Source organism: Chlorocebus sabaeus, chromosome 1, assembly GCF_047675955.1.
Source record: "Chlorocebus sabaeus isolate Y175 chromosome 1, mChlSab1.0.hap1, whole genome shotgun sequence".
Lineage (NCBI taxonomy): Eukaryota > Metazoa > Chordata > Mammalia > Primates > Cercopithecidae > Chlorocebus > Chlorocebus sabaeus.
The window spans coordinates 58,886,357-58,958,445 of NC_132904.1; the positions used below are offsets into that span (position 1 = coordinate 58,886,357).

The 72,089-nt window shown below is 38.9% G+C and overlaps 2 protein-coding genes and 1 pseudogene across 3 annotated transcripts; 2 read left to right on the plus strand and 1 right to left on the minus strand.

Annotated features, from left to right (window-relative positions):
• The first annotated feature begins 32,041 nt into the window (after positions 1-32,041).
• On the plus strand, positions 32,042-47,111 carry OR56A1 (olfactory receptor family 56 subfamily A member 1). 2 transcript variants are annotated; one of them, XM_073023343.1, is made up of 2 exons: positions 32,042-32,096; positions 38,722-47,111. In XM_073023343.1, the coding sequence occupies exon 2, from the start codon at positions 38,756-38,758 to the stop codon at positions 39,698-39,700; it is 945 nt and encodes a 314-aa protein (XP_072879444.1). In that variant the 5' UTR covers positions 32,042-32,096; positions 38,722-38,755; the 3' UTR covers positions 39,701-47,111. The 2 variants fall into 2 exon arrangements, with proteins under 2 accessions (XP_072879444.1, XP_072879443.1); XM_073023342.1 differs by lacking the exon at positions 32,042-32,096 and adding an exon at positions 35,643-35,699.
• A 2,348-nt stretch (positions 47,112-49,459) lies between these two features.
• Positions 49,460-49,578, minus strand: LOC119624674 (5S ribosomal RNA; annotated as a pseudogene).
• Positions 49,579-63,662: 14,084 nt separating this feature from the next.
• On the plus strand, positions 63,663-64,745 carry LOC119623108 (olfactory receptor 56A4). Its single transcript, XM_037995747.2, has one exon. It carries the CDS (start codon positions 63,710-63,712, stop codon positions 64,649-64,651), a length of 942 nt encoding a protein of 313 aa, XP_037851675.1. The 5' UTR covers positions 63,663-63,709; the 3' UTR covers positions 64,652-64,745.
• The last annotated feature ends 7,344 nt before the right edge of the window (positions 64,746-72,089 follow it).

Here is a 72,089-nt window from a genome sequence, read left to right on the forward strand (position 1 = left end):
TCTTTCATGGATTTCCATGGCCCTTAAACATGGCCCAAAAAACCCAGTATGTTCGGGTTCCTACTTACACTCCAGGCTCAGTCCTGAGTACTACAGTCTCCAATTTTAAAAATTCTTTCAGATCTTTGAAAATGCCGGAGTCCCTTTTCTTCTGCTCATGTTTTGTGCACGGAGCCTATCTCCATATCGCCCTTCACTTTAATCCAGGTCTTTAAGACCCAAGTCTTCTGGTCACTAACTTAAATTAAGCCACTTTAAAACCCAAGTCTTCTGGTCACTAACTTAAATTGGAGAGGGATTTCCTGAACTCCCCATACTGGAGAGGTCCTTTCATTATATGCTTTTAAAACATTATAGTTTTAACATATAACACTTGTAATTAATTCTATGATCATGTACTTAACATATATCATCCCAAGATCCATGAGAACCATTTTATCATATCGTTTTTTTCCCCAACATCTAGTAGAGTACATAGAATTACTATATATTTAATGTTTATTGAATGAATGGATAAATAGGGTGCCCCACAAGCTGTGAATGAGATACTTGTTGACTGGATGAATGGAAGGACTCAATGGTGCACTTGAGGCATTGTTCCCAAGGATAATGTGGACACTAGGTGAAGTGGGAAGCTGCTTCAATCGGAGATGGAAATAAGAGAAGGGTCTATTTATGATGGGAAAATATGATAAAGGAGGCCTCAGCCTATCTCATTGGGAACTTCCTTAGATGGACTGTTGGAGGAGCCACATTTGTCCCAAATGTACTATGGCAATGGGGTTGAGGCCCTTGGGTTTGTCACCGTCCTATAGAGGAGAAGTAAAATGCTCAACTCGCCTGAGGCAGGCAGCATTTGTCTAAGGTTGGCTTCTCCAGAAACAGACTCTGAAGCAGAGATTTGCATGCAAGAAGTTTATTGTGACATATACATGGTAACAATGACTGTCATGGAGTGAGAGGAGTGAAATGGGGCTGAAGAAGAAATGAAACTATGATCAAGTTGTCTCAGGTGCCTTAGCTAACCAAATGGGACCTCATGAGCTAGAATGACTTCTCAGTGTTGTTTATGATGAAGAAAGGGGGCCAGGACTTTATATTCTTATATCATCAGTCATTGGCTATGAGCTGCTTGGGGAAGGAAAGGTAACCTTGGGTGAGGCTGCTTTCTTTAGCTAAAGGAGAGTGAGTTAGTTATCAACTTCCAGAAGCCAACACTCCCTTCACCTGGAGGAATAGCACATTGAACCACAGCATTCACTAAAGAATTTCCTGGGGTCTAAGATTGTCCTGTGAGAATGAGAAGTCTGAGCTCACAGAACAATGTGAAATTTCCCAGCTCACTGCACAAGGTTTCCTATCACCATCAGCATGTATAGGCTTAGGAGTAATGAACAATGCTGAACAGATATGGGCCACCTGGTTAGGTGTAGGAGCACTCTTCCTGCTTGGCCTCTCTGTCCAAGCACTCATCCCTGTGGGGTGTAACTTTAGCTCTGTGTTCCTCTAGTCAATCTAGGGGCTACTTTTGGCTTTGCCCAGGTGGGTCTGTGAGACCTCTGGGACCTGCCAGTTGGTAATAACAGCCTGCCTGCCCAGTGCCTTGCTCACAGTCACCATCACTGCCTTGGGAAGGTATCAAGAATGACCTTTCCTTTCGGGGTGATGATGATGGAACCAGTGACCCCTGGTGCACAGGAATTCAGGTGTGAAAAATGAGGTCAGTTTTGGGGCTCATGGTGGGGGAAGACTATAGCCAGCTGACTCCTACCCTTCTCATTGTCCTTGTGACAGGGGTTATTTTTTGGCTTGGCTAATGTGGCTCTGAGTTTCCTAATACCTCTGGTCTGACACTTCTTTGTAGTCTTTATTTCCCCCTGAGTTAGAGTAGTTGTTCTCTCCAGGCTTGATTTCTCAAAATGAAGCCTCTCCTAGTTTCTACCATTTAGATGCTAGTGGGCAGGGAGGCTCTTCTATGAAATGTGACCTATTTCTCTATCCTTAATCTCCTTCTTAACAGTGGCCTGGACTCTATGACATTGGGGAAAAAAGAAAGAAAAGAAAGATAAGAAAGAATACAGACAGAGAGAGATTAGGGGAGGACTCATTGCTGCAAGTTAACTTGTGTGCCTACAGGTGCCTACCAATCTCTTTAAGCCTTCATGATTAGCCTGAGGCATTCACAGGACCATTTAGCGTGGTCCTAGGTGGCATCCTCACCATCAAATATCATGCATGTAGATACAGTTTACCCATGTCTTGCCAAAACTAGTATTCATGTTTCACATCTTTGGGAAACTTTAGCTGTACAGACCTCGAGGGATGCATTTGATGTCCTCTCCTTCTCCCTCTCTGGCATTCAGACTGCTGTGCAGCCCTTCTGAATAGAAAATCCTCTTCATCATTGTTATGCATAAGCTAAGGCAGAAGACCATTGTGGAGGCTGAACAGAGGACTCAGCGTGTTCCTGGAGATGAGCAGGAAGGGTTATAACAGAACCTTCCTGAGTCTGGGAATTTTCTCCCTTTCCTAGTTCTCTCTGTGTTGTTGAGTCTCCCTCCAGGCTGACCCAAGACTTTAAAGGGCACATCCTCAAAGACAACCCAGAGACCAGAAGGACAGTGACCTTTGCCAGGCTTACTATATTGATTATCTACGTGTCTCCAATTTGTGCAGTGAAGCTCTGCCTCTTAGTGCTTGATTTCTGTATCTTCCTCTCTTATGAGGTCATTATCACGGACCCACTATTTCTGCGCCCTCCACTGCTCTTTTTCTGCCTAAGTCCTTGCCTTCTTTCCTCCCAACTATCCTAGAGTCCAGGTCACTGCTGATAAGGAGATTAAAGAGAGAGAGAGAGACAAGTCACATCCCATAGAGGCCTCCCTGCCTGCTAGGAGCAGAAGTGACTACCAGTGACCACAGGAATCCCCTGATTTCTGACACACCTAGGATTTCTTTATCACTTCTTTGAATGTAGGATAGTGATGAATCAGTGGGGATCTTTCCGCCATGAAGCACCCAGAGCATCACTTAAGGTGAGGACTATTGACACTCAATCAGTAATCTCCTCAAATGGCAACCCAGTGTCTGCTACATTATTCCTTTACTTAAAGTCAGTCTCTGCCTTATCAAACTTTCATGATCTTCAGCCTTTTAAGACACTCATACACTTATTTATTTATTATTTAATCTAATCATATAAATATTTATTCAGTCAACATTACTGATTACCGACTGGATTCTAGGTGCTTCTGGAGCTTCCCCTGGGGTTGCCGCAATAAGCAAGGCATAGTCTCTGTTTTTTAAAGTGCAAAGTCATAAATGCAATGACAAAGTGGTAAAGACATCACAAAAGGAAAGAAAAGGGGACACATTATGCTGTCTTACAGAATTCAAGCACAACTTCACAGAAGATAGGTTGCTTAGATTGAATGTGGGTGAATAAGTATTCGTTCAACAGCATCAGCTCTTTGCTAATTGTCCCCTGCTTTCTGGTTAGAGAACTAAATAGAGCTTCACTTTTAGGTTCTTGGGAATAAAGTGTCTTCAGCTTTTCTTCTAAGAATCACAGAGTGATCTCTTACTTACTTTAATAATTAGTGCTTAATAAGCAGATGTAGGCTTTTGCTCTAGTCTCACAAGCCATGCAGCATAAAAAAGAAGCAGATTATATTCAGGCTTGTGTCTCTGCTCCTCTGCTTCACCTTCTGTAGTACAGTTTCAGTCTCACTGCTTTATTCACACGGCTTCTATTAAAGCCATGGGTGCCTTCCACAAACACATACCTGTTCTCCAACTTCTCAGCTATAAAATGAGAAATGAGCTGATGCTTGTAACAGAAGGGGAGTATCTAAGAAAGAGAATTAACTTTCTCAGTATGTGGAATATTAAGCACTGAAAGGTGATTTTTTTTTTGTAAGAGTGTGAGATTCCCCTGGAAGTCTCAATAAAAATGTCATTATTATTTTAAGTTGACTTTTGAAGAATGACAAAGGCTGGGAGATATATGCCCACCTGGAATTTCAGAATTTATAACTGTTATACTGAGAGTTTGGGGTGATAATTCCCAAACATTATTTATTCATTAAAAAAAGACACACTGAGTGATCTGCAGGTGCATAATCCACAAGAACTGAGTCATTCTAGACTTTAAGAAATCTTCACATGTACATGTACATGAACCACCACCCCAACAAAGAAAAATATAGTTGTTTCAGACTACATCTGTCTTTTAAGATAAACATACAGACACAAATATAATCAATTGCAAGTTTTTTATTTTAATACTTGAGGGGCGGATCCCATGGAGAAAGTTAAACAGACAGCTGTTCATTCAATAGTTCATGTTAACATGGGGTGTCAGAGACACTGAATTGTTATAACATCATGATGAGAGGTAAACATATCAAAAGTTTGAAACAGAGAAGCAGAGTCAAGAAGAAAAGAAGAAGGGAAAGAACTATAGTTTTCTTTTTTAAACATTAATAATATTGCTATTAATATTTGCCATTACTTTCAGTGGCAAAAATCACAATTACTTTTGCATCAACTTAATAAAAGATGACTAAGATCTCATAGTCATCTTTTATTAGTAACGTTAAAAAAGATAACTATAATTTATAGACTATACTTTATAAAGTAACCTATATATCAAGACTTTACATACATTAGTTAAAATTTGTAGTAAGTATGTAAGATTAATATTATTTATTTTACTATGAAATAAGGAAATTAAGACTTAGAGAGTTTCAAAAGCCTAGCAAGATTTTATCCCCAGAATATGAAATGGACAGAATTTCCACAGACTTTGCCCGCAAAGCTTGTATTTATCACACTGCGTTGTGAAGCATCCATGCTAGCTTATAATCTTGAAATGTAATGAGATACAGTTCTTTAAAACAAGCCATTAAGATGCTGACAGGATTTCTATGATGGAGATAAGTCAGAAAGTTATGGGTGAACAAAGAAGGATCATGACATACAGTGCTCCTGACATAAACAGTCTTGACCTAACACAGCCAATGAGTCCTTTTGAGCAGCAGAAGAGAGTAGACTCTAAATTTTCAAGAGTGAGGAAGACCAATTCAGATAAAGGACATGGAAGAAACACTACACAAAAGACATATGTAAAATAGGATAGTTTAGTCATATAACTCCAAGAATGTTGGAATGGTTTAGTAAAACATACATGTAGAAATATGTTAACTGTAAGACCAAAGTAATACACAATAGATAACCCTTGAAAACCTTTAATGCAGTCTGAAGAGTATGATTTTATTCCATGTAATAGATTCACTGAAGGATTTTAGCCGTAGACATGAGATGATGATACCTCATTTTAGGAAAAACCTGACTTAAAGGTTGAGAGTGAATTGGGAAGATGTTTACAGAAAAGGCAGAGAGATGTAATGAAACAGTACAGGTGAGAGAAGTTGGATGTTTGACATCAGGGGTTGAGAACAGGAGTGGATGTAATAGTTTTGTGTTAAAAATACAGTTAACAGGAATTGGTGAATAGGGAAAAGGGATGAGAGATAAGAATAAGTAAAGACAGTTTCCAAGTTTCTAGATTGGATTTGGTAGATGGATAGTGATGTAATCCATACAAATATTGCCAAAAGTAGGTAGAACAGATTTAAGAAGGATAGATCAATTAATTTGTCTTGAATATGTTGAGGCTATAGTGTAGCTATTCAGGAAGCAAATGGGAAGAATGATTTGTGTTTCAGAAAGATATTTGACTTAGAAACATAGATTCGAAAGAAATAAAAGTAGATAGTTAAAACCATGAAAGTGGATGAAGCCAATACAGAGATAACGTACTGAATAGGGAAAAGAGGAAAGGATGGATCCCTGGAATCAACAACATAATGAGATGGAGAAAATGGTGGGACGGAGGCTATAGGAGAAACAACTCTAGAGTGCCATGCCATGAAAACTGAGGGAAGCTAATTTAAAAAACAGCAGTTTAATTTACAGTGTTCAGTAATGCCAAGAGGTTAATAAAGAGAACCTTTGAAGTTGACAGTTTCAAAACATAAGCACTGAATGGTTAAAGCTTATGCATCTCTCCAAAAACAGTGTATGTTTACTCTTATCTCTAAACAAAACTAGACTTATTCTAATTCAGACATGTGGATCTCACCTGTAAAAAAATTATCTCCACCAAAGGTTTTCTTTCTTGTATCTAACTATAAAGTTAGATACCCTTTGGTTGCAGTTTTAATCACTTTATTCCTCTCATGAAGATGATAGACAATGTGACCTGGACAATGTGATAATGTACCAGAAATGCAGAAATCATGACTTTGGTTTCTTTTTTCTCTTTCCTCCTCAAGTCATTGATAATGGCCCTTAGCAATTCCAGCTGGAGGCTACCCCAGCCTTCTTTTTTCCCGATAGGAATTCTAGGTTTAGAGGAAAGCCAGCAGTGGATTGCACGGACCCTGGGCATCCTTTACCTCCTTGCTCTAGTGGGCAATGTTACCATTCTCTTCATCATCTGGACAGACCCATCCTTGCACCAACCTAGGCCCAAAACCCTTGCAGTGCTCCTGGTTCATGCCCATGAGATTGAGTACACTGTCTGCCTGATCCAGATGTTCTTTTTTTTTTTTTTTTTTTTTGAGACAGAGTCTCAGATTATATGGTTGGGGTAATTTTCACAGTGAGTACTCCTTCTAGTGTCAGTTATATGACAGCAAAGAATATCCAGAGGCACTTGGCTTCACAGCTTATTGGGATGTGTCTGGATACCTGAATTTGTGAATAGCTTTTACATTCTTTCTTTTGTTCCTGATTAAAACATCTTCCTACTCCTTTTTTTTAAATTTATTTATTTTTTATTATTATACTTTGAGTTCTAGGGTACATGTGCATAACGTGCAGGTTTGTTACATATGTATACTTGTGCCATGTTGGTGTGCTGCAGCCATCAACTCGTCAGCACCCATCAACTCGTCATTTACATCAGGTATAACTCCCAATGCAATCCCTCCCCTCTCCCCCCTCCACATGATAGGCCCCGGTGTGTGATGTTCCCCTTCCCGAGTCCAAGTGATCTCATTGTTCAGTTCTCACCTATGAGTGAGAACATGCGGTGTTTGGTTTTCTGTTCTTGTGATAGTTTGCTAAGAATGATGGTTTCCAGCTGCAACCATGTCCCTACAAAGGACACAAACTCATCCTTTTTTATGGCTGCATAGTATTCCATCATGTATATGTGCCACATTTTCTTCATTCAGTCTGTCACTGATGGACATTTGGGTTGATTCCAAGTCTTTGCTATTGTGAATAGTGCCGCAATAAACATATGTGTGCATGTGTCTTTATAGCAGCATGATTTATAATCCTTTGGGTATATACCCAGTAATGGGATGGCTGGGTCATATGGTACATCTAGTTCTAGATCCTTGAGGAATCGCCATACTGTTTTCCATAATGGTTGAACTAGTTTGCAATTCCACCAACAGTGTAAAAGCGTTCCTATTTCTCCACATCCTCTCCAGCACCTGTTGTTTCCTGACTTTTGAATGATCGCCATTCTAACTGGTGTGAGATGGTATCTCATTGTGGTTTTGATTTGCATTTCTCTGATGGCTAGTGATGATGAGCATTTTTTCATGTGTCTGTTGGCTGTATGAATGTCTTCTTTTGAGAAATGTCTGTTCATATCCTTTGCCCACTTTTTGATGGGGTTGTTTGTTTTTTTCTTGTAAATTTGTTTGAGTTCTTTGTAGGTTCTGGATATTAGCCCTTTGTCAGATGAGTAGATTGCAAAAATTTTCTCCCATTCTGTAGGTTGCCTGTTCACTCTGATGGTAGTTTCTTTTGCTGTGCAGAAGCTCTTTAGTTTAATGAGATCCCATTTGTCAATTTTGGCTTTTGCTGCCATTGCTTTTGGTGTTTTAGACATGAAGTCTTTGCCCATGTCTATGTCCTGAATGGTACTACCTAGGTTTTCCTCTAGGATTTTTATGGTATTAGGTCTAACATTTAAGTCTCTAAGCCATCTTGAATTAATTTTCGTATAAGGAGTAAGGAAAGGATCCAGTTTCAGCTTTCTACTTATGGCTAGCCAATTTTCCCAGCACCATTTATTAAATAGGGAATCCTTTCCCCATTTCTTTTTTCTCTCAGGTTTGTCAAAGATCAGATGGCTGTAGATGTGTGGTATTATTTCTGAGGACTCTGTTCTGTTCCATTGGTCTGTATCTCTGTTTTGGTACCAGTACCATGCTGTTTTGGTTACTGTAGCCTTGTAGTATAGTTTGAAGTCAGGTAGCGTGATGCCTCCAGCTTTGTTCTTTTGACTTAGGATTGTCTTGTAGATGCGGGCTCTTTTTTGGTTCCATATAAACTTTAAAGCAGTTTTTTCCAATTCTGTGAAGAAAGTCATTGGTAGCTTGATGGGGATGGCATTGAATCTATAAATAACCTTGGGCAGTATGGCCATTTTCACGATATTGATTCTTCCTATCCATAAGCATGGTATGTTCTTCCATTTGTTTGTGTCCTCTTTTATTTCACTGAGCAGTGGTTTGTAGTTCTCCTTGAAGAGGTCCTTTACATCCCTTGTAAGTTGGATTCCTAGGTATTTTATTCTCTTTGAAGCAATTGTGAATGGAAGTTCATTCCTGATTTGGCTCTCTGTTTGACTGTTACTGGTGTATAAGAATGCTTGTGATTTTTGCACATTAATTTTGTATCCTGAGACTTTGCCGATGTTGCTTATCAGCTTAAGGAGATTTTGGGCTGAGACAATGGGGTTTTCTAAATATACAATCATGTCATCTGCAAACAGGGACAATTTGACTTCTTCTTCTCCTAACTGAATCCCCTTGATTTCTTTCTCTTGCCTGATTGCCCTAGCCAGAACTTCCAACACTATGTTGAATAGGAGTGGTGAGAGAGGGCATCCCTGTCTTGTGCCAGTTTTCAAAGGGAATTTTTCCAGTTTTTGCCCATTCAGTATGATATTGGCTGTGGTTCTGTCATAAATAGCTCTTATTATTTTGAGGTACGTTCCATCAATACCGAATTTATTGAGCGTTTGTAGCATGAAGGCTGTTGAATTTTTTCAAAAGCCTTTTCTGCATCTATTGAGATAATGATGTGGTTCTTGTCTTTGGTTCTGTTTATATGCTGGATTATGTTTATTGATTTGCGAATGTTGAACCAGCCTTGCATCCCAGGGATGAAGCCCACTTGATCATGGTGGATAAGCTTTTTGATGTGTTGCTGAATCCGGTTTGCCAGTATTTTATTGAGGATTTTTGCATTGATGTTCATCAGGGATATTGGTCTAAAATTCTCTTTTTTTGTTGTGTCTCTGCCAGGCTTTGGTATCAGGATGATGTTGGCCTCATAAAATGAGTTAGGGAGGATTCCCTCTTTTTCTATTGTTTGGAATAGTTTCAGAAGGAATGGTACCAGCTCCTCCTTGTACCTCTGGTAGAATTCAGCTGTGAATCCATCTGGTCCTGGACTTTTTTTGGTTGGTAGGCTATTAATTATTGCCTCAATTTCAGAGCCTGCTATTGGTCTATTCAGGGATTCAACTTCTTCCTGGTTTAGTCTTGGAAGAGTGTAAGTGTCCAGGAAATTATCCATTTCTTCTAGATTTCCCAGTTTATTTGCATAGAGGTGTTTATAGTATTCTCTGATGGTAGTTTGTATTTCTGTGGGGTCGGTGGTGATATCCCCTTTATCATTTTTTATTGCGTCTATTTGATTCTTCTCTCTTTTCTTCTTTATTAGTCTTGCTAGTGGTCTGTCAATTTTGTTGATCTTTTCAAAAAACCAACTCCTGGATCCATTGATTTTTTGGAGGGTTTTTTGTGTTTCTATCTCCTTCAGTTCTGCTCTGATCTTAGTTATTTCTTGCCTTCTGCTAGCTTTCGAATGTGTTTGCTCTTGCTTCTCTAGGTCTTCTAACTGTGATGTTAGAGTGTCAATTTCAGATCTTTCCTGCTTTCTCTTGTGGGCATTTAGTGCTATAAATTTCCCTGTACACACTGTTTTAAATGTGTCCCAGAGATTCTGGTATGTTGTATCTTTGTTCTCATTGGTTTCAAAGAACATCTTTATTTCTGCCTTCATTTCGTTATGGACCCAGTAGTCATTCAGGAGCAGGTTGTTCAGTTTCCATGTAGTTGAGCGGTTGTGATTGAGTTTCTTAGTCCTGAGTTTGTTCTAGTTTGATTGCACTGTGGTCTGAGAGACAGTTTGTTATAATTTCTGTTCTTGTATATTTGCTGAGGAGTGCTTTACTTCCAATTATGTGGTCAATTTTGGAGTAAGTGCGATGTGGTGCTGAGAAGAATGTATAGTCTGTTGATTTGGGGTGGAGAGTTCTATAGATGTCTATTAGGTCTGCTTGCTGCAGAGATGAGTTCAATTCCCGGATATCCTTGTTAACTTTCTGTCTCGTTGATCTGTCTAATGTTGACAGTGGAGTGTTGAAGTCTCCCATTATTATTGTATGGGAGTCTAAGTCTCTTTGTAAGTCTCTAAGGACTTGCTTTATGAATCTGTGTGCTCCTGCATTGGGTGCATATATATTTAGGATAGTTACTCTTCCTGTTGAATTGATCCCTTTACCATTATATAATGGCCTTCTTTGTCTCTTTTGATCTTTGATGGTTTAAAGTCTTTTTTATCAGAGACTAGTATTGCAACCCCTGCTTTTTTTTGTTCTCCATTTGCTTGGTAGATCTTCCTCCATCCCTTTATTTTGAGCCTATGTATGTCTCTGTGTGTGAGATGGGTCTCCTGAATACAGCAGACTGATGGGTCTTGACTCTTCATCCAGTTTGCCAGTCTGTGCCTTTTAATTGTAGCATTTAGTCCATTTACATTTAAGGTTAATATTGTTATGTGTGAACTTGATCCTGCCATTATGATATTAACTGGTTATTTTGCTCATTAGTTGATGCAGTTTCTTCCTAGCCTTGATGGTCTTTACATTTTGGCATGTTTTTGCAATGGCTGGCACCTGTTGTTCCTTTCCATGTTTAGTACTTCCTTCAGGGTCTCTTGTAAGGCAGGCCTGGTGGTGACAAAATCTCTAAGCATTTGCTTATCTGTAAAGGATTTTATTTCTCCTTCACTTATGAAACTTAGTTTGGCTGGATATGAAATTCTGGGTTTAAAATTCTTTTCTTTAAGAGTGTTGAATATTGGCTCCCACTCTCTTCTGGCTTGTAGAGTTTCTGCTGAGAGATCTGCTGTTAGTCTGATGGGCTTCCCTTTGTGGGTAACCCGACCTTTCTCTCTGGCTGCCCTTAAGATTTTTTCCTTCATTTCAACTTTGGTGAATCTGGCAATTATGTGTCTTGGAGTTGCTCTTCTCGAGGAGTATCTTTGTGGCGTTCTCTGTATTTCCTGAATTTGAATGTTGGCCTGCCCTACTAGGTTGGGGAAGTTCTCCTGGATGATATCCTGAAGAGTGTTTTCCAACTTGGTTCCATTTTCCCCCTCACTTTCAGGCACCCCAATCAGACGTAGATTTGGTCTTTTTACATAATCCCATACTTCTTGCAGGCTTTGTTCATCTCTTTTTCTTCTTTTTTCTTTTGGTTTCTCTTCTCACTTCATTTCATTCATTTGATCCTCAATCGCTGATACTCTTTCTTCCAGTTGATCCAGTCGGTTACTGAAGCTTGTGCATTTGTCACGTATTTCTCGTGTCATGGTTTTGATCTCTTTCATTTCGTTTATGACCTACTCTGTATTAATTACTCTAGCCATCAATTCTTCCACTTTTTTTTCAAGATTTTTAGTTTCTTTGCGCTGGGTATGTAATTCCTCCTTTAGCTCTGAGAAGTTTGATGGACTGAAACCTTCTTCTCTCATCTTGTCAAAGTCATTCTCCGTCAAGCTTTGATCTGTTGCTGGCGATGAGCTGCGCTCCTTTGCTGGGGGAGATGTGCTCTTATTTTTTGAATTTCCAGGTTTTCTGCCCTGCTTTTTCCCCATCTTTGTGGTTTTATCTGCCTCTGCTCTTTGATGATGGTGACGTACTGATGGGGTTTTGGTGTAGGTGTCCTTCCTGTTTGATAATTTTCCTTCTAACAGTCAGGACCCTCAGTTGTAGGTCTGTTGGAGATTGCTTGAGGTCCACTCCAGACCCTGTTTGCCTGGGTATCAGCAGCAGAGGCTGCAGAAGATAGAATATTGCTGAACAGCGAGTGTACCTGTCTGATTCTTGCTTTGGAAGCTTCCTCTCAGGGGTGTACTCCACCCTGTGAGGTGTGGGGTGTCAGACTGCCAGTAGTGGGAGATGTCTCCCAGTTAGGCTACTCAGGGGTCAGGGACCCACTTGAGCAGACAATCTGTCCCTTCTCAGATCTCAACCTCCGTGTTGGGAGATCCACTGCACTCTTCAAAGCTGTCAGACAGAGTCGTTTGCGTCTGCAGAGGTTCTGCTGCGTTTGTTATTGTTTACTGTGCCCTGTCCCCAGAGGTAGAGTCTACAGAGACAGGCAGGTTTCCTTGAGCTGCTGTGAGCTCCACCCAGTTCGAGCTTCCCAGCAGCTTTGTTTACCTACTTAAGCCTCAGCAATGATGGGCGCCCCTCCCCCAGCCTCCCTGCTGCCTTGCAGGTAGATCACAGACTGCTGTGCTAGCAATGAGGGACGCTCCGTGGGCATGGGACCCTCCAGGCCAGGTGTGGGATATAATCTCCTGATGTGCCCGTTTCCTTAAAGCACAGTATTGGGGTGGGAGTTACCCGATTTTCCAGGTGTTGTGTGTCTCAGTTCCCGTGGCTAGGATAAGGGATTCCCTTTCCCCTTGCGCTTCCCAGGTGAGGCGATGCCTCGCCCTGCTTCAGCTCTAGCTGGTGGGGCTGCAGCAGCTGACCAGCACCGATTGTCCGGCACTCCCTAGTGAGATGAACCCAGTACCTCAGTTGAAAATGCAGAAATCACCAGTCTTCTGTGTCGCTCGCGCTGGGAGTTGGAGACTGGAGCTGTTCCTATTCGGCCATCTTGCTCCGCCCCTAACATTTTCCTACTCCTGTGTCAGAGAGACTTGAGGACAGTAGAAATGGATGACAGCTCTGTATGTCATCTTTCCTGCTATTACCCAGTGATAGACCATGCAACAATCACTGGAATGGCAATGGAAAGTCTCACCCTGTGCTTGGTTTTAGGTTTAGAGTGTCTTCCAAACCTCTAAGTTTGTGCTGGCAGCCCCAGATCATTGGAATCCTCCTGTGTATTAATGGGGTCTCTGCAAAACAGCTGAGAAGGCCACAATGTGAGAAAACACCTTTCACTGTAATATAGGTGTTATTTATTTAAAACAAAAACACATGGGGAAGGTAGTATAATACATCCTAGGAATAACAAAATAGGATTCCTATTATCAAGGAACACACACATACACACACACATATATATACACATACATACGTATGTATGTATATACACACATGTATATGTGTATATATATGTGTGTGTATGATTTCTTTTTAAAAAGGTATACTTGTAATTTTAAATTTATTTATATTTTTACTTTGGGTAAAGAGGAAATAAGACCAAGTACTGAGTGTGTGTGTGTGTGTGTGTGTGTGTGTGTGTGTGTGTATTTTTTTATAAGTGTTAATTTAACAAAATGAATGCAGCCATGTAATTATTAGCATCCAATAACCACAAAATGTGCTAGATTTTGGTGTTGGTAAATACATCTTTAAGAGATAAATAAATAAAAAAGGAGTTATGCCACTTAAAATGAGTTTCAGTTTCTCTTTCTGAAACTGTGGATATAGAGTGATGTCAATTAGATCTTTCATTTCTGTTAATAGGAACTGGGTAAGAACTTACAAAAGGACTGTCACAGCTGGTGTATTGCATACTGTGTTAGATGTGGCCCTAAGTTCTGGTTTAACTTTTTTTTCTTCCTAAATGGTAACACATTTTGTTTAGTCCTGGAAGAAGTAAAGTCATTGCTATTTTGAGGGAAGATGCTCAGGTGATGAGAATATCCTATCTTGGGATTTATTTCATATGGGTAGCAGGGGTGGAATTAGGTCTTTCTACTTTCTTCTTTCTTTATAAATTCTACTCTCAGTAAAATAGTTTTCTGTCTGTGAAACTGAGTATTATGCTTTTAATTTGGTTGGTGCACATGAATGAATTAGGGAGTGAACTGTTCTCGTTGCAAGAGGAATTACACATTCTCATCAGCTTGATTCCAGGTGTGGGACTTCGACTTACCAGGTCTGGTGAGGTATTCTAGAGAAACTCAGGCTGTAGTCTATCATATGTATTGGAATAAACTTTCTTGACCCAAGACAGTTCTAAGTTTCATTTCGGTAGGCTATAACAAGTAGTTTTTTGCTGTCTCTTTCCGTTTGTATTACTTGCTGATGCTTGCAAAGTGGATATGATGGTGGGATTTAAGGCAGCGTTCCTGGATCACAAGACAGAAATGAGAGTTGAAGATGGCAGAACAATAATATGGACAAGGTGTGTTGCTGACACTGTCTGGGCCACCAACCCTGACTTCAACCTGAGACAGAAATAAGCTTGTGTTTTGATTGAACCACTATATTTTTGGGAATCTTCGTTGCAACAGACCAACCTGTAGCCTAAAATGTGAACGTTTTTCATCTCAGATCTTCCAGGTGGGATATGTATTCCTCTGCCTGAAGTATATCTTTTAGAATTTCCTTTTGTAAGGGTTTGCTGTTTATGTTTGTTTAAAAATCTTTATTTTTTCTCATTTAAATTTACTATCAGAAATTTGTTTATCTCATTTTCTTATTATGTTTTATTTTCTACTGTGTCTGTAGTCTACTTATTTCATTCCTAATGTTATTTATATGTGCCTTCTGTTTGCCTTTATCACCTATGCTAGATATTTATCAATATTGTGAAAATATTTCAACATTTACATGGTGCAGCCATTCAGCTAAATGCTAGTGTTAACCCTTTAGATTAACCTTTTCTTGTCTTTTATGATGACTTAGATTGCTTTACTTTTCTGTTACCTCAAAATGCATAAATTAGGACTTTTCTAAAATATTATTATGCATATTATAAATTACATTTTTCTTGCATTTACTCTTTTCTGTAAGGGATGAGTTTTTCAGCTTGTTCAGGCGGGTCCTTTCTTCACATGATACTAGTTTTTCTCAATTATTTGTTGATTCTTACTCTTACTTGTTCATAGATGAGAATTAAATGGTTCGGTCATTGCTGTGAATTTTCTCAGAGCCTGTTAAGGTTATTGCTCTTGTGTCCCAGTTGTAGGACTTTGTAGGTCTTTGTGCAGGGATTTACTAACAGACAGAATCCCCCTCAGGCTGTCAAAAGGAAAATGAAAGATGAGCTGCATTCCCTCATCTTTTGCTGAAGCAGTGAAGCTTTTATATCTGCAATCAGAGATAATCTGGTATAGTTTGCTGACCTATGGAGCTGCCTCTCCATACCTTTTCTCTATTTGTAACTTGGAGAACAAAAGTTACCTTGTAATTGCCTCTGATTACATCTGCCCCACTGCAGTTACAGGGTTTGAAGATACAAAGTCGCCTCTTTCATTTTATAGGGAGCCAGGTTTCATACTAAACTGACCCAATTGCTCTGGAAGTAGAATAATAATAAACTAATCAATGCACTAATTAATTGCTTTCAATTACTGTTATAATTTTATTGATTTTAAATTTGGAGTATCCCTTGGATCTCTTAAAATTTTAAATTTTTAAAAATAGATTCAGGGGTTACATATGCAGATTTGATACAGGGATGTATTGTGTAATGATGAGGTTTGCACCCTGAATCTCTTAATGAGAACAGTTCCCAGTCCTGCATCAAGCTTTAACTTTTCCAATTCCTCTTCCCTTAATAGTTCCTACCCTCCACATATACATACCTACACATTGGTTTGCAGGTTTCTGCATTCCAGTTTTTCTATAAATCCAATCTAATCTGATTTATGAATTCCAAAAGTTTCTCAAAGTATATGATGCAATCCAAGTATATTTTGCTAATATTCTAGTATTGTTATTGCATTATTTTTATTTTTATATTTCTTTAGCAATTTAGTGGGTAACGATGTTTGCAGTCCAACATCCTGAATTGGAATGATTGCAATTCTAGTTAAATTTGTGATATTACTTGTGCTGTGTATTTCTTTCATGCTAGATTGTAGGCTTCAGGGAGGAAAGATTCTTATGTCTTTCATGTACTTCTCATTACCAAGTACCTGTCATTTTTCAACACAATATACACCCTCAATGATTATTTGTGATAAGAAATATTGTAATCAATTAATACACAAAATTGATACCTCTGCAGTGAGTGCTCATTTTTTCCTTTTAATAATTTTTAGTGTCATTTTCTGTGTAGGATTAGGGGAACAGATCTCCCATTCTAGAATTAGATCCTTCTCTACCTGGGGGAGACAGGGTATGTTTTTGAGAGGAAGAAGCTCAGGAGTGCTGCTGGAGATTAAAAATGCAGATTTCTCACTAGCCCATTTATACTCTTAGCAGTAGCAAATGCCCCCAAGGAATTAAATAGGTGTCAAAATCATAACAATTAGAACCCAGTAACTTCTATGTCCAGAATTGTCTGGTTATTTGTGGCTGGAAAATACAAATGGGACCAGGGGACAAACAAGAGACCCTCAATTCCCTTCCCTTAATTCTAGATCTTGAGATTTCTTCCTACTCCCTTCCCTTACCCATGAGGAGATTTGACCTGGAAAATTAGGTTCCAAGTATAATTTGCCAGTCATCTGCACGGAGGACTATAGGACCCCATAAACAAAGCCCGTAGCAGAACATAAAATGCAAGAGAGAGAATGGCTATCTTCTAGTTTTCTCTCCCTGGAAGGCAAATTATGGGCTTTTTTGCAGGTGGGGTTATGGTATTCAAGTATAAAGCAAAAGAGTTCACTGCCATCCTTACATACAGTAAGGCAGGCAGTGAAACAGACAGGTAGAGCATAGCATGTTTCATACCATTACAGTCATTGCTCCCAACAATCTCTTCAATTGTATTAATGATCCTTCTTGCCATATGGAAAAGCAAGCAAAGGAGGGGAGAAGAGGAGAGGAAAGAGAAGTATTCACTCCCATGTTTCCCCTTGTGGTGAGAAGAAAAGCCTTCCTCTGTGGAAGCGTAAAGTGGAGGAAATGAGATTCTTCCCTAACTGGCAAAAATGCGGGCTCTTTCCCATCCTTTGGGTGAGGGAACTTAGAGCCTGTTGATAATGTCACATGGGGACTTAGATAGCCACGAGGAGGGGACAGGGCATTTTTGTGTGTGTTCGCTCAGAAATTATATCTCAATAAATTCCAAAGGAGTGAAATGTTACAGAATATATTGTCTTACCAACGCCAAATTAAATTGAACAACAATAACAACAAGATGGCATGAAAAGTCCTAAACATTTGGAAACTAAACAAAATATATATAAATAATCCATGGATCAAATAATAAATCACAGGAAAAGTTAGAAAATATTTGACACTAATTGATAATGACATATAGCAAAAGTTGTAGGATGCAGCTAAAGAGAAAACAGAAGGACATTTATACATTTAAATGCTTATGTTAGAAAAGAATAAAGATTTAAAATTAATTACTTCAGTTGATAACTTAATCATTTAGAAAAGGAACAATAAATTAAACCCAAGGTAAACAAGAGTAGGGAATTAATAAAGACAAGAACATAGTAAATAAAATAGAAAACAGAAACAATAGATAAAATCAACAAACCTTTAATTTGGTTTTTGGGAAAGATTAATAAAATTAATAAAGCCCTAGTAAGACCTATCAAGAAAAAATAAAGAAACACAAAGAATCAAAATGATTTAAAAAGGAGTTACTACTACAGATCATACTAGACGTTAAAATGATAGTAAAAGAAATGTTACAAATAACTTTAAGCCAATTAAAAACAGTAATTTACTTATGAAATATTAGGACACACATGTTATGTGAATTCCAGGTATCAAACACCATAAGTGCAGACTTGTGATTAGGAATTCTCAAGGGGTAGTCTCTCCTCCCCTCCTCTCCTCTTTCCTTTTCTCCTCTTCTTTCCTCTCCTCTTCCCTCTTCTCCCCTTCCTTTATCATTTCCTTCCCTTTTCCTTGTTTCCCCTCCCTCCCTCCTCCCCTGCCTCTCATTCTCTTATTCTCTAATCTAGCGCTAAATCCAAGACAACAGGTATTCCTATCATATTCATTTTCTGGAATTCCTCTATTTTTACCCACTAAGAATTTCTTCTTTCTCAGGTCTTGGCCTTAAAGGGCTCTCTGATATGGACTCCTAGCAGCCTCAGGCTCCAGACTTTGAATCATATTTCCAGCAAATATTATCTGAAAAACCCAGTCTGCACTCTCTCTATGCTGATAACAGTATAATGAGAAAAAAACCCTACATATTAGTGGAAGAAATAAGCATTAGAGGTAGAACTTTATATTTTTTAGTTAGTTCCAAACTGGAGAAAAGTCTGAAGCATGTGTGAGGAGTCTCTACCCAAAAGAAAAGATGAGGACACAAAGGAATTAACATGAGTTACACATAAAATAGTGCAATTGATAATAGCTAGCTCATATAGTGCTTCCTATGAGATCAGCACTGTTGTAACTGCTATTTATATATTGACTCTTTTAATCTTCACAAGTAGTCTACAAGATAGGTCACTATTACTATCTTCATGTTAAATAATGGAAACTGAGACCCAGAGAGGGAAAGCGATCTGTCCAAAGTAACGCAGCTAGGAAGTGATGGTACTGGGATTTTAATACAGACAGCCTCCAGCCTTTCTCACCATAGGTCCTTGCCCTCCACTAGCCTGCCTCCTATAACACTGTTGGTAATTTGCATTATCAAGATGCCACTCCATGCTGCATTTTAATGTTTCATTTTGCTCTGGCAAGTAGGTTTCCCACATGATCACCAAATATGTGACTAACCCAGTCCTAGCACCCCATTTTGAGAGTTTGGTATTGATTTCCCTTCTGTTGCCAATTACATTATCATTTATGATCTAAGCAGGAAAGAGGGAATACAAGAAAAGGATTTCACGAAAAGGAGCTTAATAAAGGTATAATTTGTAGAGGTGATGGCAGGGTGAAGGAAACCAACAAGAAACATCTAGGAGCTAGCAAGAGCAGGAAGCACCTCCAGACGTGAAGGGCAAGGAGAGGCAGCAACATTCCTTAAACCTAGAGAGCCCTGGACCTGTGTAAGAGATGCTTCCCAGTAGAATTTCTGGCTACAGAGAAACACATCCACTGACAGAACTGCATGAAAGCAAAGGGTGCCCTCTTTCTCTTTCCATATTTTGATCCTTTTCAGATGGCCCCTATTGTTTGAACTGGAAGCCAGGGAGTCATGTTAGAAAGCCCAACTGAAGCAGGCTACAGAGATCAGCCTCCTCAAACACAGAGCAGATAAGAGAAGAAAATGGATTTGTGGTCTAGTAATAAACAACACACTGGGTAAAATCCAACTGTTTGCCTTTTCTAAGGTTGGACCTAGAAAGTAAAGTTAAGAAAAAAATCACATAATAAAGTGATTGGCTTCAGTTTAACTTCATAATCACAAACCCTGAAAAGGCATTAAGCAATGACTATGGTAGAAATAATCATTCACTGAAAAAGTGGTTCTGAATACACTGGAGAGGTAAGAGGGAGATAGATGTATGATCTTGAATAATTAATTAGGTAGAAGTGTATTGATTCTACTGCACTGTAAACATTGTGCTTGAGACCATGTTAATGGGGAACAAAATTGACATGGATCTAATCCTCATGAAGCTTACAGTCCAGTTCATGTGTAGTTTTGAGTAGTCCCTAGTAGGAAAGCTAGTTTTGTTTTATGAACAATGAGAAACTGTTGATACCAAATGTAATGCAATTACTGTAATAAAATTTTGATGAGGGCGGGGACTATAACTACTTTAGTCACCTTTTATTCCTGTGACTAATCTTGTTCTGGACATATAGTTGATAATAATGAATAAATATTTATTGAATGACTGAGATTTATGTACACTACGTTAGCTACCAAAATTCACGCAGAGATCAAATAGCAGAGTTGAGTTCAGGATTCTGTAAAAAGAAGGGAGTTGTATAGTTATAGTAAAAATTCTGGCTGGGTGCGGTGGCTCATACCTGTAATCCCAGCACTTTGGGAGGCTGAGGCAGATGGATCACCTGAGGTCAGGAGTTTGAAACCAGGCTGACCAAAATGGCAAAACCCCATCTCTACTAAAAATACAAAAATTAGCCAGGTGCACCTGTAATCCCAGCTACTCAGGAGGCTGAGGGAGGAAAATTGCTCGAACCCAGGAGGCAGAGGTTGCAGTGAGCAGAGGTCATGCCATTGCACTCCAGCCTAGGTGACAGAGGGAGACTCCGTCTCAAAAAACAAACAAACAACAACAACAACAAAAAACAAAATCTAAAAAGATTTAATATAAGGAAATCTATCAAGATAACATCTCAAGATGTTGTAAGTAGAATAAGGAAATGTTTAAGAGGACTGTCTGTGTAGTCAAGCAGATAGATACAGATTGGAATTTCAACCGGCTAAAGTCCTGTTCCCCACATCTCAACCACAGGCACTCAGTAGCCCCCTAATATAAGCTAAGAGGAGGGTCCCCGCGAGAGAGCCAGCTCATCAGCTGCTGGGTCCCAGTCTCCCAAACTACTGCTTTCAGCTAGCTTGTTGAAGAGGGTGGGACAGTGTGACGAACTGACTGTCCATCATAAAATCCTTTAGATTCTGAAGCAGTCTCAGCTCTGGTTACTGGATGTAGTCAGCTGACTCCTCAAGCAGGACCCAATCTGTTGCATCCTCTGTGAGTTCCAGGGTTAAGGGAGGAGAGCATCGCTGCATTGGGCCAGTAGATACTGGGTTACCAGAGGATTCAGAAGAGAAAATGTTCTCCTCATGCTTATACTGGCTCCCATGAAAAAAAGAAAAAATAGTCCAAGAACTGTGGTACTGGATGCACGAATATTTAAAATCCTGTATTCCTCCTGGAAGGCCCTTTTATGGTCTCAGCAATCCATTAGTATTGCATACAAGGGATCCCATGTGTTCTATGGCTGAGAACTTTATGCAAGTGTGCCCAGAAAAGAATTCTAGGGATTTGAGAGGGAAAGAATCTTTCTGGGATAGCATTTTGAGTTTAATATGACACAGGACATCCAGGTCCTTGAGGGTCAGTGCAACAGCTGGTGAGGAAATGCGCTCATTACCTTCTCCCAACATGTTCCAGTGTTAATGGGAGAGAAAACTTCCTCTGATTATTAGACATGATTTACAGCCAGCAGGAACAGACTTCCCTGTGATTTTCTCCTAATGGCCCTAGATTTTTCCTCTTCCCCTTAAAGGTCAGTCATATATTTGGAAGGTTTCACTTAGTTAAAACATCTACACTTTACTGAAATATTTCTCATAATGAGTTTTTAATGTCTTCTTTATCCTGGGCACTTTTCCTAGGTGGTACCGTTTTAAAATTGATCCTTAAATCAAAGTGCATTAAATTGGACACAATATTCTAAGCATGGTTGGACAAGAGCAACATGAAATAGGAGATATTTTCCTCTGAGCACTGTTACTTCTGTTAGTACAGTATTCCTTTCTAATATTTCTCATTAACATATTACATCAAAATTTGACACTTATTCTTGTCTATACTGCCACCTGACAATACATCCAGGTATCTGATCACTTTTTCTCTACTTCTATTCCTTTTTGTATCCCTTTTCTTATCCTTTATATTATGTGTGATCTTCTTAATAAAATCTATGTAGCAGAGGATGAGCTTAACTAGAATAATTCTCCACTATGTGAGGAAGGAATGAGGACTTGAAAAGAATGGATCAGAGTCCTTTAATTATCTTTCTTTTTATCATTTATATTTTTCTTTCTATAGTATTTATCCCCTTAAATAAATTCAAATTTCTTTTATTTAAAAAAAAATCAACATAATCCTCTTTTTAATATAGGCACTTCTACCTGTGCATTCAGTTTTCCCTTCGTGTGAAGCTATTTGCTGAAGTGAAGAATCTCTGACAAGGCAATCAGTCCTCCCTGTGTTTGTTCACTCCTGGCCTGCTGTCTCCTTGTCCTCCCACATTCTATTTCTTTCTTCACATGAAATTGTTTGCTAGGATCACCAATGATTACCTAATTGCCAGATGCAATGAATAATCTCTTTCTCACATTGCTGAAATTCTTTATGTGAGCATGTCTGTCTACTCCATTTGATTTTCAATTATGTCTCTGTTCATTCCTTTTCAGTTTTCCTTGCAATCTCTTTACCTCTTCTGGTCCTAAGATTAAGGGTAGGTGTTTCTTAGAATTTCATTATCATGCTTTATTTTAAATTTACATTTAATTAGGGTATGAAAGACTCAGAGATTGTCAGCTTCACTCTTTGGTTATTCAAGAAAATTGGCATAAGCTTCCCTTTTTTACAGGCTAAGACAGAGATTGGGCTCTCCGGAACCAAACAAAGTCAGAGATAATTCTTATTTGCAAAATTCCATCGGGTGAAAGTAAGGGCCACTATAATTTAATCTCTTGTTTTCATCAAATATGATCTTCTTTGTCCTCCGAAATATCTTTTGAATGTCAAATTGCAAATATTAGATGAACTAAAGCTTCAGTTGGGAAACAGATCTCTGCTAACTGTGGAGAGGGATGATGCTTATGCAGCCACAAATCCAACCATAAGCCCAGCTAGAGACAGTCACCCTTGCTAGCCCTTGCTTTCACTCTATGGAATTTTGACCTGGAGGTTGTGCTTGCTTAGCTTCATGAGAAAAGGTTTATAGTTACATGGTCTTCCCTAAGACAGTCTCATTAATTCTGGTCACACATCTGTTTGCACACACAAGAAAGAAAGTTTGGGTAGACTTTCAGCTTAAAAACATTCAAATGCAATTCTTAATCCTGAAGGTCCTGCATTAGTTGAATTTCACTTGATTTTCCATTTCTGGATGCTGCTGCCCTTTTCTTATCCTAAAATTTATTTTCATGACATATTTTAGATACATTTTGGAGTCCCCAAATCATTCTGACCTCAGGTTCCTAGAGACGTATATTTTCTTTCATTGTGATGCATAGTCCTTCTAAGGTATGAAAGCTTCAGCTGTGAAATAGAACTCTATTTTATTTTATTTTTTTTAGACAGAGTTTCGCTCTTGTTGCCCAGGCTGGAATGCAATGACCAGATCTCAGCCCACAACAACCTCTGCCTCCTGGGTTCAAGAGATTCTCCTGACTCAACCTCCCGAGTAGCTAAGATTACAGGCATGTGCCACCATGCCTGGCTAATTTTTGTAGTTTTAGTAGAGATGGGGTTTTACCATGTTGGCAGGCCGATCTAGAACTCCCAACCTCAGGTGGTCCACCCACCTCAGCCTCCTGAAGTGTTGGGATTACAGGCGTGAGCCACCGTGCCTGGCCTGATCTCTCTTGACTGTGGAGAAGGATGAGGCTTATGCAGCCACAAATCCAACCATGAACCCAGTGAGGAGAAAAGAGTTAGATTGTGCTTTGATCTGCTGGTATAGCATGATTTTATATACTCAAGAGGGACTTTAGCTGGTCAATATGAAGTAACAGGAACTAGATTACCCTGTCACTTGAAATAACTAGAAAACTGAACAAGATATGTGAAATAATGGTTCTGAAGGCATGGGACATCAGGCAATGGAGGACAGTGATCCCCAAGAGACAGGAAACAAAAAAGATGAGTCTTATTTACTGGAAAGTGATTGTTCCAATTATTAGGGAGAGATTCCAGGCTATATCAAAGGGAGGGCAAACTCAGCTGCAGCCTGGCAATCTTTCTGTGTCGAGGAGAAGGGGAAGCGAGTCCAAGGAAGCTAGAGTTCACAAGGCACAGTATTGAGGAAGAGAAAACTGCATCGAAAGAGAATCCCAAAGATTTATAAAAATTCCCCCTTGAGTGTTCAGCAATGTACTGATTAGCATATGCATGTGAGAGAACTTCATGAAGGGCTAGATATCTGAAACAAATTGGATATCTTCTATCAAGGAAGAAATGGAAAGGGGATGATAGTGAGATGGAAATGGGTGTTGGAAAGACAACTAACAGAGTCAAACATATAAGAAAACTGTAAAATTCTGTATAATGTTCTGAATAACTTTTATGCCAATGAATTTGAAAAACTAAAATTGAAAAATCATCAGTAACTTCAGATAATAAAACTCAAATATATAAATAACCATTAAAAATTTGAAATATTAATCAGACTTTTTGCCAACAAAAGCTTCAGTACACTATGGGTTTATAGGTGAGTTATAAAATTTTAAGAAATAGATCATCTCTATCATGTATACATTCTTCAAGATAATAGAAAAAGATGGAAAATTTTTACCAATTTATTTTATGAAGCTAGAGTGACCTTGTCTCTAAAACTGGATAATGACAATTCAAGCTGTACAGTGTTTCCACCATGCATTTCATTGCAAGGCAACCCACAGCCAATCAGTCCATTGTGTAATCAGCCCAATCCCCTGAGAGTCTCACCTCTCAGTAGGAGGTGTTTCCATATCTTCCAGGTGGCCAAGAGCAAGCTTCTCTGATCCAGACATGTAAAGAGGCAAGTATCCCTCCATAACTGCCATTAGTCATCCCTTAAAGTATATTGCCTACCTACTTATTACATACCAAGGCTAAAAGCTTTCCCATGACTCAAAGTAATTTTTGATACCCCCAAAAGTCTAAACTGTTAGATAACACAATGCAAAACAGTACAGTGTCTTAGATTTTTGAGAGGGATCTATTCTCTTTCCATTCTTGAGCTTCTGTGAGGAAAACAGAGGTTTTTCCTAGAATGGGGTCTGTGGTGCCTCCTCTGCTTTTCCCTAGGAGTCCCAGGCTGTTAGAATTTATCTTAGGTTCTCTCATGTGGGCATCAAGAGTGGGACGAAGACAAAATGGAGAAAAGCAATTCAGGCTACTGAGAAGAAAAAAACTTTCAGAAGAACAGATTCAAGAAGAGGAAACAGATAAAGCCCTCTGAAATACATTTAACTTGGATATCTGTTTTTAACTAGGCTGATTTTAGCCATAGAGCTATTTTTTTCTTAAAAAAAAAATTCATTTTAAATCTTCTATTACCAGACTCTAGTTAGGGCAGCCAATATTTCTTGCTTTTGAATTCTACCATAGGTAACTTCACACATGAAATCAATTAATAAGTTTTAACTAAGGTTAACTTAGCTATGTATGCATAAGATATCTTAAAGAGATGGTAAGTAGTTTCTATTTTTACAAGATTTAGAATTTCCCCAAGGATAGTTCAGGGAAAGGAAAATTCAAGACAGGAAATCAGAGACTATCCATGGGGAAAAAACCCTCAATAAATGGCAAAGTTACACAAATGACAAACCAGGAAGGAATACTTCTGGAAGCCAAGAATTGAATCCTTGCCACAAGTGTCAAAAGATAAAGCCTTAGCTACTGAGCTACACAGCATTGAGCAGTTTCTATTGCTCTTTCCAGAAGTCTAGAGCAGCCAATTTCAAGCATGAAAACGCTTTTAACTGCTCAAGACAATTTTTAGGGCTAACTATAGTGTGAAGCCCCAAATTTCTGTCCTCTAGATAGTGGAGACCAAGAGAAAGTATCCCCACATAGTCCCAAGGTTAAGCTCTTAAGGACACAAAACAAGACAGAAATTTTATTTGGTATTGGTTTCAGGGACATGCAACAAAGTTTGTAGCTGATTAACCTGCCGGCTTGGTTTGAAAGCAGGCTTATAGGGATCTCAAACCTACATTCTATCCTGTGATACCCCTGTCTCCATTACAGAAAGAAAAATTCTTAGCAAAAAGTGCACCAGATTTGCTATAGCCTAAGACTAGTCTCACAAATCCTTTTTTCTATCAATCAAACTCTTGCAGAGAAGACAAATAGTGACATTTACCATTTACACACATACAAACACACACACACACACAGAGAGAGTCAGAAAGAGAGTCAGAGAGAGAGATAGACAGAGACAGAAACAGAGACAGAGACAGAGAGAATGAGTGAGTCGAGAAACTTGGCTGGTAAGAATTTCTTACCCTTTTTGCCAGCATACCAGGTTTCCGGTTTCCCTTTCTCTGTAGCTTCCAGAAGAATGGAGCAGCTTTTGATGATCCTGCTCTCTGTGCCATAGCTGTGGGGGTCAAGCCACTTTATAAAATAAAATTCTGTTAGATGAAGCCATGGGGAAAAGATTCTCACTTTTGCAAGATGTTGCCCAATGGGCTACATGGGGAAATGAATTAACGTCTTCCATTCCAGCAAAATACACATAACCAAACAGATGTTAATCACCTCATTCAGTATCCAATATCAACCTGGCAAAGCTCAAACTTTCTCCTGATGGTCCCTGTGGTCTTTGATCCACTCCAAGTGAGAAGGGATAACCTCTGAGTGATAACTCACAATGGGTGGTCTCTGGGAAAGGCACAGAACAAATAGTCACCCTAAGACAGGCCTGTTGAGCTTCCTTTAGGGCTCAATGAATGTGACCAGAGGGTTCTCTGAGTTAGGCCTGCTGAACTTCCATCAGCAATTCCTTCTGAGGTCCCCTCCACATATGTACACATATACAAAGACAAGACTGACAGAAGGCCTTCCAAATCAGATCCCTAACCAAGAACTCCAAGTGTATCCCTTCCAAACTATCCTGCTATTCTCTGTTTAAGAAATCTCTGCAAAATCTTCCTGAATAAGGAGAAGTCTCCCAAACCAAGACTCTTTTTACTAGTTAGGGAGATCCATCCAAACCCCCCCAGGTTCTGAATTGAGACAGACATCCAGCAATGGGACTACAGACAAACTGAGACCCCTGAAAGAGCCAAACCAAGACAGACACCCAGTGGTGGAGCTGGTGGAGCTACAAACAGACACCCCACCAGGGCGCTACAGAACCAGGAGAAGGAAGGAGGCATTGGCAGCACCTAGGATACTCACCAACCCAGACACACTGCAACGGGGCTACATACACCCCACCATGGCGCTGCAGTCAGACACCCTGTGATAGGGCTACAGTTATGGGAAATCTCCCCAGGACTATTTTTCCATTGCAATTAAATCCATACACATTGGGTCAGCAGTACCCTGCTGGCAGAGATGGTACCAGAATCAGCCTCTAGTCCAGGAGAACTAGGCAGCTGCTTGGGCTGGCCTCTAGATCTGTTGCCAGAGGGGAGACTATGGAACCATGGGCAGGTAGCCACAAGGAGTATCCCAGACAAGCCCTCAAATTTGTCACCACCCAGTGGGTTCACCTTGACCACTGCTTAGAGCAGATTTATCAAGACAGGAGAATGGCAATGATAACAGGAAATGGGTAATTCACACAGCCGGCTGTGGAGGAGACTGGAGTTTTGTTATCAGTCTCCATTATTTTAAAATTATGTTTAAAGTATTTAAGTGAAGATTGGTGGGATTTTGTTGGATATTAAATGATATACAATATTATATAATTTGCATTTTAGAATGTTGACATATTATTTTGTAATCAGAGAAAAAATTAAAAATTATTGATTGTGCTGTATTGTTCAGAGTGGTAGTTCGAAGGATGAGTATTGGACTGATGAGAGAAATGCATCAGTGTTTATAAGTAAACAAGTGTAAGAACTGAATGAATTCATGGACACATTTAAAACTCTCTAACTTGGAACTTGTGGAAAACAGAAAAAAATAAGAATGGGAGGACTGGTAACTATAAAGTAGCCCTTTCACTTTTTATTGGCTCGATTGTAGCCTCCTTTTTGAAATTTCAGTTTTGGTTATCAGTCTGTTCCAGCTCTATCTCTGCACAGCCCCATTATGTCCCAGAAACATACATCCCAGCAAAAAAGAATAGGGCTGTGCTACTAAGCTCTCTGCAGAAACAGCTCTTGCCCTGCTTGCCCACTGAGTTGTTATCACTGTTTTCCCCCCCATGTCTATTGTGCTCCTGCAAAATAGAAAGGGACAGAGAGTTCCACCGAAGCAGCAGGTGGCTACAATTACATCAATTACAAATGAATTTACAAAAGCCAGCAGGAGAATAATTTTCTTCCCATTTTCTAGTTCGAGTATCTTCCAGGTTATGATGTCTATAGGTGGATCAGATGAGACAACAAAGACATTAAATAAATTATTACCTAACAAAATAATTTGTCTGAAGTCAGTGGGATATACTATAGACTAAGCATTAAAACACATCTAAAATTGTTTCTGAACATATTATTTGCTGAAGTTTAAACCACTTCCAAACTCCCCTTAGATTTACCTTAAATTAAGTAATTTTACTGTATGTGGTTCCTCCTATAATTATAAATTAATTTATATGCATTTCTTTTTCTTTTTTTTCAACTTTTAGTTTCAGGAGTACATGTGCAGGTTTGTTATACAGGTAAATTACATGTCACAGGGGTTTCGTGTACAGATCATTTTGTTAACCAGATAATAAGCATTATACCCAATAGGTAGCTCAGTGATCTTCACCCTCGTCCCAACCTCCGCCATCAAGTAGGCCCTGAAGTCTGTTGTTCCCTTATTTGTATACACGTGTGCTCAATGTTTAGCTCTCACTTATAAGTGAGAACATGTGGTGTTTGGTTTTCTGTTCCTGCGTTAGTTTGCTCAGGATAATGACCTCCAGCTCCTTCCATCTTGCTACAAAAGACAGGACCTTGTTCTTTTTTATGGCTGTGTAGTATTCCATGGTGTATATGTACCATATTTTCTTTATCCAGTCTACCACTTATGCTCATCTAGGTTGATTCCATATCTTAGCTCTTGTGAATAGTGCTGCAATGAACATACAAATGCATGTGTCTTTATGGTAAAACTATATATATATATTCCTTTGGCTCTATACCCAGTAATGGGATTGCTGAGTCAAGTGGTAGTTCTGTTTTAAGTTCCTCGAGGATTTGCCAGACTGCTTTCCACAGTGGCTGAACTAATTTACATTCCCACTGATAGTGTATAAGCGTTCCATTTTTCTCCACAACCTTATCAGCATTTGTTATTTTTTGACTTTTTAATAATAGCCATTCTGACAGGTGTGAGATGGTATCTCATTGTGGTTTTTTTCTGCATTTCTTTAATTACTAGTGATATTGAGCATTTTGTCATTTGCTTTTTAGTCACATCTTCTTTTGAAAAGTGTCTGTTCATGTCCTTTGCCTACTTGTTAATGGAGTTTTTGTTTTTTGCTTGTTAATTTGTTTAAGTTCCTTACAGATGCTGGATATTAGACCTGTGTCAGATGCATAGTTTGCAAATATTTTCTCTCGTTCTGTAGGTTGTCTGTTTACCCTGTTGATAGTTTCTTTTGCTGTCCAGAAGCTCTTAAGTTTAATTAGGTCCCATTTGTCAATTTTCATTTCTCTAGTATGCATTTATTTTTCACCAGAATGTCATTTGATGAAATGAGAATGCAATTGGAGTACCATTGCTGGTAAAACTGGAAAATGTTTGTGTGCTTAGTTCAGTTCAGCCTGTACCCAAAACTTAACTTTTCTTGTTTATACTCCCAATTTTGCTAATCTCATCTTTGTGTTTAGTTCTCTCCAAAATTTAGATTTGAAACACTGTACACTTTCTAACTTCAGGCTCAATTTTTCAGAAATCCCTAGCAAAATTGCATTTGCTGAATGTCAAGACTACTAACTCATCCTTCTCTTGTCTTGAAGTTATTTCTTGCTTAGCTTAGATTGTATGGCCCACCATTTCATGACTCTCCTGGAAATAGCCTAACTTTTTTTTTGCTCCCTCCACTGTATTATTTGAAAACATCCAAATTCTGTTTGAATACAAATACCTGTCTCCTCTGTGAGAGGAGTTTGAAACTTGTCAGAAAAAAATCCCTTAATAAAGTTACTGGTTTCACATTAAATATATCATCACAAACTTCAGATGTAAATTCAACACTATTCAGAAATCTTACTGTGTGATGTCATTAAGGTAAATGGGCCCATATCCACCAAGTTTCCCAAGACGGAATCTGAAGTATCATATTTGATTTCTACATTAATTTCTTTGTTTCTTCTTTACCAGTATATCTACTTGACTGTTCTCTCCAAATTTGTCTACTCCCTTTCATTTCCTTTGTCACCAACCTGCTCCAGGCCATCTCTTGCCTGGATTAAATGACAGCCTTGCCCTGGCTGCCCTGCTTCTGCTCTTGTTTCCATGTCTCTCTGTGTTAAGGCTTTTTTGACTCACTTGACCTGAAATGATCTTCCCATCAGGATTTTGTATATTTCCTTTTGTATGATTACCAAAGGTTTCTGAATTTAGGTGTTTTATATTTTATTTCTATTATCAAAATAGTAAAATCTAAAAAATAATTAAAAAATACATAATATATGCACATGGTTCTAATTTTAAAAGCTGAAAATGTTATTTATTAAAAGTAATTCATTCTCTGTATTAGTTAGTATTATTTTTGACTGCACATAATAGAAAGCCCAAATAGTCATAGCTTAAACAAATTAAACTTTTCTTCTCCTTAATGTAAAGGACATTCAGGGGTGGACATCTAGAGCCAAAATTAGATCATCACAAAGACATCAATGGCCCCAGTTTATCTGTTTCTTCTTCGCTTTGTTTAGAAGATGGTGAGGCATATAATCTTCATTTCTCAGCTGAGTTAGTTCACATCAAAGAGTCTTCTTGGAGGCTCCACCACATGACATCAATTAACATCTGGAGTCTGGGAAGTGTCATACTTTTGCAGTATACCTGGGTACCCCAATAAAATCATGATTTTTGTTACTAAGGAATAATAGGGAATATTGAGTAAACAGCAATCTCTAATATACTGATCTGTTTCTGTCTTTCAAGCACACATTTGTCCTTCCCAGGGGCAACTACTATAAATTACTTGTGTCTCCTTCCAGAAGCAACTTGATTATACATAAGAATATATACACACATACTTATGTATTGATATATTGAGTATATAAATATTTATATGTATTGGATGTATTTGTATCTATGGATAAATACACATATGAGTTCATTTGTACAGCATTACAATATAATTTTGTTAAGTTTTCTATGCTCTGTTTGTTCTTCTCGCATCTCCGCTGAACAATATAGCTTAGAAATTATGCAAATACATTTAGAGGTACCTATTTTCTTTTACAAATCACATAATTAGAATGAAATCTTATTGAAGGTAGGAGCCATGCTTGTCTTATCACCATTTTATACAATGTCTAAGTTTGAAGAGCTTAGTACATCATTTCAGAACTGGGATTCAAATTTGCATTCAAATTGAATGACTTTATTCCTATGCTTATCCACAACCTCAATATAATAAAAAAGTTTGGCAGATTTGTCTGTATTCAACTCTTTTCACATTCCTTAGGAGATAAAAATATTTGTTAGTTTAGAAAAGTTAATAGTTTACTGAACTTGATTTTCTAAAATCTTGTTTAGAATTGCAATACCTATAGTCATATTCATCAGTGTAAGTGGAGACTAGAGAGGAGTCATTTAGAACACAGATATTAGACCAGGTAGAGGAGGTTTGAATGTGGCTGGCTATGTGATTTGGGGCAAGGCTTTCTCTCTTTCTCCCCTATACAGTGGGGATAATAGTTTCTAACCTGAAGAGTTGCTTTTTCATATCTAAGGGAGATGATTGAATGAGAAAAAAATACATAAAACTTCAGTAATTTAGGGCACTCAGAAAGCACTCAAAACATTGGAGTTATTATAAAGGAGTTGCTCTATAATCTCCTTTTCTGTATTTTCATCTATGTCTGTGTGTCAGACTTACATACCAGATTCCTGGATTCTGGGTTTTAGAAAATTTATTATCTTAGTTTCAAACCACTTCATCCCTAACACCCCTACTTCCTACCTGTTGGGACACAATAAGACAGGCTTCCCCAGGGACTCAGTTCCTCCTCCTCCAAGTCTCTGCTTCCCAAGCCATGTTTTCCCATCTGTGTCTAAGAAGGCAGGTAAGAGAGGGTAAAGAGTTCATAAAACCCTCATGATTTATTCACCAAAATCCTAGCATGGCCACCCCTACAGCAGTAACAACACAAAGAGCTCATTCTTCCGCATCCTCTGTAAGTCCCAGGGCCAAGGGAGGGGAGCCTAGGTTATATTGGACCTAGACAGGAAGAGTGACGGGGAGGATACAGGCAGGCAGGGATCCTTTCCTTAAAGGCAGAGAGGTGGGAAGTGTGGCAACTTGATCCATTATGATCCTGAAAGCTTCAGTAAACAGCCTCCTAGATTGCATTTCTTCCTTCTGCCTACAGATAAGAGAGTTTGATTTTCTTACTTGGGTAGGGTATGTAGTGCAGGTGAAAGACTGGGCTTCATCTTGCCTGGCCAGGAACAAAAGGTCTATAGATATCACAATGGGATAAAGGGCATAGAGATAGAGCAGAGCCAGGAATGCTGGGTTAAGTTTGTCACCACTGGTTACCTGGAACATGAGTTCAAAGAAAGTACTGATGAAGAAGCTGGTCAATATTTCCCTGAACTCTGTCTCAGAAGAACAGTTTAAAATAGAAAAATATAACTTTCTTTAGACTCTTAGAACATTCTTCATATTTAATCAATATCTTTTTTCTGTGATTTCTCTCTGGTGGTCCTTATTTTGTCCTTTTCCCCTAAATAGCCATTTGTAAATTTTAATGTAATCATTGATATTCTTGTTTTCTGGAGGCCACACACATACAATTTGTAAAAATGACCCCCTCCTTCAGTAGAGAGCAATGCCTCTTATCATCCTGTAACTCTATGACTGTGTCTCAGTTTGACAAAAAACTTTTTAATGCGTAGTGCCCTGTCTTGGATAGTACAGTCTAGATGTACTAATAGGAACAGGATTGAGAAAGATTCTCAACTACTTTGCTCTTGGCATTGTACTTCTGAAATTAAATTAATACACATAAAATACTCAGAAGAGTGTCTGGTACATACTAGATACTTGGTTCATGTTGGTTAATATTGTCAATCAAGTTTTAGAAACAATAAATTAATTTTTACTCTATGGACCACATTATTGGCTTATGTTTATATATGTACTTCCACTTGCTGGAACATCTAGAAATCTGTTCCCTTTTCTTTTCCTCCTGTTCCAGACTTTCTCACTCCTCCATGCCCATTTTCCAATTTTCGGTAGTGAAGAAACGGACTTTAACAGAGTTAGAGCCTAGGTGATAACACTGGATGGGTGGAGGCAAGTGTCCTGGGCTCATTCAGGCAGTAGAGCTTTGACTCTTCATGAACAAACAGCTAAAGTATGATGAATGGAAGCAGATAGGAGGATTGATCCACAGGTGTCATCTGAGGAGCAAGAAGAGATATGAAGATTATGTCAAACAATGCTAGAAAAGGACAGAGCATTAATGGGGATGTACATCAGGGATGGTAAAATAGAATGTTGAGGGATGAGGTTCAAACAGAAGGAAGACTCATGTAGGAAGATGAGATTCCTGCTTGGATAAATTGGTAATGATCTTGACAGGATGAAATTAAAACAATTCTTACCAACATTAGGAGCAAGTGGATCATTTTATGTATGTATTAGGGAAAAGAGAAGACCCATTAAGTCAGAAACCTAGCAAGGGCTTTTTCATCAAGCAAGTGGGTGAATCTCGGGGGGCACCAGTGAGCAGTGGCATAAATAGATCCCTGAGTTCCATCATGTATTCTGTGCCATGCCCCGCTTCCCTCTAGTCCACCACACAACCCTCCTGTGGCCACCCTTTACAATATTGATCAGAACTTCCCTTTCCCCTCCTCGTGCACCTCTGCCCACTGAAATTGTGGTTAATTCTCCTTTCTCACTCTTCCTCCTTAAAATTTTCCATCTGTGTAAAACACCAAGGCCGATAATGCCAAAATGTTTTTCAGTGGACTTTTATTAAGAATCTATGGGGTGTCAGAGCATGTAGTATGTGCAAATGGAAAAGTACCCTTTATCTATCCTCAGATATTTCACAGTAGAGTGGAGGGAGATAGGTACAAAAACAATGTGCTAAGGTTTACAGAGAAAATTTAATAATAGTAGAAGTGACTTGCTCAGTGAAGTAGCTACCTCAATTATCTTACTTTCCTTCTGAACATTTAGTCTTTCCCTGAACATATAAATAAACATACTGCAGTATCTTTTATTTCTGCCTTGCTTTTTCCTCTATTATAAGCTTGAAATGAATTTCTTTAGTTACATAGTCAACTTTTCCTATCTACACTTCCTTACTTACTAGCTCTCCAGCTCCCTTCATTCTGGTTTCCGTTGCTACCAGTCAAATGAATCTCTCTTGGCCAGGTTACCAATGACACACCCTTATTATAATATTTAATGAATATTCACTGTCCTTATGTTATTAAACTTCTACTTGACTAACAAGTTGGTAAAACCCTTCTTGAAATTTTCCTCTTGGTTTTTTTGTAGGGTATCTTATTCTTAAGATTTTCTTTATACCTTTCTAGCCCTTCCATTTATGTCTCCTTTTTCCAACCCTTCAATGTTGCTATTTTCTAGGGTTCCAATCTTAGCCTTGTGCTGTTCCAACTCTACAGGCTATGTTCTAACACTTTCTGAATTTATGTCCTAAACTATAATCCTTCCAATTTTCTCAAACTCTTCAGTTTGAAACAAACAAAAACAAATCTATATGTGGCGATTATAAACACCTCAGTCTTGACATATCCCAGAACACGCTGATCTTACTCATTTACCTGTATTTTACATCTTGGTGATGCAACTTATATACTCAAGCCAGTAAACTGGGGGTCACTCTGGGCTTCTCACCTATTTTCTCCTTTACAACAAATCTGTCAATAAATTCTGTCTATGTGACTTCTGGAAGACGGCCCTTCTCCCTATCCTCAGTGCCTAAGCCTTTGTTCAGTTGCACATTATTTCTCACATGGGCTATTGCAGCCACCATTCTTTCTATTTCTGCTCTCTTGCCTTACCCAAGTTCATGAATAATAATGTGTCCCGAGTGATCTTTCTGTATGTACCCTAAATTTGGTCATGTCTCTCTTCTAATGGCAATATTTTTTTTCCATTTCTCTTCATCCATATGACTAGTTCTAAAATCTTCAGTATAGAAAACAGACTTAAGATCTGGCTTTTTCTTTTATCAACTCCACTTTTGGCTCTTTCTTTCAACTCCTCATCCTTTTGGCTCCAGTCCGATTAAATATTGCATAGAATTTCCTTCCAAAGTTATTCTCAGACTCATCTCCATACTTTCACATAATCCATTTTTTGTATCTTCGGTACACTACACAGATTCAATACATGTAAATCATCCACATCTATTTAAACAAAACTCAACTAAGTTGTTAGCAACTTTAGGAAAGCTTCTCTTTTCCTCTATAGTTGAGTTCAGAAATTTTCCTTTGTGCCTTCCTATTATTCTGCTCATATGCCTAATTAACTCATTCTACAAATATTTTTAGCCATTTCATGTCAAGCACTGTGCTAATTGATGTTATTTTCATGGCATGAAATGTCTAATTGGGCGTTGGAAGAAGGAGTATGTAAGCAACTTATCATACAAATGTGTAACTACACACGATGAGGCTGGTTCAAAGTACTACAGAAACATAAAATAGGAGAACTTGATCTTGTGTGAAGGGGGTTAGAACAAACCTCTCGGAGAAGAGAGTATTTGAATTGAGATGTAAAGGATGAGTAGAAAGTGTTGTGTAGAAGCATAAGATGCACAGCCTTCCAAGAGAAGTGGGATCAGAAAGCTCACGTAATGTTTGAAGATCTGAAAGAAGGACGGTGTGGCTGAAGCTCAGGGAGCAAGGGAGATGGGGTGTTAGATGGAACTGAAAATGAGGAAGGAGGTAGATAATATACGGCATTGCCTGCTTTCCTTCCTTCCTTTCCTTCCTTCCTTCCTTCCTTCCTTCCTTCCTTCCTTCCTTCCTTCCTTCCTTCCTTCCTTCCTTCCTTCCTTCCTTTCCTTCCATAATGATGTAGTCAGTTAACTATGTGTACTATGAAGCAATCTATCTATATCCTATATATATAGTGATGATAAAAGAAAAACCGCACATGGTTTCTTCCCTTGTGAACTTATGGTCTGATAAAGTTCAAGTAAAAAATTTCCTTTTTATAATATTAGCAATGAGAAGTCACTGAAATATTTTAATCATATGACTGGTAAGATTTATATTTAAAAACATTTATTTGATTTCAATGTAGAGAATGGTTTATAGGGAAACCTAGAGTGCATTAGCAGGCAATATCTACTTTTTTACTCGAGGTAATAGTACTTGGATGGTGAGAGTGGATATGGAGAAGTGGATGGATTCCAGGGCTAATTAAAAGGGAAAGTGACAGGTCTTAGTGGTTTCATCATGTACTTTGTGTCATTTTTAATGGGTAGAATAAATGTTCAAGATGTTTTCTGGGCGCTGGTTTTTAAAACTGACAAATATTTACACCAGTCACTGAAATGCTGGCAAAAGATCAGGTTTTTAAATTTTGGACTTGGTGAGCTTTGAATATCTTTGGGAAACTTAGGTTGATACATAAAGTAGGCTTCTGGAGAGGTCTAAGTGAGAAACGTATTTCAGTAATCATTTAATAACAGAGATGGTAATTGTCTAATGACATAGACAAAATAAAAGAAGTGGAAGAAAGGGGAAAACAGAGTATCAGAGAGGAAAGAAGAAAAGCAAAGAAAATGTAGGACTGAAGCTTTAAATTGACGTCAATGTAGTGGATGAAGGATGTGTTCGAGAAAATGAGAGGGAGTGACCAGGAGGTATAAGGTAAACTAGAAGATTGTGATGTATAAATTAGGCCAAAGAGAGTGTTTCAAGGAAGAGGATTTGATCAACTGTTTCAACAAGAGTTAACAATAGGTAAGCTGTAGGTGATTTCTGAGAGTTGCTTTGTGGAACTAATGGAGATGGAAGCCAAACTGAAGTTAGTTGTGGAATGGATGTGAGGTGAGGGAAAGGAGACAGTGAGTATAAATGCTTGTGAGAAGTTTATGCATGAAGGGAAGGGGAGAGTTAGAGAAAGAGCCAGAATTCAAAGCTGGGAGGGATGGGATCCATTTTTGAAGACGGGCAGATTATTTATTTTAATGAAAGGAAACAAGAAAAGGATGAGAGTATATACACATGATTTATAAGTCTTACAACATTTTATATAAATTTATAGGATCTAAGTGCAATTTTGTTCCATGCATAGATGGCATAGTAGTTAAGTCATGACTTTTACAGTATCCATCGCCTGAATAACGTACATTATTCTCATTAAGTAATTTCTAATTATCCACCACCTCTTTTCCCCGTTACTCTTCCAAGTCTCCATTGTCAATCATTTCACTCTCTACATCCATATGTACACATTTTGAACACATACTTATGAGTGAGAACATGCAATATTTGTCTTTTTGTGTCTGGCTTGTTTCATTTAAGATAATGTCCTCCAGTTCTATCTATGTTGCTGCAAAAGACATGATTTCATCCTTCTTAATAGCTGAGTAGTATTCCATTGGGTGTATGCCATATTTTCCTTATCCTATCATCTGTTGTTGAAATTTTGGGTTGATTCCATATCTTTGCTACTGTGAATAGTGCTGTGATAAACATACCAGTACAATTATCTTTTTGATATATCATTTTCTTTTCCTTTAGGTAGATACCTAGTAGTAGGACTTTTGGATCTAATGGTAGTTCTATTTTTATCTCTTTCAGGAATTTCCATACTGTTTTCCATTGAAGCTATACTAATTTACAATTCCCACCAATTGCATATAAAAGTTCCCTTATACATGTTGGCATCCTTGTGAACATCTATTATTTTTTGTATTTTTGATAATAGCCATTCTGACTAGGATAATACGTATCTCACTATGATTTTTAGGTTTGTAGATTTTATTTTGAAAAGTTGAGGAAAACTTTACTGATCCCATTTTACTTTCTCCATGAGGTAGTAGTTGATGTCGTCTTCTGAAAGAAGTAATGTTTGAGGTTTGAAAAAATGAAGACATTTGGAAAATATTTTTTTTTCTAGAGAAGAAAGTTGATTAGGGAAGATTTGTAGGGTGTAATACTGAAGGCACATTTAAGGTTAATGATCACAAATTTATAGTAAAACCAGCCTTTTCTTTCTTTTTTTTAAAGTTTTATTCCAGGAGCACTAGGATGCTCAGGCTCAGGTTGTGGGAAATGAATAGTTATGTTCATATAGATTGAAATTTTAGCAAAGGGATGATTTAACCAAATTTACATTCTATTTTCTTCTAGTATACCATGAGTTTGGATAAGAGACGTAACAAAAATATCCATCTCAAATTATATTGGTGTATAGTGGAAAGCAAAGACCTAATTAAAGCTATTTTTCTCCAAAATGGTTTATTAAAAAACCTTCTCATCTACCATTGCTTTTCTTACACTGGTAACATACTGGCCTAATTTGTTGCGCGTTTATAATATGTTTTAACGTATACTGAGGTTACTGCATGTCAGTACCCTTTTTTCAAAACTTCATAGGTTTTTCATTCATTCATTTTTCTTCGTAGACCACACAATTATTTATCAAGTCTCACAATTCTACCTTTAGAATATTGGCTGAAATTTGCCTTACTTGGCAAAAGTGAACCACCTATCATTGGCTTCCTAAAGAGTAAGTGAAAGGGATAATTTTTAAAGCAATTTGTAAAAATAACCTCTTGTATCTGCCCATACACACAGTCATGAGAAGCCTACTCAGCTCACGATTCAGCCTATGGCATTACCCAGCAATGACTCCACTGCCGCAGTCTCTGAATTCCTCCTCATCTGCTTCCCCGACTTCCAGAGTTGGCAGCACTGGCTGTCCCTGCCCCTCAGCCTTCTCTTCCTCCTGGCCATGGGGGCTAACACCACCCTCCTGATCACCATCCAGCTGGAGGCCTTGCTGTACCAGCCCCTGTACTACCTGCTCAGCCTCCTCTCCCTGCTGGACATCGTACTCTGCCTCACCGTCATCCCCAAGGTCCTGGTCATCTTCTGGTTTGACCTCAGGTTGATCAGTTTCCCTGCCTGCTTCTTCCAGATGTTCATCATGAACAGTTTTTTGACCATGAAGTCCTGCACGTTTATGGTCATGACCTATGACTGTTACGTGGCCATCTGCCACCCACTGCAGTACCCGTCCATTATCACTAATCAATTTGTGGCCAAAGCTAGTGTCTTCATTGTGGTGCAGAATGCTTTTCTTACTGTACCCATTCCTATCCTCACTTCCCTGCTCCATTACTGTGGGAAAAACGTCATTGAGAACTGCATCTGTGCCAACCTGTCTGTGTCCAGGCTCTCCTGTGATAATTTCACCCTTAACAGAATCTACCAATTTGTGGCTGGTTGGACCTTGCTGGGCTTGGATTTCATCCTCATCTTTCTCTCTTATACCTTCATTCTAAGAGCCATGCTTAGATTCAAAGCAGAGGGGGCAGCAGTGAAGGCCCTGAGCACATGTGGCTCCCACTTCATCCTCATTCTTTTCTTCAGCACCATACTGCTGGTTTTGGTGTTGATAAATGTGGCCAGAAAGAAGGTCCCCATGGACATCCTGATCCTGCTCAATGTCCTTCATCACCTTATTCCTTCTGCATTGAACCCTATTGTGTATGGGGTTCGGACCAAAGAGATAAAACAGGGAATTCAGAAACTACTGCAGAGAAGGAGGTGAATATGTAAAACATTTCTGATACCTCCTGTTCTTCCTCTTCAGTGATTTTACTTATGCAGTGAAGTAGAGAAACGTCAGTGAGTATTTATTGCATGCACTGAGACTCCCTTCATTACTGACCCAGATTCCTTCTTTCGCTTTCCTTGCCTGGTTCAGGTGGAGGTAGGCAAGGGGAAGAAAATTTTATTTATTGAGTGGCTGCTTTGAACCTCGGCAATTACATTTAAGTAATTTAATCTTCAGCGCATCTCTGCAAGCATTGTTACTTTCATTTCACATAGTAGAAAAAAGAGATGCTTTTAGGAAGGGAAATGACCAAAGATCACATATGTGGGAAGCAAAAAGAATAAAACCTAGGCTCTTTCTACATAGTTGAAATGTCTCCTCAATTGCAATTGAAGCTGAAGACCAGCCTTTGCTTTCCTTTGACCTGTATTTTGTCTTTCTGGATGTCCACAGGTATTTTCTGACTATTCTTACTTCTTTGAGACCCAAGGGGCTTCTCAGGGAAGGCCGAGTCTTGCCTGACAAAACTTCTGCTGGGCAACAAGAAAGGAGCTTGACAACAATATAAAGCAATGCCAGCTTTCTATTCTATCCTACATAGCCTCATCACCTTAGAGAGAGTCTTGAAAGTGAGGATGGATGCAGACAGGGAGAAGGGACTCAAAGAGGGTAGAAAACAGGAAAGCTGACTAGGATGTTGTGTTAACCATTTTCCCTATATGTTTAAGCTACACATTTAGTGAACCGAATATCAGGTCTTATTTGATCTGTTGACTGCCCAAGTACTGTAGTTGAATGTGGAAAAATATGGCATAGTGTCAGGTTTCTGGATAATAATGGTTCCAGTTAGGTGAATAAATAACCTACACTGTTTATTTACAGATAATTTAATGTAAACAATCATTTAAATGGGTATTGGAGTCAATGATGAAAAAAAGGAGGCTCAAGTAGCAGAGAGATAGTATCTATGGGAAGAAAATTCCACTTGGAAAGAGGTTAGGTCATTAGAACCTAAAAGATTAGGAAGTGGCCCATAGAACTGGATCTCAGATATCTGAGGAAGGATGCTGTCTCTAATTGGTACTTGAGCCATAGGACCTCAGAGGATGTGGCCCTCAGAGCTGGGACTAAAATCTTTGAGGATGGGACACTACCTTGATGTTGCTGGTATTTTTGAGGGAGTTCAATGAGGCTGATTTTGGGAGTTAAACAAAAACCAGAACCAACCAATCAACCAATCTGGAGACTAGAATCAATTTCACTTCAAGGATAAAGAGTTGCTGCTAAGGAAGACTGACAAGACAGGAAGAGACAGAAAGAGCAAGTGTCCCTCTCCGTGTTTCAACCTTCTAATGTTTTTGTTGCTCTCTATAGGTAGAAACTCAGAGACAGCTGGCAAAGAAGGATTTGACTCCCAGCGCCAGTATGACAGAGTACAGTATGGATGGCAGGCTTGGTACTGAGAGGTAAGTGTTATTAACTGGCACAGCTCCAATCTTCCTTGGGTCTGAAAGCTTGTGACTACGGAGGAGCACCAATAACATCACCCTGCAGTGCACTGTTCCTACCAGGGAACTAGAGTCAGAATCAAGTCTGCTAGTGTGGGTGGGTGGAGAAACATGACATCATGTTTAGAGTCAGCATTCATAGCTATGAAGGAATTGACATGAAGCTGGTAAAAGGAGTAAGATCGACTGCCCCACGTTGTAGGGATTAGATAAAGTAACTCCAACCCAATGCCGGTGTGGGCTCTAGGGGGAGAGTTTCTTCCAGTCACTCAACAACAGCAGGAAAGAAAAATTATACCCATTGGCTTACAGGAAGGGGGTCTTAGTACCTTCAGAGTTGGCTCTCATTGTTTCAAGCCAGAGCCACAGGTGCAACTCAGTATCTGTCATTTTTTTTTTTTTTTATTAAGAAGAGAATTCTCTAATAGAACTTCTCTCCATCTCACAGTTGCTAGGAGAGTTTTATCTCTCACTGCTTTCCTATTGTCCCTCAGAGGATATAAAGGCCAACTTCATTACTGATTTTCTAAAATAATGCTCATAATGAAAATCAAACTTTTTGTGTTTTGAGCACTTGCATATACCAATGTCTATGAATAATAATATTTACTTTTCATAAGAGCCTTCTATACATGATTATAAAAGTGAGTTTTTAAAAAGGAATCTAATAGGATATAATTCATAGAAATATAATGTGTCTGTAATAGGGTGATATTTTCAAGCATTTGGTCAACTCCATTGGTCTTTCCAAGAATTCCTTCCCTGCATCTGCCATGATTTCACCCAGGAGCAAGCCCAGAATGAACACAAAGAGGAATCTATGCTATTTGGGCCAAAACTCAGATGTTAATTCCTAAACCAGGCTTCTGTAGATCAATGCAAATGGCCAACACAATTATGAGATGCTTGACTCAAACTGGGTGTACATAAGGATAGGAACTACCAACTTTGTTTAGGGATTTGTAAAGGTTGGAGTGACCAAGAGAGCAGTGGGACAACAGTGGTCACTCCTCACAGTAACTAGCACAGCTCTCGTATATTGAGGGGCTCAGTAAACATTTCCTTACTTATGATATTGAATTAGCTAAGTGAAGAGTTGAAAAATCATGTCTAATTTTAACCTCTAGTTTCCCAGTAGTAGAGTCCTAAATGTAACAAATGGATAAGCCACATACTTCAAGTTGGCTCTCTGCTCTGGTTCTAAGTACAGAGGTTTAGAGTACCACAGATTTCTCATAAAATTGTCGCACTCACTGCAAGTGGTGAAGCAACTGGTCTCAAGGTCTTAGATAGGCTTTGAAGTAAATCCTCATACAGATGATAAAGGAGCAAGATAACCAAAGAATCAGACTTTGAAGAGCAGACCCAACTCTGCTGTGAAGTTCCCATAGCAAAATGTTAAAACATGTCCTCTCTGTAAAGGTTTTCAACCACTGTCTTGAGTGGATATAATGAAGTAGTATAAATTAAAGGCATTTTAAATGGATGGGGTACAGATGTTTTGTCAATTTTTTAAACTGAGAAAATCTATGAAGATTTGGTTTGCTGGTACAATCTGAATATGTTCCAACTGCATTGGAAGAGGGTGTATTCAGAACATGAGAAGAGAGGCAGGAGTAGCTTTCCAAAGGTCACTCCCCTCACTCCCTGGTTTGCAGGTTAGTCACATTTGCATGAGGAACACAGCCTCTTGAGAAGGAAGATCTGATATCATTGAACAATGCTATTCAATACCATAGCTGACTGAAATCAAGGACAGTGGAAAGAAAGAATAACAAGTCCTCTGGAATTAAGTTGGAGGAAGAAGGGACCCTATGTTGGTAGCCAAAGCTCAAAACAAAGACCTAAGTATTGCTGAGGGAACAATACTACATTTTCCATTTATCACAGAAAGGTTTTTAGTGCCTAGCCATCCTGATACTTTGTTATGCTTTGGTGTATATTCTAGGCAGTGAGAGTTCTGAGATATCAGAGACCAAGTTTAGGGCATCAAGACTGTGCAACTGTAGAACCTAAACAGCAACCTCTGAAGTTAAGCAAACTCTTCATAGTTGGCAAGTCAACATTGCCCCTTTGTGGCTCTTTGTAGGAATAGCAGTACTGTAGTGAATGCCGGTTCTCAATCTCAGGTGCTTGAAAGAGGATGGGGAAGTCTGTTTAGAAAACTCCTGTACTTCCTGCTCATAGGGCACATAGGGACTTGAGAGATTAATTTAACAAATAAAAGAGACATACCAATTTATACGATGATTTTCTTTCCTTCAGCAACATTTAAAAGTCAATATCAAATCACTGACATGAGTCAGGTATTCATAAGGATAGTAAATATCCTTGGTGTTTCATACCATATTACATTATAAGCATTTGGCTGAGTACTGTATATAATAACAACATTTCTTCATGTATTCAACCAAAAATTAGTTATTGAGCTCTTTATGTGTGATTAGCACTATGAACATACAGGAAAACTATCTTTTAGAGAGATTATTGTCAAAATAGCCCATGAATTATAATTCCCATTTTTGCAGATGAGGCAACTGAGTAAAATGATAAATTATGCATAGTCGTTTAATGAATAGGGACCAGAGTCAAAATTGAGAGTTAAGGCATTTTGCTACATAAACCCATTTTTTCCTACTTCAGAGTCTAGGGATTGAGGTATATTTTTAATCTTTCACTGAATAGATTTGTAGTTTCCTAAGTTTTTCCTGCTCCAGATTATAGATATCAAAGGCAGAGTACACCAAAAACTCATCAAGCATTGAATTAGTCAATGCAAGTAAAGTTAGTTACTATAACAATGATAGCACAGTGGCCAACACAATAGAAGTTTACTTCTCATCCACATCTCATTCCCATGCATGAGGGCTTTGCTCCACATCAACATTTAGGGACCCATGCTTTTTTTATTACATGGATCCTCCATGTTCTGCATTCTTAGAGAACTTCACTGGTGCTTCTAAATCTGGCTGGCAAGCCAGAAAGAGAAAGAATATGCAGGATCTTGTAAGCTTTAGGGCCCCAAACTGGGAGAGACATCATTTTTTCTATCATTTCATAGGCCAGACTCCTCACATAGATCCAACTGCTTGCAAAGGAGCCTTGATCATAAATTTTCATTTCTATTTTTCCTACATATGCAATATGCTTACCTCCTTACCAAGGGAGACCACCCAAGCTCTTGTTTGATCACTCTATGAAGCAAAAATTTCAAGACCTACAGATGTGTGTGACCTTCTCCATCAGATCCCATTGTGATTTCTCTTTCACCAATGATGTTCCATCTCTCTATTAATGGTGGAGCAGATGATTTCCAACTGGAAATGAAGCATAGAATTCAGTTAGCAGTAACTTAATAATAATGTGAGACTACTTTAGGAGCAGATATTGCAATATTTCTACTTATTGAGAGTGGGACAAGTTTCTTGATTACACATTGTTTGTGTTCTCTAGGAGGAACTCTCCTGATCATTGTTTTCAATGTCCTGACAACTGCTTTTTATCATTTCTTTAATGCCATCTGCCTTTGGGGGTTTGTGCCTTTATTAATATTCCCATTATCCCAAATGTGCCTTTATTAATGTTCCCATTATCTTAAATGAAGCAGGCATCGAACAATGTGACTTCTTTTGGAGTGACACTGCATTTGAACCTACTTTCTACTTACAAAATATGAGTATCAGTACTTTAAATAAATTTTTATTTAATTGTGTATTTTTAAATTGATACATAATAATTATACGTATTTATGAAGTTATATACAGCATGTAGTGAGCAGATCAGGGTAATTAGCATATCCATCATCTCAAACACTTATCATTTCTTTGTGTTGGGTACATGCAATATTCTTTCTTCTAGCTATTTGAAAATATACAATGTATTATTGTTGACTATTATCATCCTTTAGTGCTGTAAAACAATAGAACTTGTTTCTCCTTTCTAATTGTAATTTGCGTAGGATCAACATATTTTTAAATTCTAAATCAAAAACTTTCTTTAAAAGTCAAGTTCATGTTTCTTTGGCAATAAACCCCCTCAAAGGCCTAATAGGTCCTTGATCTATCTGTATCAGGTCAGTTCAATGTGCAGTGATCACACTCAAAGGATTTTCTTAGGCATAATTTCCATACTTTTCTTTATTGTCTTCTCCCTTTCTCCATGCCACTCTTTTTCTACTTAATGATGCTTATCTTAAGGCCGTCAGACTTGAGAAGGACTGCTATACACATCATCTAACTTTTTATCAGGCTGGATTTCTATCAGTCTTCTTTACTCAAAGGAATTCTAAAATATTCTCTTAACTTTTGACCTCCAAAAATGGGCAAAAGATGGAAGCATTCTCCTAAAAAACTGGCACAAGGCAAGGATGACTTCTCTCACCACTTCTATTCAACATAGTATTAGAAGTCCTAGCCAGAGCAATCAAGCAAGAGAAAGAAATAAAGTCCATCCAAATAAGAAGACAGGAAGTCAAGCTATCTCTGTTTGCAGATGACATGATTCTATATATAGAAAACCTCATAGTCCAGGCCCAAAAGCTCCTTCAACTGATAAACAACATTAGTAAAGTTGTAGGATACAAAATTAATGTACAAAAATCACTAGCATTCCTACATAACACCAACAACCAAACTGAGATCCAAATTAGAAAGGCAATCCCACTCACAAGTGCCACACAAAAAGCAAAATACCAAGGAATACAGCTATTCAGGGAGGTGAAAGAACTCTACAGTGAGAATTACCAAACACTGCTCAAATAAATCAGAGGAGACACAAACTAATGGACAGACATCCCATGCTCATGGATAGGAACAATCAATATCATTAAAATCACTATACTGCCCAAAGCAATTTACAGATTCAATGCTATTCCAGTCAAATTACCAACGACATTCTTTACAGAACTAGAAAAAACTATTTTAAAATTCATATGAAACAAAAAAGAGCCTTAATAGCCAAAGAATTTCAGTTCCTAGCTTAGGATTGTTCAAACATATATTTGAAATCTGCCTTGACATTCTGCTATGATTATGTCAAGATCCTGGTATTTGATTGGAAACAATGTATTTTCTGCTTAGCTTTTGAGTTTATGCAGAATTCTTGTGGTCTGTCAAGAGATGCTGTTGTTAGTGTATGGTGGGGAAGGAGACCGACATGAGTCAACACTCCTTGAAAAAATAAACCTTGATATATTTTCTGAAACAGTCACTAGATCTCTTATATTTACCAGTATACTTATGATAGAATTAAGACTGTGTCCTGTTTAAGAAAGAGGTTGAGAGACTTTCCTTAAACCTGTGCTTACTCCTGGAAAAGTAAATGCTAGTTTGCCTGTAGATAGAGCCAAGAGAGGGATCAAGGTCTCATTTCTCCTTGAATTCACAGAGTGATGAATTGAATAATGTGCCTAAATTCTTTGAGAAAAAGCCTTCTGATATTCACTTTTGGCATAATGAGACTTGAATTTTAAGTTTGGAAGTCAGGTTTAGTATCTTAGTTATGCTATTGCCTGACATATTGTCTTATTAAATTGGAAAGACAATTGGGAGGCAATTGAATTATGTGGGCGGGTCTTTCCTGCACCCATAATTCTCGTGATAGTGAATGAGTCTCATAAGATCTGCTGGTTTAAAAAAACTGGAGTTTCCCTGCACAAGCTCCTCTCTTTTCCTGCCACCATCCATGCAAGATATAAGTTGCTCCTTCTTGTCTTCTGCCATGATTGTGAGGCTTCCCCAGCCATGTGGAATTGTAAGTCCAATTAAACCTTTTTTTTTTGGTAAATTGCCCAGTTTCAGATATGTCTTTATCAGCAGCATGAGAAAATGGACTAATACATGATGTATCACATTTATTGATTTGCATGTGTTGAGCCATTTTTGCATTCCTGGGATAAATCCCACTTGATTATGATGTATTATCTTTTTGGTGTATTGGTGGATTTGGTTTGCTAGTATTTTGTGGAGGATTTTTACATCTATGTTCATCAAGAATATTGGCTTGTGTTTTATTTTCTGTTGTGTCCTTGTTTGTTTTTGGTGTCAGGGTAGTAGTAGCCTTTCAGAATGAGTTAGGAATAATTCCCTCCTCTTTAATTTTTTGGAATAGTTTCAGAATAATTGGTGTTATTTCTTCTTTACAAATTTGGTAGTATAAGGCAGTAAAACTTTCTGGCCTTGTGCTTTTCTTTGTTGGCAGGCTTTTTATTACTGATTCAATCTCATTACTCGCTACTGGCATTTTCAGGTTTTCTATTTCTTCCTTATTAATCTCATTAGGTTGTATATGTCCAGGAATTTGTCTATTTCCTCTAGGTTTTCCAGTTTCTTAGTATGTAGTTCCCTGTAGTCATTGATAATATTTTGTATTTCTATGGTATCTATTGTAGTATCTTCCTTTTTGTTTCTGATTTTATTTGCATCTTCTCTCTTTTTCTTTTGGTTAGTCTAGCTAGAAGTTTATCAATTTTGTTTTTCTTTTCAAAAAATCAAATTTTCACTTTTTTTTTTGTCTTTTTGAGACTTTTTAAAGTTCTATTCTGATTTTTATTTTTTTCTTCTACTATTTTTGGATTTTGTTTGTTTTTGCTACTCTAATTTCTTGAGGTACATTGTTAGGTTGTTTACATGAAATCGTTCTACTTTTTTGATATAGGCATTTATTGCTATAAACTTTTCTCCTAGCATTGCTTTTGCTGTAGCACATAGTTTTTGGTATATTCTGTTTTCATTTTGTTTGTTTCAATAATTTAAAAAATGTTATTCTCAATTTCTTCATTAACTCAATGATCATTTAGGAGCTTAATTTCCATTTATTTGTACAGTTTCCAAAGTTTTAGTTTTATTCTACTGTGATCTGAGAAGATTTAAAAAATTTGTTAAGACTTGTTTTGTTGCCAAATACGTATTCTATTTTGGATAATGTTCTTTGTGCTGATGAGATGAATGTATATTCTATAGCTGTTGGATAAAATGTTTTGTGTTATTTCAATGTAGTCTAAAGTGGATTTTGAACTCAATTTCTCTTTGTTGACTTTCAGTCTAGATAATCTGTCTAATGCTATCTAATACTCTGCCTGTTATTGTATTGGCATTGTATATATATATGTGTATATATATAAAATATATATAATTGTTATATTTGCTTGCTGAATTGATCCCTTTGTCATCATGTAATGATCTTTTCTCTCTTTTTACTATAATATTTATGACTTAAAGTCTGTTTAATCTGACATAAGTATAGTTATTCCTGTCCACCTTTGGTTTCAATTTGCATGAAATATCTTTTTCTATCTCTCCACCTTCAGTCTATATCTATTGTACAGGTGAAGTGAGTTTCTTGCAGGCAGCACATAGTAGGGTCATTAAAATATCTTATCAGCCAGTCTACGTCTTTTAAGTGGAAATTTAATTTGTTTACATTAAAAGTTATTACTGACATCTGAGAACTTATTCCTGCCATTTTGTTAACTGTTTCCTGGTTGTTTTGTATATCTTTTCCTCCTTTATTTCTCTTTTCATATTTATTACTGAGGCTTGATAGTTTTCTGTAGTGATGACATTTGAATTCTTTCTCTTTCTTATTTGTGTCTGTTCTGCTAGTGAGTTTTGTACTTTCATGTGTTTTCATAATAGTAGATAAGGTTCTTTCACTTTTGGATATAGGATTCCCTTAAGCATTTATTATAGGGTTAGTCTAGTGGTGGTGAATTCCATAAGCTTTTAATTGTGTGGGAAAGACTTTATTTCTGCTTTATTTTTGAAGGATAGCCTTCCTGAATGTAGTATTCTTGGTTAGCAGATTTTTTGTTTCAACATTTTGAACATAGCATTCTATTCTCTCCTGACCTGTAAGATTCCTGCTCAGAAATCCACCCTTAATCTGATAGATGCTCCCTTAGATGTGACTTTATGTTTTCTCTTGCTATTTTTAGAAGTCTCTCTTTTCTTTTGAACTTTTAGTAGTTTAACTTGTAGTTTAACTTTTAGTAGTATACCTTGGAGAAAACTTTTTTGGCTTTTATTTATTTGAGGATATTTGAGCTTCCTATATCTGGATGTCTAAATCTTTTGTAAAACTTGGGGAGTTTTTGGCAATTATTTTGTTAAACAGGTTTTATTTCCATTTGCTTATGTCTTCTTTCTTTTCTTTCTAGAACACCTAAAATTTGAATATTTGACCATTTACTGGTGTCACATGTATCACATAGTGTTTCTTCATCTTTCAGAGTATTTTTTTTTTTTTTTGCCTACAGCACCCAATATTCCCAGGAGGTCTCTCATCCAAGTACTAACCAGGCATGACCCTGCTTATCTTCCAAGATCCAGTGAAATTGGGTGCATTCAGGGTGGCATGGCCATAGACTAAATTTTTTTTTGTCTGACGGAATTATTTTCAAAAGCCTATCTTCAAGTTCTGAAGTTATTTCTTCTGCTTAACCTAGTCTATTGTTGAAACTCTATTGTGCTTTTTATTTATTTTATTGAATTATTCAGTTCCAAGTTTTCTGTTTCTTTTTTTTAATGATATCTATCTCTTTGTTGAATTTCTCATTCAGGTTCTGAATTGCTTTTCTGGTTTCTTTGTATTATTTATCTGTGTTCTCTTGTATCTCACTGAACTTCTTTAATAATATTATTTTAAATTCTTTTTCAGGCATTTCATAAATTTCTTTTTCATTGGAATCCGTTGCTGTAGAATTACTGTATTACTTTGGAGTTGTCATGTTTTCTTGCTTTTTCACATTTCTTGCTGCCTTACATTGGTATCTGCACATTTGGTCTAACAGTCTCTGTTTTCATTTCTTTTTAAGATTCACTTTTGTAAGGAAAGACTTTTTTTTGTGTGTGTGCATGTATCTACAGTGTTAGTTGGGTAGGGAACTTTAGCTTTGATTTTGGGTGCTTACAGTAGTGTAGTCTACCTAGGAGTTCTTCGGTTGTAATCAGTGCTTATTAGTCCATTCTTACACTGCTAGAAAGAAATGCCTAAGACTGGGTAATTTATTTTAAAAAGATGTTTAATTGGCTCATGGTTCCACAGGCTGTATAGGAAGCATGGCAACATCTGCTTCTGGTGAGGCTTCAGGGAGATTTTACTCATGGAGGAAGGCAAAACAGGAGCAGTCATCTTACATGGCAGGAGCAGGACTGAGAGAGAGTGGGAGTTGCTACACACTTTTAAACAACCTGATCTCATGATAATATTCACTATCATGAGAACAGCACCCAGGGGGATGGTGTTAAACCATTCATGAGAAACCACCCTCAAAATTCAATCACCTCTCACTAGGTCCCTCCTCCAACATTGGAGATTACAATTTGATGTGAAATTTGGGTGAAGACACACATCCACACCATAGCATTCCATCCCTGGCCCCTTTCAAATCTCAGGTCCTCATATGGCAAAATACAACTATGCCTTCCCAACAGTCCCCCAAAGTCTTTACTCCTCCCAGCATTAACTTGAAAGTCCAAAGTCACATATAAGACAAGGATAGTCCCTTCCATCTATGAACCTGTAAAATCAAAAATGAGTTACTTCCATCATACAACAGGAGTACAGGCATTAATAAATTGGCCAGAAGAAAAGAGCTACAGGCCCCATGCAAGTCTGAAACCCAGCAGGGAAGTCATTAAGTCTTAAAGCTTCAGAATAATCTCCTTTGACTCCATGTTCCACATCCAGGGCACACTAATGCAAGAGGTGGGCTCCCAAGTTCTTGGACAGCTCTGCCCCTGTGACTTTGGAGGGTTCAGCCCCCATTATTCTCACAGGCTAGCACTGAGTGCCTATGGCTTTTCCAGGCACAGGATGCAAGCTGCTGGTGGCCCCACAATACCAGAATCTGCAGGATGGTGGCCCTGTTCTCACAGCTCCACTAGGCAGTGTCCCAGTAGGAACTGTGTGAGGCTCCAACCCCATATTGCACTCTCTGAAGCAGTGGCCTAAGCTATACCTGAGTCACTTTGAACCAGGAATGGAGCTGGAGCAGCTGGGATGCAGAGAGCAGTGTTCCAAGGTTTGTAGGGCAGCAGGGCCCTGAGCCTGACTCACAAAACCATTCTTCCCTCCTAGGCTTCTGAACTTGTGATGGAAGGGGCTTCTGTGAAGGTCTCTGAAATGCCTTTGAGATTTTTTCCCCATTGTCTTGGGTATTAGCACTTGGTTTCTTTTTACTTATGCATATTTCTGCAGCCTGCTTGAACGTCTCCCTGAAAATGGGCTTTCCTTTTCTACCACATGGCCAGGCTGCAAATTTTTCAAACTTTAATGCTTTGCTTCCCTTTTAGATATAAGTTCCAGTTTCAGGTTTTTTTTTTTTTTTTTTTTTTTTTTTTTTTTTTTGCCCATGAATATGAGCATAGGCTGCATCTTTGCTTTGCTGCTTAGAAATTTTTCTGCCACATACCCTAAGTCATCTCTCTCAAGACCAAATTTCCACAGATTGCTGGGCAGGAGCACAATCCAACAAAGCTCTTTGCCAGAGGGTAACAAAGGTGACCTTTACTCCAGTTCCCAATAAATTCCTGTTTTCCATCTGAGACCTCCTCAGCCTGGCCTTCATTATCCATAGCACTATCAGCATTTTGCTCACAAAAATTTAACAAATCTCTAGAAAGGTCCAAACTTTCCTCATCTTGTCTCCTTGAGCCCTCCATACTCTTCCAACATCTGCCCATTACCCAGTTCCAATGTTGCTTCCACATTTTCAGGCATCTTTATCAAAAGGCCTCAATCTTTGGTACCAATTAGCTCATAGTTACACAGGTTGTACAGGAAGCATAACAGCATCTGCTTCGGGTGAGGACTCAGGGAGCTTTTACTTATGGAGGAAGGCAAAGAAGGAGCAGGTATCTTGCATGACAGGAGCATGACCAAGAAAGAGGGAGAAGGTGCTACATACTTTTAAACAAACAGATCTTAAGATAACTATTGACTATCATGAGAACAGCACCCGGAGGATGGTGTTAAACCATTCATGGAAAGCCCCCCCATGAGTCAATCACCTCCCACCAGGCCCTACCTTTAACATTAAGGATTACAATTCAACATGAGATTTGGGGCGGGTGGGGGACACAGATCCAAACTATATCATAGTGTCATTAGTTTTTGTGGTTCTTCTTAGTGGCTTAGGCTGTGGTTGTTATTGTAGACTTCAGGCTTTGCTGAGGACAATGATGTCAGATGTGCTGGACTTTGAACATCAGTGTTGGCAGTAGTGGGCTGAGTTTTCCTGTCTTTGGGCTAGTAGGCAGCATACATGGACTCTGGTGTTAGCAAGTTGAGATGGGCTGATTCTTAAACCTTCAGGCAGCTTGTTTTGGTACTGATAGTCGCAGTGCTGTGCTGATGTTTGTGCTGATCCAGTTGTTTGTGCTGATCCTTGGGCTTCTGGGTAGCATGCATTGTGTTGGCAGTGGTAGCAGTGATTGCAGGGCATCCCTCTGCTTCCAGGTGGCATGCACAGGATGCTGGGAATGTTGGTGAGAGGCTGGGAAGGCAAGTCCTCAGGTCCCCAGGTAGCACATATAGGTGGGTGCCAGTGGTGACAGACAATGCTGGCCTGTTTTTAGGGTCTCTGATGGTGCACATGGGCACAAGCTATGATGAGTGGGGAGGAGTGATTTCCAAACTCCCAGACAATGTGCTTGGGCATCAGCCACAGGTGTTTTGTTTCATTATTACGCTCTCTGATGGTGCACACATGTGCCAGAAGCAGAAGACAAAGTGAGTTGATCCCTAGGTTCCTGGACTGCACAGCCAAGTGGGCCCAAGCAAAACACGGGGTGCCATGCCCACCCTGCTGAGGGCACTGGGTTCCTGTACCTCAGGAAGAGGCTCTATGCAGGGCCACCTGGGGCAGTGTCCCCAGATTCCACCCCATGTCAGGGTGACTGCCAGGTCTGACACTCCCAACAGCTGGGCCTGGGGCCCATGATCTGCTCCTGGAGAATCCCCCCACAACTCCCTCTCCCTGCAGGGCCACGAGCTCGACAAGAGGGAGTTCTGGGCTGCCCATGACCACCAGGACCACAGCAGGAGCTTGTGGAGGTGTCACCCGTGCCTCCAATGCCAGTCTGAGCCCAGCAAGGACCTGGAGCCCCTGCCACAGGCTGTGAGGGGATGTGGCTGGGGCTGCATTCTCCACAGAGCTGATGGAAGCCAGGAGCAGGCAGTAGCCCCACCCTCCCAGGTGTGGCTGCAGTCACCCAAATCAGGGTTGTGGACTTGGACCTCCCTGTTCTCTTGGGCAGGAGTCCCACACCCCCGGGCACAGATGCAGTCACCCAAGTTGGGGCTGTAGACCTGGGCCTCTCTGCACTCTTGGGGGTTGAGGAAGGTTACCCTCTGCCCTTGCAGGCTCAGAGATGCCTGCTCCTGCTGCATGGCCTCTCCATACTCCCAGCACCCACTCAGATCTCAGAGCAGAGTTAGGGCTGAGCTTGGGTGCTATCACAGCCCAGCTGGTGTATGCATGCACAGGCCCTGCCACCTTGGCTCCCCTGGACTTTGGGCACTGAGAAGTGTTGGGGGAAAGCTGAAGGAGGTGCTGAGGGTGGCTCGGCACAGGCCTGAAGGTGCCCCTTGGTGCAATCAGCCTGAGTGTCATGGACAGCGGCAGGAGGCAGATGGACTGGAGTGAGGACTTGCAGTGCCTTTTCTGGGCTTGCCCCCAGCTGCCCATGGACCCGTCATGCACACTTCCTCTCCTCTAAGGCCCATAAAAGTCCCTGGTTCAGCCAGAGCAGAGAAGAGGATCGAGAGATGATGGGATGACCAGCTGCAGGGAGGAGCTACCTACTCCCCTAAGAACGGCAGACAATGGGATGACCTGCCTGCAGAGGGGAGCCACCCACTCTAGGGCCTCCTCTCTGCTGACAGCTGCAGACAACAAGATGACCAGCTGAGGAGCTACCCTCTCTGCTGATAGCTGAACACTTGCTGGGATGACCAGCTGCAGAGAGGAACTACTTTCTCTGCTGACAACTGACAATTTGTTGGCATGACCTGTGTGCAGAAAGGAGCTACCCTCTCTGCTAGGAGCTAAACACCTGTGAGGACACCCTGGTTACAGACAGGAACTACCCAGGTCTTCTCTGAGCTGTTCTATTGCTCAATAAAGCTCCTCTTCCTTTTGCTCACCCTCCACTTGTCTGAATACTTCATTCTTCCTGGTCACAGGACAAGATCTTGGGACCTGCTGAATGGCAAGACTAAAAGAGTTGTTGTAACAGAAACAGGGCTGAAACATGCTCCTTGCTCACCACATTGCAGGCGAAGAGAAGAACTATAGCCCTTTGGGGAGCCCAGACCTCGGAGCTCCTTGGGCAGGGCTGTGACTCCCTCTTTGGGACCCTGTGGTTCCTGGTATCTCCAAGCTTCTGGGCACCACCACGTTCTTTGGTGCCAGCCAGGGAAACTGTTTGCAGTGTGCCTAGTCCAGCTGCAGCCACACAGAGAGCTGGTGCCCATCCTGGCACCTAGATCTGTGTGCCCATGGCAGCAGTCAGCATGTCTGAATGCCGTGGCCAGACCCTGCACTCGTTCACACCCACCCCTCACTGCTCCATGCCTGACTCCAGTCTGCCTTGGAGGTGTGGGATCCAGGCCAGTAGCATGAGTTGAGTGTAACCTGCCAGGCCAAATGGGCAGAACGAGCCGAGTGGGCGCAAGCAAAACTCAGACAAAGACACCACTGGTCACAAGTTTCTAGCCGTAAAAGCAACATCCCAAAGATCCCATAACGTTGTCATTAATTAAAATGCCATCATGTGTCATTTGCCACATGATTGTACTTTCAGGATAAACTGAATGCTCTGGATAATCCCAGGACATGTTTTGAACTGAGGCAGATAAAGTACGGGTATCTAGATTCATTGCCTGTCCAGCTTGATTCAGAGAAAGAGAAAAATTACATGAACAGAGCTAACAAGGATGTAAAATGCAAAAATTTATTATTTATGAACATTTTCTAATGTCTCAAACTGAAGGTTTATTCCATCCATCACATTAGTATATGACTGCTGTTCTCCACATAAAGAGCATTCCTGACTTCCTTTTCATGGCAGACTAAGGAGCATGAAAAGTTCCCCAGCTGTTAAAAAAAATATATATACATATATATACACACACACACATATATAAAAATATATATATACACATATATTATATATATAAAATATATATATACACATATATAATATATATAAAAATATATACACATATATAATATATATATAAAATATATATACACATATATAATATATATATATAAAATATATATATATAAAATCTCTCAGAAACACAATTATGTTTGCAAGAAAGTAATTTGCTAGTCAGTGATCAAAAAGTGATGAGAGATGTAATAAGACTGATAGACTTTGAATTTATGGCAGTGATAGGAGCATTTATTGGTTTCTACACAAAGGGGTTTGCATTTTAACTTTTTGAATCTTTTATAGTAACACAGCTTAAAACACAAACACATTTTAAGTGGTTATACACATACAGAAAATAAGAATTTGAATACTCACAAGGGGAGGAGATAAAATTAAGGCACCCAGATACTCATAGTACCAGGGATCTTGAAGGTCTGTACTTTTAGTGAAGGGGAGACAAAAGAAACCACACACACATTCACACACACACACACAAACACACATTTCTGTCTTGAACTAGGCATTAGAAAGAATAAAAAAATCCCTCAGGTAGGTATGATTTGGTATTTATAATATATGGTCTGGGGAATCCCAAGGGGAGAAATTAATATGAAATGCCTGTCTTAGATTGTTCATGCTGCTATAACAAACTACCTGAGGCTGGGCAATCTACAAAGAATAAAAATTTCTTTCTCTCACTTCTGAAGGGTGGGAAGTCCAAGATCCAGATACTGGCAAATTCAATGTCTAATGAGAGCCTGGTCTCTGCTTTTAAGACAATAATTTTATCACTGTTCTAACATGGTGAAACTGCAAAAGGAGGCAAAAAGGACCTAGCTAGTCTCCTCTAGCTCTTTTGTAAAAACACAAATCCTAATGAGGGAATATCTCTCATGCCCTAATCACCTCCCAAAGGCTATACCTCTTATACTATTGTATTAGGTAAGGATTAAGTTTCAATGTACATTTGAAGAGGACCCAAACGTTCAAACCATAGCAGTGTATTTAGGGTGATCCTAAGAGACCTAACAGAAAAGCTTTGTTGGTCATGAACTAGCATTTCAAAATTACAGTCAGCATGAGCAAGAGTCAGTAGAATTAGATATCAGAATTTTGGAAAACAGGATTATCAGTCACAAGTTATAACATAGCTATGTTTAAAATGGTTAAATAAATTTAAGATGGAGTAAAAAAGCATGAGAAAGAAGTCCTAATTTATTGGAAAACCAGGTATTTTTGGAAAAAAAAAAAAAACAACTATGCCTTCTAGAATACCTAAAAAAATGTAGGCACTGACATTAAGACAAATTACAAAAGATTGGTATAGTTTAGTTTAGAACCGATAAAATGGAGCTAAAGTTGAAGAACTTAATCTGAATCCAATACAGCTTGGAAGAGAATGAAATGTGAAATGGAGATTAAAAGATAAAGATAATTTAAAAAGAAGATTCAATATAGATGGAACTGGATTTGCATAGAATAATGTAGAAAATAGGGAGGAGGAGAAACATTCAAAGGGATAATGGCTGAATTATCTTTAGATTCAGAGAGCTTAATCAATCATAAAGAGAATAACTTTTAAAATAAATCTAGACTCATTTACTAGCATTCAAAACCCCAAAGACAAAAAGTTCTGAATAGAGCCGGATAAATAATACATTAACTACAGAGAAGCGGCAATTTGACAGACAATATACTTCTTAACAGCAGAAGACATCAGAAGTCTGTGGAAATATATAATGTATTGTGTGTGTGTGTGTGTGTGTGTGTGTGTGTATAAACTACGTGTCAATAATCAGATTTTTATAAAGCTAAATTGTCACTAAAAAGGTGCTTGAATTAATCAAGCATAAACATATTTGTAAAAGCACTGAAGAGTTAAGAAGGAAAAAAATCAAAATTTAGAAGCAGGTAAAAACCGAGAGAGAGAAACCCTGGATTTATAGCTTCATTTGTTCTGAAGACTTTTGCCAATCTAGAAGAAATTAGTCTGAAATGGAGCAAAAATTTGGCAATTTCCTGGCATGAGGAAAGAAAAATCAAAGGTAGAGTCTGATAGGATCTTGGTATATACTCTCAAGATGTGGTTGAACTGGAAATGTATCAGTCTTTGTGTTAACTGGTGACTTTCAACTTTATTACATCTGCAAAGACCCTGTTTCCAAATAAGGTTACATTAACAGATACTAGGGGTTAGGACTTCAACATATCTTTATTAGGGGTACAATTCAACTCACAGCATGCCTTACTTAGATTCTACGTCAGTAAATTGTGGATTATAATAATATATCTCTCATTTGGTTAATATTAGGATTAGATGAAATAACAGGTAATAATCAGAATAACATGACCCATCAATATCTCAATGAAGATTTATTATCATAAATACATACAGGATATATACAGGATATAAATACAGGATAATGCAATCCTTGGTGTAATTATATGTTACCTTTTGGTCTCCCTCTCTAAGATGGCAGGAATGATTCTTTGTTGTACTGCATTTATAACATGTAGTATAGGGCTTAGTAGATTATAGAGTCAAGATTAATGTTTGTTAAATGAAAAAGTAAATTTAATTTTATCCTTGCAACTACCACGTACTGGAAGGTTCATTATCCCCATATTTCAGATGAGGAAATTGTGGTTCTTAGAGTCTCTAACATTGCCCGAGCAGAAGCGGCCAGAAAGTGGTAAAACAAGTGTAAAACAAACATTCAAACAAAACCGTCACTTTTTCTCTTCCCAACATTCCCATGATCTGAAAGTAGAGGGGAATTATTTATTTATAAGAAATTCTGAGGATAAGAATATTTTGCACAGTTTAAACTGCATGCTTTTAGCAATATATATTTCCTTGAGTGGTTATTCACTCATGAAATAGTTTTCTTCATTTCGCATGTCTACTAACTTTATTTGATGCTTCCATTGTCCTTGTAGCTTTACCTCAGACATCTACATAGCAAGATAGAAATGGGGCCAGAGTTACTGTATGTAAGGAGTGGGATTATATTCCATCTACATTTCTGCCTGAATGTCTCCTTTTCAGCAGTTGTGGGGAGGAAACCGTGAGTCCTAGAAAAAGACTTTACTTATTCTTCTCTCTCCAAGATTCTTGTGCCCAAAGCCCACATGACCCTAAATATTCTTCAGGAGAGCCTATATTCTAGGTCCTATTGTGCATGAGTGGTGACTGTTCTTGTGACCATTCCATTTGTTTCTTCAAGGAAGCAATGCTAGGCATTGCTCTATGGAAAGTGAGTATTGTTAACAATTGCATTGTCTGAAACCACACTTAGGAAACAAAAAATTTAGACACAGAAAAGCCATGAAGATAAAATCTTGGACATGACACCATGAGCATGAAGAGGGCCAGTCCCAGGGATTTGTGGGGTCCAGACCACTGATGCTCCCACTGCATGAGAAAGGTTCACAGGAAAAGCACTCTCTGTTCCCCTCAATTGGCCATGGTCCATGCTCCTTTCGTTGGTGGGAATGCTCCTCTAGTACTTCCCTCTAGAGTTATAGTGCTGACAATAGCCTGATTCAGTTTCTTTGTTACTGGTGTATTCAGAGAAATTATCCTGAAAGAATTCCCATCACTCAGTTTCCTTACGTTTTTCTTTTCCTAGGATTTCTTTTTCTTTTTCTTTCTCTTCCCTCCTTTCTTTCTATCTTTCCTTTCTTATTTTTAAAATAAAATTATATATAAAGTGTACAAAGTGATGTTTTGATACACATAGAGTGTATCACACTGAATACTACAGTTACACTAATTAACACATCCATTGCTTCACATGGTTACCTTTTTTGTGGTGGGAACTCTTAAGATCTATTGTCTTAGCAAATTTTAAGCATATGATAAAATATTATTCCCATCCCCACACTTCACATTAGATCTCTAGAACTTATTCATACTTTTAACAGAAATTTTATACCCTTTGACAAACATCTCTTCATTTCCCTCTCTCCCTGCCCCTTGGTAACCACCAATCTACTCTTTGCTTCTATGAATTTGACTTTTTAAGATTTCACACATAATGTGAGATTATGCAATATTTTTCTTTCTGTGTCTGGCTTATTTTACCTAGATAATGCCATTTTCATTAATTAGACTTCCCAAGTGCCTTTGAACTCTTTCATCCTCACTCTACTCCCAATGCTGAACACCTTTCACAACATACTCTCCTGGGACATGGACCATAGGGCCCTAGGACCCAGGCGCCTAATAATGGCACTAACTCTTGTGAGCAGTATGGAGGGAAGGGACTAGTGGAGTCAGGGTCCATAAAATCAGCCTCTGCAGCTTTTGTAGAAAACAGCAAGAAATAGCAGCAGTACAGCCTTCTGAAACTGGTGAGTCTCAAGGTGAGGCCAAGGAAATTATGAGGAAGAGGAAGCTGATGAGTGGAGGGGGAATCCAGGAGCCTGGTATGAAAATGAGATAGAACTCTTTCAATAAGGCCTAGTGTAGTAGATGACAACCTTGCCACAGTATTTAAGTTCTGGCACAAGCGTTACAGACCAATGGCTGTGATTTCCCTCAGAACTGAGGCTAAGTCATTTTATGGTTGTAGACTCAAAACTTCTGTAGGCTCAAAGACCCCTAACTACATCATAGCTATGAGGCCAAGCCTCTTGCCTAGCTAGGTCATAATATTTTTTTCTTCCCTAGTCTGAATTCATCTACGAACCTAGGTGACTGCTGCTTCTAGGCAATCATAGCTGGGCTCAAATCTTCCATTACCATTTCGGTTAGTTCAGAATCTGTCTGACTTTTCCAAACTGTTAATGACTCATGGTCAGAGACCATGTTTTGCTCGTTGACACCTAGAATGAATAACTACAATGACCACTCCTTTGTGAATAATCAGTCTATGAGTTTGAACTGATTGAGTTGGCATACCGAAGAGCCAAAACAATGCCCCAGATGGCCAACAATTCTTCATTTCTCAGATTAAGAGTTCTCAGTTTCACTGAGGAAAATTCAGAGGGAGGAAAAATCATTCCAGCTATTAAGGAATTACAAAGTAACTATGAAAGCTAAAAGTACATTATTACCTGGAAGAATCTATCAGTGCTACAAGAGGCTCAAAAAGAACATACGTCTTCCTGTATTCGTTTAAAAATCTGGGAGGCATACCTGACTCCAGCCTTTCTCTGTCCCCTTAACCTTTCTTACATTAAATTTTCTTGTAGCACTCCTCACCCCTCAAAATTATCCTTTCTTCTCCATTTACATGGTTATTACTTTTGTTCAGATCTTAATCACTTGTCCTTTGAACTATTTGGGACTCTCCAAAAAGCCTCCCTACCTTCTGTGATTCCCCTTTGACCTATCTGCTATGGTCTCAATGTTTGTGTCCTCAGAAAATTCTCGTGTTGAAATCCTAACCTCCCTTCCACCTCCAAGGTGATGGTATTAGAAATTGGAACCTTTGTGAGGTAATTAGGTTATGAGGGCTCATGGTAGAGAATGGTACCTCTATAAAAGAGATGGTAAAGAGCTAACTAGCCCCTTCTACCATGTTGGGACACAATGAGAAGGTGCCACCTCTGAACTAAGAAATGAGCTCTAGCCAGACACTGAATCTGCTGGCACTTTATTCTTATGCTTCTTAGCTTCCAGAACTATGAGGTTTGAATGCTAGTTGTTTATAAGCCACCCAGTTTATGGTATTTTGTTTTAGCAGTTAAAGTGGTCTAAGACAGCATCTATTGCATATCACGTTCCTTTTCAAATATTCTGATTCCCTACAGTGTACGTGACAATGCCTACTATCAGACAGACTTCTAAGGATCCTGTCAAGGCTGCCATTGCTTCCCTTTAAACATCTTTTGATACTCTACTCTCCCGCCTCCTTTGCCCCAAAGAACTTGGGATCCAGCAGCCCCTAGTGCCTTATTACTAGTCATTACTTAACATCTATGGAGGCAGGATTTTCTTGTTTTTACCTTTGCCTGAAAGGACAGACCTTATTCTCACCCAGGAAATGTTACCTCATTTTATTTTTTTGTCCTTTGATGCTCTTAGCTTGTTGCATCTTTTGACCTAACAGAACTTCAGAATATGACAGCCCCTTTTCCTTCCCACAATAGCACCTAAAGTTACATATCATTTATTCTATTTCATTGGTGAGAAAACAATATGGAATTGAAATAGCTTTTAGGTTTACACAATCAGTATAAGAGCCAGAATTGTCATTTGTTTCTGCTTGAGGCTAACTTTCAGACCATATTACCCTGCTTCATTATCTGAAATATTGCCTCCTTATTTTATGAGTGTCATTATTAGAACCACAACTGCACTGCATTATAAATGTTTGCAAGTCAATTTTCTCTATTAATTAGGTAAGTTCTCAAAAGATAATGATTTTTGCTTAATCTATGTGATGTACTGCTGTCTTTAGCATTCTGACCAGGAACTGAGAAAACACTATTTTCTCACTTGTTCAAATAGATCAAGCCATTCAGAGTAACGATACTTGAGATTATTGGAAAGGAGAAGGCTTTACAGATAAGGTGAATTAGTTCAATCTTATTTCTCAAATTCACACTGAGTCATTTTCCTAATCAGATATTTAAATGCAGGGCAGATCTGATACATAATTTTGCCTACTCCAGTTTTAACTCCTGAATTCTTGGTTTGTTTCAAAGCCCTACAATGGGTAGATTTTTAAAAATATATATTGTATAATTTATGTTTAGAAAATCTGGAATATTCAAAGTGAAAGTTCTTGGATTAAATAAATACTTCCATTATCTTCTCTGGCAGCTAGAGTCTTCTAATATCTTCTCATGGACACCTCAATCCTCTTAGAGAAGATCTATTAAATGGGACAGGGGTGAAGGATCAGTCATTGTAGCTATGCTGATTACATGGTTCCTAGGCTCCCTCTCGTTTTTCTTTTTTCTCTTTTTTTGAGACGGAGCCTCGCTCTGTCTCTGGGCTGGAGTACAGTGGGCTCACTGGAACCTCCACCCACCGGGTCTGGTTCAAGCAATTCTGCCTCAGCCTCCCAAGTAGCTAGGATTACAGGCATGCACCATCACACCCAGCTAATTTCTGTATTTTTAGTAGAGACAGGGTTTCACGGTGTTGGCCAGGCTGGTCTTGAACTCCTGACCTCATGATCTGCCTGCCTTGGCCTTCCAAAGCTAGGCTCCCTCTCTTATCCTGCCATGACTCCCTGGCTACTTTCGATCTCTTTGACTGTGGCAGTCATTGCTGTTACCCTTCTTAGTACCTGGACTCTTTCTCTTTGCTTAGTAGTCAGGGAAAACAAATGATACCCCACAAAAGAAACAGCTATAATCAAAGTAGATGAGTTTACAGAATGTAAATTACATATGCTAAGGATAATTGGATCCTGGTCACAAGGAAGAACTGGTAATTTTACTTACCAGGTAAGTGGATTCCTGTATAAATTTACTTGCCTAAAACTTACTCCCTGACTTCTATTCCATCTTTGGTGAACTTCAGCTCATTTGATGAGAGCAGGTCCTCATGTAATGTCATTTCACACGACGTTGTGTCATTATAACATTGATAAGAAAAAAAATGGGTTTCCGGCGGGGGCCGCTGTCTGTGTGGTGTTTGCATATTCTCTCTATGTCAGACTGGACTTTTTCCAGGGACTCAAATAGTTTCCTTCTACATCCCAGTGATGTACAGCTGAAGTTTAAATTATCCCAGTGTGACTGAATGGTTGTGTGTGTGAGTGCTCCCTGTAATGCAATGGCGTCCTGGTTCCCTGAGCTTTTGGGAACCAACCCAGAGCTGCTGGGATAAGCTTGGACCACCTGTAACCCTGAACTGGAATAAGTGGGTTGGGAAATGAATGAATGAATGAATGAAAATCATTGTAAAGTAAAAATTAGTAAAGTGTACTGAAATCATATAAATGCATGACAATAGATGATACTTGTGATTGCTGGTTTTTAAACTGTGTGGTGGTAGAAAATTCTTCTCACAATTTTCCTTTATCTCTATTTTGTTACCTGTAACATTAAGATAACAATATTAAATACTCCTTAGTATTTTTTAAAAGGATGAAATGAGATAAAGAATATAAAACATTGTGGCTGATTAAGAATTAAGAACATAAAACATATGATTAATTAAGATTAAGACTATAAAACATATGATACATACTTGGTTAAATATAAGGGAAGATGAAGACAGTGATTTTAAAAACTTTATTGGGACAGATACAGGGCCTCAGTGGAAACCCACACTCTACTATGTTTAGAACACATACTTTTTATGTTTCTGTACTTCTCTCCTATATTTTAAGGTACCCTGGGTCTCCAGATTGATCAGGAAACTTAACATGGCATCACCCAGCAATGACTCCGCTGCTCCAGTCTCTGAATTCCTCCTCATCTGCTTCCCCAACTTCCAGAGTTGGCAGCACTGGCTGTCCCTGCCCCTCAGCCTTCTCTTCCTCCTGGCCATGGGGGCCAACACCACCCTCTTGATCACCATCCAGCTGGAGTCCTCTCTGCACCAGCCCCTGTACTACCTGCTCAGCCTCCTCTCCCTGCTGGACATCGTGCTCTGCCTCACCGTCATCCCCAAGGTCCTGGCCATCTTCTGGTTTGACCTCAGGTCAATCAGCTTTCCAGCCTGCTTCCTCCAGATGTTCATCATGAACAGTTTTTTGACCATGGAGTCCTGCACATTCATGGTCATGGCCTATGACCGTTATGTGGCCATCTGCCATCCACTGAGATACCCATCTATCATCACTGACCAGTTTGTGGCTAGGGCTGTGGTCTTTGTTATAGCCCGGAATGCCTTTGTTTCTCTTCCTGTTCCCGTGCTTTCTGCCAGGCTCAGATACTGTGTGGGAAACATAATCAAGAACTGCATCTGCACTAACCTGTCTGTGTCCAAACTCTCTTGTGATGACATCACTTTCAATCAGCTCTACCAGTTTGTGGCAGGCTGGACTCTGTTGGGCTCTGACCTTATCCTTATTATTATCTCCTATTCTTTTATATTGAAAGTTATGCTGAGGATCAAGGCAGAGGGTGCTGTGGCCAAGGCCTTGAGCACGTGTGGTTCCCACTTCATCCTCATCTTCTTCTTCAGCACAGTCCTGCTGGTTCTGGTCATCACTAACCTGGCCAGGAAGACAATTCCTCTGGATGTCCCCATCCTGCTCAATATCCTGCACCACCTAATTCCCCCAGCTCTAAACCCCATTGTTTATGGTGTGAGAACCAAGGAGATCAAGCAGGGAATCCAGAACCTGCTGAAGAGGTTATAAGAGTAAAAAGGATTAGATCCACCTTTAGAGTTGTTAATTAAAATTGGGAAATGAGAAATTATTTTTATGTTGGAAAGGAAATTTCACTTTTAAATCCTGACCTGAGTTCTGATTCTTCTGTTCTCAATATCTCAGGCAACAATGAACACATTTATTTGTGAATCTTTGTTTTCTGTTGCTTGAAAGGAAACCTCCCTTTTCTGGATTCTATGGTTACTTCGGAATTTTTCCTGAACTAATCTACAATGAAGAATCTTGCCAAGACTTTGACAAACGGAACTGTATTAGAATGGAAGTGTTTGACCACTAAAGAAACAAACTTTATAAAATGCCCTTAAAAAGATCAGCCTGTCTTCTGAACTGCAAATGACACGGATTCCTTTCCTGTCTCTGATTCAGCCTGGCAGACGGCTGCCTGGCTTGGGTGCCATGAAGGCATGGCTTGGGTTAAGTACAGATGTTGACCCTGGAACAACTTGGGGTTGAGTGCCTTGCCCTGAACACCCCAACTCTCTTCCATGGCGCCTGAGACAGATGTGCTATTCCCTGGCTCCTAAAATTCTCCCATACCTCTCTGAGGGCAGCATTGCCATTCTTTCTCTCTACTTAGATTTTTTCTCTTCAGTTTTTGGTTTGTAAATGAGGTTGACAAAGTTTTAGGATTTTTAGGTTGTTGCGGGGAGTTGTATTGTTTGAAGTGCTTTATGTTCTTGTATTCATCATCTTCATCTTCATGTCGTTATAATCATAGTTCCTATCTCACCTTGAACTGCCCATCATAGGCGCGATTGAGCCATCCTGTTCATTCCCTCTGTTGCTGTTTGCTGCAGCCTCCCTCCTGAGCTGTGGCTGGCAAAGCTGCCAACAGTTTCCCAGACCTGAAAGTTCTAGGGTTTGTTTTTCACAGAATAGTGTATTCTACTATTTTGGCATTTCCTTCTTAATGATGCCACACAGTTCAGTATCTTCAAGGAATATTAAACAGTCTTAATCTGTCTGTTTTGGGGATGTAAGTTAAGATTTCAAGTTCGTCATTTGTCCAAGCATTATTTGACAACTGTCCCAACTGGACTATCCTACTTTCATTTGTACTGAAGCTTATCTTTGCTGAATGACTTGTATTAAAATTAATATCTCTACAGTGTTTAAAAAATTTTATGTTACAGCACTTCTTTTATTACAGGCCTCCTATACAATAGCCCTAACATACTTTTGACTTGTCTTAAACTTTGTTTTCTCTGCCACTGTAGCCCAAATGAACTGCTCATTATTTCTTGAAAATTACTTATTTCCATTTTGCTCTCTCTCTTTTCTATCATTTGATGCTTCTCAGATAAGCCTTCTTTTACCATTATCACCATTTGCCAAACCCCGTCTTTCCTACCAGGTTTAATTCAAATGCCACCTCCCACAGTAGGTCTTCCTTTCCTGATCCTCCTGACTGGAATCATTATTCTTGCATCTTGTGTGGCTGTATTTCTTTCTCTGACACTGTCAAAAGCTTCTTTTAGGTTGAGAGTATTTTATTCATCTTTAAAATTTGGCATGGCTACTTTTACTGTCCCTTATACAGATAAATTTAAAATAAAAATGTATTGAAGAAAATGTGTAGAACATTTTATAAGTGATCTCTTATCTCTCATTTTCTTTGATAACTAATTGGAAACAGCAATAAAATCTTATACTATTATGTGTCCTTATAGTACCTAACACAGAGCCTTATTTTGAGCCAGCACAAAATGAACTTCTATACAGTGAAGACCATTAGGATTGAGACAGTCTGGACAATGGAAATTGTATTCTCAGATAAAATAATTTGGCTAAATTTGTGTACTCAGATTTCATGAACTTTGGCTAAACTCATAGATTCTGGCTTTATTACCTTGAAAATGGTGTTAATTTATTTTTTATTGTTTTTTCGAAGAGCGAATTAACTAATAAAAGTTTTTGTATAATGAGTATATACACATTAAGTTATATGCGTTGAATTATTTATTATTATTATTTCCCCAAGCATGCTGCTTCCCCTGCTGCACTCTGAATAATAGGCTGGCCATTATTGCATACCTTATTTACCTTGGGGTATAAGGTATCCATGGAATTTGAGTCCTCCTCTGTCTCTCTAGTTGTTTTTGTCACTAGTTTATTTTCTTGAGAAGTTCTATTGCTTACATGAGGGTTATCATGTAGGAACTCCAAGCAATTGGGTGCCCCATAGGACTTTTAGTTGAACATACCCGATTTATATCCATTTCAGTCTGGGTGCACCACAAGGCTCTCCACAAGCTTTCCTTCTGAAACACGTAGGGACAGCCATTGAAGATACGTGGCTATATCACTCCAGTGATCACATTCTTTAAGGTTACCAGGCTTCCAATGCCACTTGTCCCTCCAAATTGTAGCAACAATCCCATCTGGTATGTTTGAGAGAGACGACACAATAATCGTAAACTAGGAAACTTTTCACCATGTCCAAGCAGCTGTCTTGGTAAATTATCTTCGTGATTCATGACCACACAGTGTGCAGAGGCTTCACTGCTTTGCAATCCCTGCTCAAAGCAGTGTGAAGAATCCTCATTCTCAGTTTATGTATAAAATATCAAATGAAATAAACGGAGTCCACAAATGCTGTATTACAAATTTTCTCCAGAGTGTCCTATTGGGTTCTTATTTTAGTCCAACTTTTCTTCTTGGGGTAGAACAACTTCTGCAACTTCTCTCAAAATCAGGTATCACTTGGCACTTCATCTGAGAAAAGTTGTTTGGTTATTACTCGCTGCTTCTGAAGCATTTTTAATAGAAAAGAGTGATAGTCTCTTTCCTTGGTGTTATCACTTTCGTCTGCCACTCTCCTTTCTATCATAATTTCCCCTTTCTTTGCTTTATTATCCTTCCTAATTCAGACTCTTCCCAAATGAGGGCCTCCGGTTCAGGCACACAGACAATACACAAATCAGACCGCAGCAGGAGTCTCCCTGGGATCTTTTCTTTTCTCTAGGAAGAGGTAGTATGGTTGGAAGGTAATAGGTAGTGTGTAACGAAACCATCTCTATCCTCAGGCATTATTTATGGTCAGTCCTAGCTTGGCCAGAGGAGGTGAGGCTGATACCCAACCCAAGGTTTCCTTTGGAGGACAGAGAGAGAAGTTCAAAGTGACATAGGTAAAATCTCACCCAGTTATGCACCATTGTCTGCAACACAATTGTCTTCCCACCATCTTATTCTTGGAGCCCAGCCTTGTGAGGTGAGAAAGAGAAAGGATTATATCTCAGCATCCTCTCCAGCTTCCTCACTCCTACTGCTGGTACCAAGAGGCTTTCCAAGGCATTTTTCCTTCACTGTCACACATATTTGGACAAATCTTATACCTGTCCAGTGAGTGAGTTGGATTTTCATGCTCTTACTAATAACAAATATTCCACTTGCCCATTCCAATTTTGAAGCCACTGTGATGTAGGTATTAGGGAAATGATATGTCTGCAATATGTTATGCTTTATAGCCCATTCTTATATACTGGCTATAATAAAATGGCCCCGGTTTATGGATACTATGTAATTCTCATTTAAACATAATTTTTCTAAGAGTATACCTAAAGTCTGAAATGAAGTTCTCTCTCTCCTAAGTCTAGAAATATTTGCTTTTCAAATATATATGGTTTTTATTTATAATGCCTCAAGTCTCCCGGATGTTTCCTCAACTTTCTTTCTGTTCACCACTATCCCAATATTGGATTTTATCTTCTGGGTTTTCTGCCCATGCCTCCCTGAAGAATAGGCCTATGCTCTAGGTTCAGATGCCTAAAATAGCCTTAGCCCTGGTGGGCTGTGGGGAGAGAAGTGGCAGAGTGGAGCTCTGGACAGGAAAATAGCTTCTGGAACCTCAGAGTGGGGAGGTCTGATGGTGCATTAAACAGTCACAAGTAGTAATTACAGTACAGCATCCTTGAGCTGCTAGGTCTGCTTTGGAACCAGGAAACTTATGAGGATGAGAGTCTTGTAGGTACCCAGGTGTTCCATATAAGCATGAAGAAGTAATTCTTCTGGTAGAAATGCAGCAGATCTGGGGCTTAAGATTCAGATTCTGCCAATATCGCCAATATCCCAAAATCTGCTGTATCCCTGCTTTTCCATGGGGAAAAGTTTTTCTTAATGTGAACTGTACACTACCCATTTAAACAAAACTGAGATATTTCCAGAATGAAGGTTCTTGAATTACATCTATACCTTCATTATTGTCTATGACAGCTGTAGACTAGGAGACTCAGTGAGTTTATGTTATCAACTATAATTCACCCCTCCTAGAGAAGATTGCCATGGAAGCACCAGAAAAGATAGGGCCATTAATCTCAACTGCCTTGATTTCCCCCTGCTGGGCTTCCCATCTCAGTGCCCTTGCTCTCAGTGTTCTTTTCTGCTTCTCTGTCTGGGACAGAAAACCTTTTACATTGCTCAAGCCACAATACTCCTCAGAAAACTTCAGACTGGGCATGGGGTCAATTTTTATCTTTTGTTCATTGCCCCAGCAAAAAGAATATAATATCTAACATGAAACAAAGCCAATGCCTCTAGAGAAATAGACTTATTTCTTTGGAATCTGGACACAAGTAAGTCTGTATAGTCTGACTAACAGAATAAATAGGCTTTTATTTGGATGTATATCTGAAGCTGTAGTTGTTTCTAATTCCAATTCGACCTTTTGTCATCCTTTGTTAACAACATCTAGTTGTAGTTTCCAAATAAATCTTATATGAAAGAATGGTGCTCCTATTACCACATTTGGAAGTATCTAGAAATTTTGGAGTTCTTTACTGAATAGCCACATTGGTTCTTAAAAAAAAAAATAAAAATAAAAACTTCACTGGTTTAAGGTAGAGGTAGGGGAAGAGTAATGTCTACTTTAAGACAAAGAACCTGGGCTATAGGTTGCTGAAAAGTCCTAATCCCTGGTAGAGATTCTGTGAGGAGCTAAGCTAAGCTAACTGTGGATTTGTTGATCACCCCTGTTCTAAATGAGGTCTTCCCATTGTGAAATCAGAAAGACCAGTCTAACATATATATATATATATATGTATATTCTATATATATGTATATAGAATATATATATATTCTTTCTCCCATTCATCTATTGATAGCATTAGGTTGATTCCATATGTTGCTATTGGAAACAGTGCTGCAGTAAACATGGGAGTATAGTTATCTCTTTGACATACTGATTTAATTTTCTGCTATAAAGGGAAACAAAATCCTGTCATGTGGTATGGTATGGATGAGTCTGGAGGACATTATATTAAGTGAAATATTAAGACAAAAAAAATACCACATGATCGCACTCAAATGAAGAATATGAAAAAGTTTTCTATAAAGTCTTTTTTTTTAAAAAATTTATTTATTATTATTAAACTTCAAGTTGTAGGGTACATGTGCACAACGTGCAGGTTTGCTACATATGTATACTTGTGCCATGTTGGTGTGCTGCACCCATCAACTCGTCAGCACCCATCAACTCGTCATTTACATCAGGTATATCTCCTAATGCTATCCCTATCCCCTGTCCCCTCCCCACAATAGGCCCCAGTGTGTGATGTTCCCCTTCCTGTGTCCAGGTGATCTCATTGTTCAATTCCCACCTATGAGTGAGAACATACAGTGTTTCGTTTTCTGTTCTTGTGATAGTTTGCTGAGATTGATGGTTTCCAGTAACATCCATGTCCCTACAAAGTACACAAATTCATCCTTTTTTCTGGCTGCATAGTATTCCATGGTGTATATGTGCCACATTTTCTTAATCCAGTCTGTCACTGATGGACATTTGGGTTGATTCCAAGTCTTTGCTATTGTGAATAGTGCCACAATAAACATATGTGTGCATGTGTCTTTATAGCAGCATGATTTATAATCCTTTGGGTATATACCCAGTAATGGGATGGCTGGGTCATATGGTACATCTAGTTCTAGATCCTTGAGGAATCGCCATACTGTTTTCCATAATGGTTGAACTAGTTTACAATCCCACCAACAGTGTAAAAGTGTTCCTATTTCTCCACATCCTCTCCAGCACCTGTTGTTTCCTGACTTTTTAATGATCGCCATTCTAACTGGTGTGAGATGGTATCTCATCCTTTGCCCACTTTTTGATGGGGTTGTTTGTTTTTTTCTTGTAAATTTGTTTGAGTTCTTTGTAGGTTCTGGATATTAGCCCTTTGTCAGATGAGTAGATTGCAAAAATTTTCTCCCATTCTGTAGGTTGCCTGTTCACTCTGATGGTAGTTTCTTTTGCTGTGCAGAAGCTCTTTAGTTTAATGAGATCCCATTTGTCAATTTTGGCTTTTGCTGCCATTGCTTTTGGTGTTTTAGACATGAAGTCTTTGCCCATGCCTATGTCCTGAATGGTACTACCTAGGTTTTCCTCTAGGATTTTTATGGTATTAGGTCTAACATTTAAGTCTCTAATCCATCTTGAATTAATTTTCGTATAAGGAGTAAGGAAAGGATCCAGTTTCAGCTTTCTACTTATGGCTAGCCAATTATCCCAGCACCATTTATTAAATAGGGAATCCTTTCCCCATTTCTTGTTTCTCTCAGGTTTGTCAAAGATCAGATGGCTGTAGATGTGTGGTATTATTTCTGAGGACTCTGTTCTGTTCCATTGGTCTATATCTCTGTTTTGGTACCAGTACCATGCTGTTTTGGTTACTGTAGCCTTGTAGTATAGTTTGAAGTCAGGTAGCATGATGCCTCCAGCTTTGTTCTTTTGACTTAGGATTGTCTTGGAGATGCGGGCTCTTTTCTGGTTCCATATGAACTTTAAAGCAGTTTTTTCCAATTCTGTGAAGAAGCTCATTGGTAGCTTGATGGGGACGGCATTGAATCTATAAATTACCTTGGGCAGTATGGCCATTTTCACGATATTGATTCTTCCTATCCATGAGCATGGTATGTTCTTCCATTTGTTTGTGTCCTCTTTTATTTCACTGAGCAGTGGTTTGTAGTTCTCCTTGAAGAGGTCCTTTACATCCCTTGTAAGTTGGATTCCTAGGTATTTTATTCTCTTTGAAGCAATTGTGAATGGAAGTTCATTCCTGATTTGGCTCTCTGTTTGACTGTCACTGGTGTATAAGAATGCTTGTGATTTTTGCACATTAATTTTGTATCCTGAGACTTTGCCGATGTTGCTTATCAGCTTAAGGAGATTTTGGGCTGAGACAATGGGGTTTTCTAAATATACAATCATGTCATCTGCAAACAGGGACAATTTGACTTCTTCTTTTCCTAACTGAATCCCCTTGATTTCTTTCTCCTGCCTGATTGCCCTAGCCAGAACTTCCAACACTATGTTGAATAGGAGTGGTGAGAGAGGGCATCCCTGTCTTGTGCCAGTTTTCAAAGGGAATTTTTCCAGTTTTTGCCCATTCAGTATGATATTGGCTGTGGGTTTGTC

What these genes read in the sequence shown, in the direction of transcription:
- LOC119623108 (XM_037995747.2), top strand. Translation starts at nt 63,710, where the DNA reads ATGGCATCACCCAGCAATGACTCCGCTGCTCCAGTCTCTGAATTCCTC.